This window comes from Mus musculus, chromosome 7, assembly GCF_000001635.26.
Source record: "Mus musculus strain C57BL/6J chromosome 7, GRCm38.p6 C57BL/6J".
Taxonomy (NCBI): Eukaryota; Metazoa; Chordata; class Mammalia; order Rodentia; family Muridae; genus Mus; species Mus musculus.
The window spans coordinates 113643679-113715767 of record NC_000073.6 but is presented as its reverse complement, the minus strand read 5'-3'; the positions used below and the strand labels follow the sequence as shown (position 1 = coordinate 113715767).

General features: G+C 44.6%; 2 long non-coding RNA genes across 2 annotated transcripts; both read left to right on the top strand.

The window, feature by feature from the left end:
• Positions 1-4766: 4766 nt before the first annotated feature.
• Gm5600 lies at positions 4767-9674 on the top strand. The gene is made up of 3 exons (XR_001778350.1): positions 4767-5065; positions 7171-7263; positions 9639-9674. It is a non-coding gene; the product is annotated as a predicted gene 5600 (long non-coding RNA).
• Positions 9675-31102: 21428 nt separating this feature from the next.
• Gm39072 lies at positions 31103-46142 on the top strand. The gene is made up of 2 exons (XR_869884.1): positions 31103-31238; positions 45970-46142. It is a non-coding gene; the product is annotated as a predicted gene, 39072 (long non-coding RNA).
• Positions 46143-72089: the final 25947 nt, after the last annotated feature.

Genomic DNA, 72089 nt, shown 5'->3' with positions numbered 1-72089 from the left:
TCTGTGCCATATAGACACACAAAAACGAGAGTGCTCACTGGCACTAGCATCTAGCAAAGGCGGGCCCAGCCTTTCTCTAAGAGCCAAGGGACACAGCCAAACCCGTCCTAGCATCATGCTCTTTTTGTCAAGAACCTATAATTTCATTCATAACTTCAGGGAGATAATTATACTATACTAGTGAGAGACAACTTGATGAATAGCTGTTTATTTTCAATGAAGACGTTTTTCATGCATTGGCTGCATAATGGGGTCAGGAACATAGCAGGCTGTCACTGTCTTTTCTGTATTGTTTAGCCTCCTGGCGGGTTCTACAGGGGAAACAGAGAATTTCCTTATTTTACATAACTCAGTATCATTGACTTTGCTTAAGAGTCACATTTGACAGCAATGGCTGTAAATATTTCGCTATCATTTGTCAGTGCCTGCCAATATGCCTCACCTTCAGAATCTTCCCACCCCAGGTCCCAGCTAGCATACAGGTCAGAGTCGTCAGAGCTAGCCTCCTCTGATGGTCTGCGATGGTTTGAATGAAAACGCCCCCCCCCCCCCCCCCGGCTCATAGGGCTACAAACTACAAACAGGTGTGACCTTGTTAAAGTAGGTGAGGCCTTATTGGAGGAAGAATGTCAGTGGATGTGGGGTTTGGGGTTTCAAATGTTCAAGCCAGGCCCAGTATCACTCTCTCTTCCTGTTGCCTTCCAATCCAGATGTAGACTGGCCCCTTCTCCAGTACCATGCCTGCATGCACACTGTCAAACTTTCCCATCATGAAGGTAACAGGCTAAACCTCTGAACCAGTAAGCCAGCCTAGCCAAATGTTTTTCATTATAAGAGTTGCTATGGTCATTGTGTCTCTTCACAGCAATAGATACCTTCACTAAGATAGACTCCAAACATGCAGACACCAACATGATTTCTGGAGAGTGTCTAATCTACTCTCTGTGCTGTGTTAATTGCAAATCAAATGCAAGACGTAGACTTCTCATCTTCATTGCTCAGAGGGTTAGAACAAACACAGAATATGACCTATAAACAGGAAAGACACAATAACAGATTTGTTTAAACTAGAAAATACGTAGGCTAGAATAGCGTTAGTAGCTAAAATTTTCTATACAAGGTGCATGCTACTTGTCCAGACAATTCACATAGGTTGACTCAATAAATTCTTGACAGAAATTATGAGGTAGATAACAGCGTTTTTCACTATTTTGTACATGAGTAAATTAGCCAACAGGTGATAAAATCAGAATTCATGCTCAGAGCATTAAAGGTTTCCTGGCTGCTATTCCCATTGCTGTGGTGGACACTGTACCATGCTGCCCGGGTCCTACCTGCCCAGGACTGGGAGGCCTAGGCTGCCACTCTTTCAAAGCATACTTCTCTGAAGTTAGGCTTCCCCTCGAGTGAGCAGCCAGTGAAAGGACGTAAAGGCCCAGCCACGTGTTGCCATTTGGACAGCTTTGAAAGATCATCCATGGTCCAGAACTCTCTGAGAACTGGCCCAGCCCTTTAGCTGTGACTATGTTAACCATTCAGAGCCTACATGTGTCCAGTCTTGTTCTTTCTCCTTCTCAACAATGGTGGCAAGCAGAGCCCCCTCCAGGCTTACCTACAGAACTTAATGAGCTCCTCTAGACAGACAGACAGACAGACAGACAGACAGACAGACAGACAGACGGGGACACACACACACACACACACCCTCTGTGTGCATCTGTGTGTACAGCACACATTCTAAACATACATGTCTGTGCATGAACAGGATCAAAGCACGAGAATACAATTCCCTGTTTTCCCAGGGCTTATGGCCATGCTCCACCCTCAGGTTTCTCACCTTTCTAGAAAATTTCTGGAAAGGGCTACCTACTTTTTCATGGAGCACATGGGGTTCACACTGTAGGAGACTCTGGGGCCATTACTGACCAGAGGGTGGGGAGTTTGCCACCTGTGTTAGTTGCTTTTCTCTTTGTCATGATAGCTCTCCTGACAGAGCATCCTCAGGGAGGAAGAATTTGCTCTGGTTCACAGCTTCACAGGGTCCATCACAGTCTGAAGACAGTGACAAGAGGTGGCTCAGTCCTTGTGGGCTGGAGCATAAGCCCACCGGTCACTAATAGTTTCCTGCACTGACAAAATGAACCAATGGAAGCCAAATCAGAAGTACAAATGCAGGCTTATTAAGAAGTACGTCTAGAGCAAGTTCAACTGGTGGGGGTCACAGAAGCCATGCTCCAGGGCTAAAGCAAGGGGTTTGGGCACAGGGTGATGACATGACGACATGATGACATGTGAGCTAGAAGCTGGAATTATGCCTATATGAGGGAAAAAAGCTGAGCCCCTGGGTAGGTAACTGGAAATGTGGGGGACAGGGAGAGATGTTGTCTTATCCTGGAATTTTCTTCCTGTAAGCAGGATTTGGGGGGAAGAAGAGCAAATGGGGTTTCTTAGCTTGTGCAGGAGGTAAGCAAGGATTCCAGCCAAACAGTCACAGCAGCAGCTGACCAGGGAGCAGAGAGAGGACCAGAAGCAACAGGGACCAGAGGACCTGGCTATAACACTCAAGTGACCGGTGACCCACTTCTGTCAGCCAGGACCCACAACATCCCTAAGGAGAGAGACCAGCTGGAGGCCAGTGTTCGAACTCAAGAGCCTGGGGGGTGGACATGTGGTACTAACAGTCATCAGGAGCCCCTTCAGGGTGAGAATATGAGTAAGTACCCCAGAAGAGAAAACAAATCAGCTCAAGCAACTATCAGAACTGAGGAACCTGACACCAGACGAGACGCCATTTTTCGTATAAGCCATTGTTAATCCTTTCTTCTCTCCTACCCCCATTACCACTTGGGGAGAATGGACCACGGAGAGGCCAGGTGGGAAAATGGGGTTACCAGATGTAATGGATTATTTTACATAATAAAATAAAGTCAACTGGACACAATCTAGAGTCATTAAGGGAGGCATACCAACGAAGGGTTGTCTAGATTAAGTTGCTCTGTGGGCAGCCTGTGAAGGATAATCTTAATTGGGGTGAGTGGAAATGTCCACTCTCTGTGGGTGGCTCCATTCTCTAAACAGATTCTGGAATGCAGAATAGTGGAGATAGTGGGTCAAACACTGGCAAGTATGCACTAATCCACTTCTTCTGCTCTCTGGTGTGGATTTAATGCATGTGATTAGCTGCTGACATTTCATACTGCCTTGATTGTCCTGCAGAGATGAACAGTACCTGGATTGTGCGCCAAGTAAACCCTGTGATGGGTCTGGAGTCATTCAGAGATTCACCAGCCTGGCCATTAATGCATTTTATCAAAGAAGCGGCTTTTATTCAGATAACCAGGACACCAGGTTTACACCAGGACTTGGGATTTCTGAACTCAGGACCCAGCCACCTTAGCCAAGGATTTACAAAGGAAAAGAATACAAAGCTACAGTTTGTTCTCATGCAAGCAGATGGTCTTGTGCAAAGCATGCTTGTTTACAGAAACAGAAACTACAGGAAAAAAATCTAACCCTTAATGGTCCTTAGCATTTGAAGGTCTAGTTTTGCTTTGTAGTTCTCTTAAGAACAGAGATTTTAAACTCTCAAACATAATGTTATCTATCAACATAACAATATTCATTCCAACCTTTTCTCCCGTAAGTTGCTTTCGTTGGGATATTTAATCACAGCAACGGGAAATGAATGGAAGGTACCAGCTACTCCATGCTCTTCTCCCATCTTAGTGTCAGCCTGTGCTGAGGGAGAAGGAGAAACACAAACTGAACCAGGCTAGAGTCTGAGGCTAGGCTTTTTAATTTCTAAGAGTGCTGCTTGCCATTTAACGTGATCAAAGAATTATCTAATCCCTGCGATTAAACAGAGGAATTGTGAGTTTGTGGGAGAATTATATAGAGCAGGTAGAGACTTAACCCTTCCAAATAAATTGCCAAGGTGTTATGACTGACACAAACAAAATGGCATTTGTTGAAAGAGGGGTGGCCTGCTCAGCATCCCAGTTACATTTTTACTTGTGATTCTCATCTGAGCTGGCTTACTGTACAGCAGGAAGCTAGTGTAGTTTTTGTAGGTCTTGGGAGGTAGGGGAACAAAACTGAAATGCAGTCCTCCTGGAGGGAAGATGTTGCTGCCTGTGCCGCCACCACTCTGCACTAGAGATGCCTAGGGCACCACACAGCTGATGATCCCCTGCCAGCCAGGTCCTAACACAGGCAGGAGTTAGGCTGTGAGAAAAAGATCACTAAAGAGCCAAGTTGGAGCCGGGCAGTGGTGGTGCATGCCTTTAATCCCAGCACTTGGGAGGCAGAGGCAGGTGGATTTCTGAGTTCCAGGCCAGCCTGGTCTGCAGAGTGAGTTCCAGGACAGCTAGGGTTATACAGAGAAACTCTGTCTCGAAAAACAAAACCAAACAAACGTTTGTTTAAAAGAGTCAAGCTGGCACCTCCTTCCTCAGACACACAGCACTCGCGCATGCACGCACGCACACACACACACACACACACACACACACACACACACACAGGCATGATGACTTTGGCTTAGCCACCACAGTGACTCTGAGCCATTCTGCTTCCCTGAGCATCTCTGCATCTTGCTCTCTGTAACTAGAGTGACTAAAAGAGATGAATGTGTGTGTGTTGAGGTTCTGGGGTGGGGGAGGTTATAGCTCATCTCTGTCTGAAACACCTGCTGAATCAGCAGGGGGCTCCCACAGCAAGCAGATGGTCCACTCAAAATAGAACAATGTGAGACCAATCTATTTACAAAAGGCACTTGCAAAGGGGCTAGTGAATGGTGGGGTATCCTGGGCCTCACATACCTAGGACTAAGGGGAAGCTGGAAGGCAAATACTTCCCAAACATGTCTGGGAGCCCCAGGATGTAGGAAGAGTTGGAGACCTTCTAAACCATTTGTCTAAATATTTGAAATTTATTACTTGAGTCATCAAACCACTAAAGGAAGTGTGTTCTAACTGTTGCCTCCGCAAATCCCCATGTGGCAACCTGAAAGACTTAGTTGGAAGCCATAATTCTTGGACTGTTCACAACTCCGTGCTGGAACAAGGTAGGTAAGAAGGGACTCCAGCCCTCTCCACCCTGACTCCCACCCCATTCCATTCTGTCATCTCTATAACCTCTGTTGTGTCTCAGAGAAAGCTTGCTCATATGGACACTCAGGCCTCATGCTGACCCCAGCACTCCCCACAAAGAATTCACATTCCCTGCAGAGAAAGAGTACAGTCTGCGAGGGTGACAGAATGGAGGGGCAGGCACATACGTGTCTCTGTTCTTCCTACCCTGAATCCTGGGAAACCTTTTATAGTTCTCCCTCACAATGATGGCTCTCTCTCTCTCTCTCTCTCTCTCTCTCTCTCTCTCTCTCTCTCTCTCTCTCCCTCTCTCTCTCTCTCTCTCTCTCCCTCCCTCCTCTCTTTCTTTCTCTCTTTCTTTCTCTCTCTCTCTCTTTCTTTCTTTCTTTCTTTCTTTCTTTCTTTCTTTCTTTCTTTGCCATGTCCTTTTCTACTTTCAAGTCCTCCAGTATAGATATGACTTCTGCCACTGCAATTTCAGTTTCTTTGAAATCATTCTTACCGTGGTGTTATCTGTTTCTTCAGAGATTGAACCATTCCACCCTGCTCCTTAAACAAGAAGGTAAACAACTCAGATAGCTTCAGGAAGTCCCTGAAACTGACCAGATTTACTAAATGGTCCACTCAAAATAGAACAATGTGAGACCAATCTATTTACATACATTTGCAAAGGGGCTAGTGAATGGTGGGGTAATCCTCCCTGCCAGCGTTAGCAATAACAGCTAAGAGTCTCTCTTAAACAAGCTAAAGTTCAGAGAAGACTCCGAGAGACCAGGAAGTGCCATCTATGTAACATGAGAGTCATAAATAAAAGATCCATGCCCTTATTAGTTGATAATGTAACATAGGAACAAGTCTATCTGCAGGGGATCTTTAGTCAGAAAAAACTTAAATATGATTATAGCTTACTTGAAATTGAATCAGGAAAACATAGACTTTGCTATGTTCATGATTCCTGTATTTAAAAGTTATGGTTGCAGTGCATGTAGTAAAGTCAGTATTTTTTGGCATTTGAGACGTTATTCCAATTTGAAGTCCAAATGGACAAGTCTACTGGGGAGAGTAGGAAGTAGGGGTTCTTATCTGAAAAGCAGCTGTGTATGTGTGTGTGTCTGCTGGGTGTATTCTGTATGTGTGTCTCTGTGTGTTTGTGTACTTGTGTGTATATGCTGTGTGTATGTATATGCATGTGTGTTTCTCTGTGTGTGTATGTGTGTGCACACACACATTCATATGCATGCACTTGTATTAGTCTATATGTGTCTATGGGTATGTGCATGTTCATTCTGTGTGTATGTGTATGTGCTTGTATGTGTCTGTGGGTATGTGTACGTTGGTGTGCATGTCAGTTCTCTCTCTCTCTCTCTCTCTCTCTCTGTGTGTGTGTGTGTGTGTGCTTGTATGTATCTGTATGTGTCTGTGGGTATGTGTATGTTGGTGTGTGTGTGTGTGTGTGTGTGTGTGTGTGTGCATTTGCATGTCTATGACCAAGATCTGGAACTAGCAGGGAGAAACAAGGCCCTGCCCTTCCAATCATAGTATAGACTAATGGGGGTTATATGGGAAGTTGCCTATTTTCCTGAAAAGCCAAGGAAGTCTGGGAGATGGGTTTGGGGCTGGTAGAGATAACCCAACAAGTGTGAAGGACAGAAAGACCCCCAATGGGAAATGCACTGGGGACAGAACCATTGATAACAAGTCTTTACAGCTTTGCTTCAAACATCTTTGTTTAGGGCTTAGACTTGCTAGAATTTCCCTGCATTAACCTCACTATCTAGTAAAGTTTAACTGGGGTGTCAGACAAAGCCATTTCTGCTTCTGTGATGTCAGTCTTTAGCATGTAGCATTCCAGAAGATTTGACAGTGGTGACAGCTAGAACCAATGAAGATCCTCTAAGAGAGAAGACAGGATTGGTAGAGAAGTCCCCACACTCAAGTGGCCTGTTTCCTCCATCCTGGGAACACCTGAGCTTTGCTGTAACAAAAAGCCAGGATGAGATGGTTCTAATGTCGTCTTGTGTCTTGGTCCATGGTTCCCACAAGCTCTCACCTGTTCCTTCTGTTCTCTGTGGCACTACAGGAGAAGCACACATGTCTACCAGGAAGACACCACCAGGAGGGGAGGTCACAGAGACAGTGGAGGTGCACAGCCTCCCTCCTGGTCCTCTGATGGGTAAAAGCTTCACTTACAAGTTCTAGAACTCTGAAACATTTAACCCACTGCAGGCCTTCTGCTTACACAAACTTGAACCTTAATCATTCCCTTTATTCCCATGGATGTGATAAGACTCTGCACCCATGTACAATGGAGTTGAACCACGGGTTAAGGGGAAGTTCCCTTCATCCAGACATGACTTGTAGTCCCTGTTTTACTCCACCAAAGCTTATTTCAGGTCAGCCTCAGGAGATCATTCTCCCAGGTCAGTCTCAGACAGTATCACTGATTAAATGCTCTCTGTAGAATGAGGAGCTAAAGAATGGAAATTATAATGAAGAGAAAGACAGGTGATGCTTTTGGGATGAGGTCAGTCTTTCTCCAACCTCCACTTGCTATTCATAACCCCCTTGTCACTTCAATCAAATTTCCTGGCCATTCCACATCCTGGTGTCTTTATTGTGAATGGAGGAGCATGGCCGTGTTCCTTAAACTGTGGGCTGCTTTGCCAACATTAAGAGATGTAGCATGCAGAAAGAATGCTAGACCTCACCTGAGTCTGTCTCCTTCCCTCTGCCCTAGTGGAAGCCTATTATGGGTGGGTCAGAACATGGACAGCTTGACCCACAACACCACAATATGCACTGCTTGGTTCTCTCCTTTCCAAATAAATTGTTTCATTAATTTTCTGGCAAAGAAAGAGAAGAAGAGCTGGCCGCTTGCCAGGGTTAATGGGATCCTTTTGTCAGACTTTGTGGCCTGCAATGAACCAAGCTTTTACCCAGTGTTAATCTGCAGGGCACCATAATCCGAATTAGACAGTGTTGCAAGTCTGATGCTCAAGGATGCAGAATGTGTTGATTCTAAAGCACTGGTCCTGGAGGCAGCTATAGGTTAGATTCAAAAGGGGAAACTCCAGAGCAGGGCCCAGGCTGCTCCCATAAGCATCCAGGCTGAGTTGATCTGCAGTTTCCGGGCATCAACGTTGCTTTTAATGGCAATAGCAATGAAGAATGAGCCCTTTGAGGGGAATTGGGTTCTTCGAACACTGCATCCACAGGCAGACGTCAGCTGCAGAAAAAGTACCCGTTGGCTCTGTTTCTGCTCTTCCATAACCTTGTCCTCCATCTTGCCACTTCAGTGATGGCCCCTGTCTACCACCAAAATGCCTCTGGACCTCCTATAGTCTCCTGGGTCCATGGTGCCAAGATGGTAGAGTGTACGCTGAGGGGATAGAGAATGCGAATGAAATGCCTCTTCTGCATTGGTCCAAAGACCTGCCTGATGAGCATTTCCAAAGATGACTGACTGTTGCTAAGGACCTACATCCTCCATAGAATTTTCCCCTAGGGGCTGGTCATTAGCAACATGGAAGTGAGGGGTTATCTGGTCAAAAGAGATGTCATCTTTCACAACATCTGTGTCCTTGTGCTGAATTCCTCTGCAGAGCCTGGATGTTTCGATCTCCCGTTAAACCCCAGTGTCTGTTTCTAGACTTGCAGAAACCCAAGTCTCCAGCACCGCTTTACTCAGGGCTGAGCTTCCCCTGGGGCTCTGCCATCATCATAGCATTTCATGCATCGTTCAGTCTATTATAAAAATGATCCTCAAATGTTTTTTTATCATGAGATGCCATAGGTTCCGTGAGATATTCAAGCAAGACAAAAGAGAAGACAGTGTGTTTCCTTCCCCTCTCTCAGTGGTTGCCACTCTCCAGAGTTAACTGCCTTCGGGTTGGTGTATATTATTGTAGGTCTTTTACAAGGGTTATATTTTAACATTCATCATTAGAGCACAGGTACATGTTACATAGAACACTTGGTAGTAAATTTCCAGTCTCCTTGACCGTGGGTTCAAACATTTGCATGATGCTTCAATGAGTTTGGAGGTGCTGTAAACAGGCATTTGCCAAGTGTCAATTAAATGGTCATTTTAAATTTTTCATGATTATAACTAATTATACAATAAACGTCATTATGTACCTTTTTCATTTGGGTCATTTACATTGGTTTGATTCCCATAAATGGAATTACTTAGCAAGAGAAAACAATCTAAAGAAGCAATTTACAATTTAATAGGGTGATAGGAAAATAAGAAAGATACATTGCCAAACAACTTATTGCTTAAATATGTTATAGTTCATTTGTATTATTAAATACTACAAAGCCATTAAAATAAAGCTACAGGAGAAAATTTAATATTATGAGATTTACTCTGTGTAATAATTTATAAAACAATGTACCCAAAATTATACATAATTTGCATAAAAGCCTTTACAATTTTATGTGCATAAGTAGTATAAAGGCATTTAAATTTTTCTATTTATTCTTGTTCATGTGTATGTGTGTGTGCCCACTGTCTGGATGGGCACCATGTACATGCTGTGCCTGCAGAGGCCAGAAGAGGGCAGAAGATCCCCTGGAACTGGAGTTATAGGCAGTTGTGAAATGATGTGGACACTAGGAACCAAACTCCAGGTTCTCTGTAAGTACTCTTCATAGCTGAACCTTCTCTCCAAACCCATACACAAAAGAATTCTCATAACCAATGTATACCAATGCAGTTTATACATGAGTACTGTTGGGGTCCAGGAGTCGCCCCACAAACCACATGAACACTGATCTCAGTCAGACAGGATGGTTGACTAAGCACACACTAAAAACTGATCAACAGGGCAACAGCTAAGGCTGGAGGGCTAAAAGCTGCATGCTGGACATTTTTAAGGACCAGCTTACAAAGGCTAAAACCCCAAAGCAAGCAAACAAACAAACAAACAAACAAACACCAAAACAAAACCACAGAGCTCATACACAGGTTCTGGAAGTGCTACCCAGTGATTGGCCCTGACTCAAGCCATTTTAGACATAACAGTTCATATTGACCTTTAATTTGATGGGTTCTACGTGAAGATTATAGTTGTGTGGAATTTCTTAAGATTAACAAACCTTATAACATACAGAACATAACAGGCAGGGTAAGGGGTCACAATGACCCTGCTCTGAGTCAAGTTATTTTTCTTAGTCAATTTATTTTTCTGTGTCAATGACTGGCAGACATTTTACAGCAACTATATGAAATAGCTGGCAGGAATGGAACAAAATGGCTACAGCTGTGTTGGGGGCAGGGGGCAGTAGATCTCAACAAGTACAGGGCTGAAGAGCAGCTAATCCAGTCTCGAAGGCTCCATCCCAGACCCCTGGACCCCAACAGTACTCATGTATAAATTGCCTTACCAAGAATGAAGATTTATTAGAAAGCTGCAACAAGTTAAAAGATGTAGCATCTGTGCAAGAATGATTTTAAGAAGAAAAGAACCCAGGAATGATCAACTGCTTGCTGAAAAGAGCCAGAGTCTAAATGTTAGCCTTTGCAGGAAACCAGGTCTTTGTCACAACCATCCAGCAGAGTGGAAAGAGCCAAACGTGACACGTGCACATAGGTAGGTTCAAACATAAGGCTTTTACAAAACAGACCTTAGCTGCCCTGTGCTTAGAATAGAAAAATCCAGAAACAAGTGTAGATGTGGGTTCAGTAGCAATGTAAGCATCCAGAGAGGACCAACCAGCAAATGAAGGTATAGTATACTTGTATGATAATGAAATTATAGTATACTTGTATGACATAAATTAGTAAGCATATTTCAAAGAAGGAGTCCTTGTTCACCTCCTACTAAGGATGAAAGAAGGCTAATAACAGACAGAGGCAGCCCAGGGTAGTAGAAGGCATGAGACAGAACAGGCAGTTAGTGACTAGGTGAAATCAGGCAGCATTTAGGTTCCTGGTAATATTCCATTGATAGCTTGGACTTGGTCTATTCATTTGTTGTAAGTTGTCACTGTCTGCATTTATAATAAAGAAGCTTTCTGTGTGTATATTGTATTTTTTTAGCTCCTAAAAGTGATGAAGATATATCTGAAAAGACACAGGCTTTGAGATCAGTTGATGCGATCGAAAGTTGACAAACCAGGAAACACAAATAACTTCTTTTCATATTTTCATCTAGAACAGCATTGTGCAGTAGAACTTTCTAGAACAGTGAAGTGTTCCACAACTGGCCCATCCAACATGGCGGCTTCTAGCTGAAGGGGTATAGAGCAACTGAGTTGTAGTGAGTGACTGAGAGACTGGAGTTTACTTCTTTTTAATCTTACTCAGTTTTCCATAGAGAGTTATGTGCCATGCACAGCTAAGCTTCTTAAACTGGGGTCTTGACCCCAACATCTCTGAATACAGGCACCACGAAAAGCTTGACAGGGTGTCTGGACAGATAATGGCCAAGGGATCATTCAAAATCAAACATGAAGTGAATGCCAGGTGCTGCTGACAGCATTTGACTGTGTTACCTCATATGACGTCATGGCAGCCCTGGTTGTAAGCACATGCATACTGTGCATGCCATCACAGTGTGCAAAACTGGTCAATGTTATCTGAAATGACCTGACTCAGATTCTGAGTTATGGTATGTTTCTCTGTACATGTAGTTTTCTGCCCTTACAGAAATACAGCAATTTAGTATCAGGAAACAAAGGTATTATTTTCCTACCAGCACAACCCAGCATGCAAGCTTCAAAGTTTATTTCTGGACTATATTGTGTTAGTGTTTGATATTAAAAACCATTGGACTGTTGTTGTTTGAATGCCAGGTATGGTGGTGCATGCCTTTAATCGAAGCGCTTGGGAGGCAGAGGCAGAGGCAGAGGCAGAGGCAGAGGCAGAGGCAGAGGCAGAGGCAGAGGCAGAGGCAGAGGCAGAGGCAGAGGCACAGGCAGAGGCAGAGGCACAGGCAGAGGCAGAGGCAGAGGCAGAGGCAGAGGCAGAGGCAGAGGCAGAGGCAGAGGCAGAGGCAGAGGCAGAGGCAGAGGCAGAGGCAGAGGCAGAGGCAGAGGCAGAGGCAGAGGCAGAGGCAGAGGCAGAGGCAGAGGCAGAGGCAGAGGCAGAGAGGAGGCAGAGGCAGAGGCAGAGGCAGAGGCAGAGAGGCAGAGGCAGAGGCAGGTGGATCTCTGTGAGTTCGAGATCAGCATGACCTTCAGAACAAGTACTAGGACAACCAGGGCTACATGACTACACAGAAAAACCCTGTCTCATAAGAAAATTTAAAATTAAATAAATAAATAAATAAAATTGTGTCTTATTTGCTGACTTCAGGTTCATGAAAATAATACATAAAGTTTGACTTGGGATAAGGACAGAATTCCCAATGAGTTCATAAATAGCCTTAAACAAAGTCCTAGCATTTTATATTAAATGCTTATGCAAAGAGGCATTTTGGCATTGATAATTATAAAATCAAAATATCAATCAACTCTCAAAGGCATGGGAGATGCTCCGTGTTCTGCAGTATAAAATATGCAGCCAAGGTTTAACTCTTCATGGAAAAAATAGGCACATTCCTCGTATTAGTATACAGATTTGCTTCCCTTTCTAATACGTGGCAAAATACATGTATGCCAATGAATTCCTTTAAAATAAATTTCTTTAAAATTTTTTAGCTGCAAAGTTTGGATTTGTATGGCCACTTTATATACCTATATACCCTGGGTCACATAAAAGAAATTCTCAGGCTAGAGGGGCAATGAATAGAAAAAGTAAGAAGCTTGGTCCCAAAGCCCAACAATAGGATTCAGGAGTGATGGAGCAATCACCATGGAAACAGACTCCAGCAACACTTCCGTCCAGCCCAGCTAAAACTAGGGTGCTTTTATAGAAAACCTCTGCTGGGGCTGAAGAGGTGGCTCAGTAGTTAAGAGCACTGTGGTCACAAAGAAACCAGTTTGATTCCCAGCACCTACATGGAGGCTCACCACCTCCTGAAGCCCTAGCAGGTGCACAGACACGTGAAGGCCAAACACTCATGCACATAAAAAAATATCTAAACAAACAAACAAACAAAAACAAACAATAACAACAAAAACCCAACCAACACTCACCCACCAAAACAAAACAAAACAAAACAAAACAAAACAAAACAAAACCCTCCCACTCTTCTGTGTTAAGTGGTATCTGAGTTTCTAATTCTATTACTTAGAAATTGAAATTAACCATTAGGGCCGGTAAGATAGCTCAGCAGCCTGGAAGCCTGAGGGATAGAATTCAGTTCCCAGGACCCACACAGTAGAAGAAGAGGGACCTACTCAACAAGTTACCCTCTGACCTCCACATAAACAAACACATTTTTACATGTTTTTACGTAAAAAATTTTTCATTTTACATGCTTTCAGGTAATATACATGGTGACACATGCTTTTGATCCCAAAACTAAGTAGGCAGACACAGGAGGATGTCTGTGAGTTCAAGGTCAGCTTGGTCTACATGCTGTGCTGAGTTCTAGGACAGCCATGGCAATGTAAAGAGATCCTGTCCAAAACAGAGCTCCCCCCCCCCAAAAAAAAACCCAACCAACCAAAAATAGTTCTTAAAAAGAAAATAAACTAGGAGGATGTATTTAAACATATTAGTAGGGTCAGCCTTGCAGTGACAATTAAAGGTGATTTTTCTTAAAATTGTTTTCTTTAAAAAATATTATCTAGAGTGTTTGCTTTAATCAACCATGAGGTTCAAACAAATTAGTAAACCAAAATCCACTGACTGCAAATCAGACGATTCTTTTCCATCTCTCCCTGCTTCTATCTACTATAAGGGAAATAATGTTTGTAATGGTAGCTGGTCACCTTTCCAGTACTTAGTATCTAAACTTGCTAAGCCGAGGTTTCTCATAGAATGTTTCTTCCTCTACCTTCTCCCCAAGACACAGAGGCTGAGTTTAAGCTGAGTCAACACTCAGGATTTGGTGGTGACAAACTTTGCCTTTGGGATGGTTTGAGCAAGTCCCTCTGCAGCAGTGGCCTTGCCTCCCTGATGAACTGTCTTGGAGTTCAGCTGCAAAGTACAGGGACTGGTTTTAGTGAACTTCACAGAGAATCTGTGATGAAGATGACTGTAAGTTCTTAATTGTATCCATCTTCTCTCTAGACTCTCTCCATCTGGGTTTTTGTATCCTCAAAGCTCAATGTGCCCACACCAGCCTCCTGTCTTCTCTCCCTCCTTCCCTAATGCTGTGACCTGTTAGTACGGTTCCTCATGTTGCAATGACTCCCAATCTTAAGGTTATTCATAGCTACTTCACAGCTGTAATGCTGCTACTGTTATGAGTCATGATATAAATATCTGATATGCAACCCCTCTGAGAACCACTGCTCTAGAAGTACAGCCTTATCGAATGTTATCTCCGTCTATCCAGAGAGCCAAGGACTCTGTGCTCACCATTCCCTGGTCTGGAGAGAAGCCTGGAATCGAGCTAGCAAGCGAGCACCTGACAAGAATGCCTGTCTTCCTGTTTGTTCTTCGCGGTTAATGCTAATGCCTCCTTCAAGACCTGCAGCAACTGTCAGCTCTTCAGAATCTTCTGATTAGAGAGGTTAATCACAGTGACACAATGTCCCCAATTCAGAGCAAAGCTGCCCAGCCTTCAACACAGGCTCAAGGACAATCAGGGGCAAAGCTGTCACACCACCGTAAGGATCCCTGGCCAATGCCCAGTCATTCAGGATCTAATATATTTTGCAAAGATCAGAGTAATAAGTGGGTGAATTTTGTAGTACATACATTTTAATACTTAATAAAGCTGTTAAAAAATTAAACCAGGAGACTGAAGATGTAGCTCATTTGGTAGAGCACTTACCTGGCATTCACCCCCAGAACTGCATAAATTGGGTGTGGTGGCACCTGTCTATAGTGCTAGCACTCAGGAAGTACAGGCATGAAGATCAGAAGTTCAAAGTCATCTTCAACTACATAGTAAGTTTAGGACTAGCCCAAGCTATGGCAGACCCTGTCTCCAAACAAAACGAAATAAAACAAAGGTCAACTAGTAACTTTGGAATACGTAGCTTTTTGGTAAAAGCTATTTGAAGCTGAGCGCCTAAGATAGATTCTGCTATTATAAAACTATGTTAGCTGCCCACAGGTTAAAAGTTCTGACAACATAAAATGTATGGTTAAGCAGAGAGAGGGGTGGGGAAAAGATGGGATTTGTCAAGGGGAAGATCACCAGGCTGTGAGAGAGGGACTGGGTTGGTCCACAGAAATGCTGCATCTTCCCACCAGTGGTCCACCCACAGCCCTACTCCATCGTCTTCCTTACGGTAACCACAATCTCTGCCTTTTAGGATGAAGTCATTGGATTTGGACCTAAAAGCTGATAATGACATCTCTTTTGATAGATGAAGTAATCATTTGTATGTAAGCCTACAGAAAATCCCTTTACATGAGAACCAGTGTGGTTTCTGAGTTAAACGTACAGTTAATTTAGGAAGAATCCCCTACTAGGCTCAGATGTTGAAAGCATACCTCCTCCCAAGCTGGTAGACTCCATTATTGAGAGGTGACTGGATCAGTAGGCTCCTGACTTAGTCCATGTGTTAATCCACTGATCAGAGAATACCGGATGGGTTATTAAGAGATGGTCCTGCTTGGTGAAAGTGGGTAGGTCTCATTGGGGTTGGGAGAGGGGAGGGGAAAGTATCTTTGAGGGGATCCCTTGCCCTGGCCCCTTTCTCTTTCTGCATCCTGGACACTACAACATGAACTATTTGTTCCCTGACACAGTCCTGCCAGCATGGTGTGCCGTGCTGCCTCTCCATGGGCCTACAGCAATGGCATGAGCTGACTCTGCATTAAAACCTCTGACACCCTGACACCGCTAGCCCAGGGAAACGGTTTATGTTGCTCATCTCATGTATTTTGTCACAGAAATAAAAATTAACACCCAGGTAGGCCCAAATATTAACCTGCGTTTACTTCTTGGGCGCTCTAAGGCCTGGGCACAGATCTTTAACTCTCATCTGACACTAGAACACCCCTAGTGGCCTGGAGGATTTATTGGGATAACAGGGAAAGAAATCAGATATTATGCCTGTTCTTAATAGAGTCAGAAAATGTCACCCAAATTTCTTTCTACTTCCTCCTCCACTGGCCTAGGAATTGGTGGCAGAAGCCATGTCCTGCTCATTTGGGATTCTACTTTGGCACACAACACTTGGCGGGGGACATAGAAGGAATTCACTAGCTAGTTTTCTATTTAATCCAACAATTAAATCTATAGAATCCTATGTTCTATCTTGGTGGAACAGTCATCTTTAACCATTAAAAATACAGACACTTAGGTAAGTTTGTATTTCAGACAAACAGCAAATAATTTATATAGTATGCCCATTGCATATTTAAATTAAAAATTATAATAGACCAAAGAGATGGCTCAGTGGGTAAACATATTTGCCACCAAGCCTGAGACCAGAATTTATTTCCAGGACCCACTAGGTAGAAGGAGTGTGTCATAGTTAGGGTCTTATTGCTGTGAAGAGACACCATGACCATGACAACTCTAATAAAATAAAGTATTTAATTGGAACTGGCTTACAGTTTGGAGGTTTAGTCTATTGTCCTCATGGCAAGAAGCATGGTGGCACACAGGCAGAGATGGTGCTGGAGAAGTAGCTTAGAGTTCTACATCTAGATCAGCAGGCAGCAGGAAGAGTCAGGAAGCCACAGGGCCTGGCTTGAGCTTTTTGAACCTCAAAGTCCACCCCCTAGTGACACCCTTCTTCCATCAAGGCCTCACCTACTCCAAGAGGCTACATCTCCAAACAGTGACACTTCTATGGGCCATAGGGGGCCATTTTAATTCAAATACACAGACTTCTTATTGTCCTGTGACTTCTGCCCACATGCCATGGAGCATATGCATACGCGTAACAAAATAATTAATTAAAAATATTCACAGTGGGACTGAACTTGTGAGCCCATCTGGCAGCTCTTTATGCTGGCCACATACGTCTCATCAACACATTCTGTTTAGAAGTGCCAGGCATTTGTACTATAGAACATGCCTTCTTCCCAGCTATCTGAGGAGCAGAGGCAGGAGAGCCACAAATGCAAGGCCTATGTAGGCTATAGAGTAAATTCAAAGACAGCTTAAGCAACTTAATGAGACAATGTTTTAAAATAAATGTCAAAAGGGGAGTGGGGGGTAGAGTTTCAGTGAGGCAGGGAGGCAGGGAGGCAGGGAGGCAGGGAGGCAGGGAGGCAGGGAGGCAGGGAGGCAGGGAGGCAGGGAGGCAGGGAGGCAGGGAGGCAGGGAGGCAGGGAGGCAGGGAGGCAGGGAGGCAGGGAGGCAGGGAGGCAGGGAGGCAGGGAGGCAGGGAGGCAGGGAGGCAGGGAGGCAGGCAGGCAGGCAGGCAGGCAGGCAGGCAGGCAGGCAGGCAGGCAGGCAGGCAGGCAGGCAGGCAGGCAGGCAAGTACCTCCTCTTACTTGCAGTTTACATTAATGGCTTAGAGATGACAGCTCTCTGTTCTGAAAGAGCTTACTAGGGGCCACATGAAGCAGTCCCCTCCAGAGACCCCTCACTGGCTCCAGTCTGGTCTGTTGTCCTAGTGTAATTATAAAGTGTCCCTCCTTTCATTTTCAGAGATGACCCAGTCTGGAAGATAAATGATATGGCCTCCCGTGTGGCAGGCACAGGGCCAGGACATTAGCCCCTGCCATCTGTAACCACAGGGTAGCTGAGGCTATTTCATAGGTCGTGACCTGCAGCAGTGGCCCCCTGTCCCCTTCTCCACTCCCCTGTGGGTTGCCTGCTCAATATTTTCTTTTAGTTTCCACTTCTCTTCCACCGTCTGTGCATATCTATGCGTGCCTCCATCTTTTCCCTTTTCTCTCTGACTCCCCTAATTCTCTCCATGTTTTGAGTCTTGTAATTTTGTTGTAAGCCCAACCCCCCCCCCCACATCTCCATCAGCTTCTGGTGGCTACCTCCCCCTTCTCTGTATCACCTACGACCACATGTGATGTGTTTTCCTGGGACTGAAAAAAGTGCTGTATATGCCCATGTTGGAGGAGACACTATCTCCCTCTAGCTACAGCCTGGTATCTAAGTTCACATCCAGGCAGCTCAACATCTAAGTTCAACATCCAGGCATTCTCCAACAGTGTCTGCGCTGGGTGCTGGGCATTTTTAGTGGAACATTATGCCATGAGACCTAGTGTGTGCCGTACAAGGAGAAGGAGCATCAGTCCCACAACGGTGTGCTCCAAGTGAACAGTGAGGATGATTCTTGTCTACCCTGTGCTTTGAGGACCACTGTAAGGGCCTTCACACAGACACCTTATCATTTCAGACATGGGTCAGAATCCTGAAGGCACTCACTGAGATCTGTATATGCTTGTGTTGTGAGACAAAGAATTGGACCAGGGACTCATGAATAGTGGTAGAAATAGAAGTAGCTTATTAAGGAAAAGAGGACACTCCAGAGAATGGATGTGGACTGGTGAGCTGGGAACAATCATGACCCTGCACGGGTCAGTTATGTAGCTCTCGAGTTTGTGTTCTGCCTGGGATTTGTCCTGACATGTAGCCTTGGTGGATGGGAAGCAGTGGCCCTCCAGCCATGCTGCCAACAGGCTTCTCTCATATTTTAATCTTGGTGGCTCCCTCTCTCTCCACTCTACCCTACTGCCACTCTGAGAGAAGCATGGTATGATATGAAGGTATTCTTTATGAGTGGAGGAAAGGGGTGGAAAGTAGGTACCAGCTGGGTCCTCTGTTACCTAAGTTTGTGTGCTTCCTTGCCTGTGCCCTGGACTACTTGATGCCCGACCCTACCTGCCTTTGGGGGTTGGAGTTAAGGTAGTGCAGAATTAATGTATAGCCTTGGGAAGCAGGTGAGAAACACTGCAGCAAGCTCATCTGAACGCTGCTGCAAGCTCCTTTAATACTCCCCACCAGCATTCCATTGGTCCCAAGAAAGAGTCTCTTCTTGTCTGGCATTGTCTGTATCAGCAATCCTTGGTCTCTCAGGCAGGAGATAACTTTTCTTGTGGCTCTCCCAAACCTCCCCCTCCCCCCCCCCACATTTATGCTGTTCCTCCTACACTTCTTAAAATACTTTGTGGGACTCTCCAAATGGCACTGTCTTGGGAACCCATCTCCTGGGCAAAAGGCAAAGGTCAGTAGCAGGTAGACATGGACAAGCTCCTAATAAAGAACTCTTTGAAACACTCCTCCAAGGTCTCCACTCGACACCCCCACTTGACAGACCCACTTGTGAGGGTCCACACACGAGTGGACGGTTACGTCTCTAAGGAAGGTCTCCCACCCACCTAAGACTACACAGTGTCTCTTGTTTAGTTGCTGGCGTTCTCCAGGTTTGTAAATATTCAGAGCAGGTAAAACTAACAAGGAACAAACGCCATCTAATTTGAACTTGAACTCTGCCTCACAGACCAATGCTCTAGCCAGTCCAGGAGGAAAAACAATTATTACACTTGAGCTGGCACAGTCCCCAGCTGATGAACCACTGTCAAATCACAATGCCTCTCTGGCAAAGAGGTTTAGGGGGAGAAAATCAATTTTGTTAAAAATAAACAAACTATAATTCTACCTTCCTGGCGAGAGAATAGTCCCCAGACAAGTGAGTTATGGCCCAGCATTCTAGATCCCAGAAATGATTCCAGAATCATCTTTACAACACACTTGCAGATACCAAGCACCTTCCTGAGGCATTCAAGGCCTTCTGGTATCTGATGCAGCTGATCTATTCTCTCCTCATTTCCTGGCCCTTGCCCCAGTGAAGCCTTGGAGTCAGCCATCATGAGCCCCAATAAGCACCCTGTTAGGCTGGAACCCCTGCTCATCCCTTGTACAAGTAAGAGAATCCCATCTGCCCTCCTTCCCTCTACCCCTCCCATACAGAAAAATCCCCCCACCCCACTCCCAAGAGAAAACCTGGGCTAGCATCACTCTTTGTCTCCATGTTTCTGGCAACCCACCCAAGAGTGCCGGCCCAGGAGCTCAGATTTTGACCACATATGGGCACAACTTTAGCTCCTAGCTAGTACGTCATCACTCCTAGCCTAGGCTCTGTAAAACCCAGTAGCTTTAGCCTAGATGTGCAGATGTGTGCCTTCCTAGACCTCCACCTGTGAGATGGGTGAGAACTGCTTCCTAATAAACCTGCCTTTATCTACTTTTAATCTGGTCTGGTCTGCCCTATATCTGTGTCACCAAGGGAGAGAAAAAGCCCATCAGACACTATGCATTTTCGGGTCACTCTTCAAGGCTGGGTGCAGCCGCATTGCCTCAAGGATGTTCCTTTTGTGGGGTCCCCCTAGAACCTGGGGCATCACTGCTTCAACCATGCAAATGCCACATGAGTTACACATGTTTCTTTCCTAAACCAGCCCTTACGGAACACTTAGAGTGGACAAGGCGTGATTCTGTGAGCTTCTATGAGTGTCAGGGTCTTTAGAACAGTCTCATGGAGTGGTTGCAACTTTTGTAAAGTATTTGCATGTATGTGTTCATGTGTGTGAACAAGGGCAGGTGCCATGGTGCACGTCTGGAGGTTAGAGGAAAATCTTAGGTGTTGATTCTTGTTTTCCACCTTGATTGAGACAGGACACTTATTTGCTAGCTGGTCCACTAGCTTCCAGTCTGCTGTGCCTGCCTCCTAGATCAGTGTGTGAATGTTAAGATTAAGACGTGCTACGTACAGCTCTGGCTGTCTGGAGGTCAAGATTCGGGCTTTCAGACCTATGAGCTAGCACTTCAGTTGTTATAACTTTTATGTTTACATTTTTACAAATATGGAAATTAAGATGCAAATAAAAGGCAAGTTGTTCAATGTCTCTAGTTGTAGAGGGTGGTGCCAGGATTTAAATACAAGCATTCAGACTCCAGATTCTGTGAGTCCAACAGTCAACTGCATTTCCCCATCTCTTATGAAACAATGGGTCCCGGCACCTCATGCACAGACATGCTTAATAAATGCAAGCTGAGAAAACTAACCCATGAAACTTCCTTCTTGGCTCCCAGTGGCCCTGAGCCGCAGAAATGCAACATCTGCTTCCCTGACACAGCTGCTGGTGCCCTAAGTCCCTAGATGCAGGCAGGGAAGACATCGATCCTGACTTCTGTGCTCTGCACCTCCGTTGATACCCAGATACCTGGGTCTGGTCAGATACAGGGGCCCCTGCTCTTTGAAAGAACGTCCATTCCTGCTGAAACAGGTAAATTGCTTCAGGGAATGACAGGTTGTCTCTGAAGATAGAAACTATTCTTTCAGACCAGAGTGAGTTCGTTGGAAAAAACTGATTTCACGCTTAGCTGAGTCTGATTGTCCTTGAACACCAGAGCGCATTATCTGTCTGCCTGTGCCAGTTAAGTGCCAGGGCTGCTAGGACCAAGGTGCAGGGTGCAGCTGGCCCCATGGGGAAGATAGGGAGAGCAGAGCCCCCAGCAGGAAGCTTTTCAGGCTCTAGGGCAGCTTTCATTGCCTCTTGTCTGTCTCCAGCCTCTCCTTTTCTGCAGACTTCAGCCCTGTCTTCCCAGTTGCTTTCCTTGGGGGCTTTTGTCCTTGGTGATCTCCTAGGTGCCTCAGTTTTCACTTATGGGTCAGTAGCCAATCCTCAAGACTGGTTCATCCTATGTTACAGATTTCCTGGTCCTCTATGGGTTCCTTTAATGTTGACATCCCAACGTTAGAGGTGACTTCTGACCCCCTTGCACAGAATGACAGAGCATTCACCAAACAAATAGGATGAGCCAATACCAGGGCCTTCTAAAGAACTCTCAGAGATCCTCTCCCTGCAGAGGACAAGCCTCTGACCCAGGGCACAGCTGAAGTGGGCACGCCTGACCCAGGCAAAAGCCTGTGTGACCAAGAGCAGCAAGAGAAGATGAAATCAAATCCAGGTGCCCTCCCGGTCAACCCAGGGGTTAAGTAGAGCAGAGAATTCAGCTAAGGTGGTGGTGAGCAGGAAGCCAGGGAACCAGATGGGGGAAGAAAAACAATCAAACAAAAACCATCCCACTGCAAGGAGGCCCTCTGACAAAGGGGGGAGGGAGCCGTGACATCCTGAGGGAAAGCATAGATCTCCAGGCTTCTTGGAGAAACTTTTGGATTGTTTGCTAGAGCCCCTTAAGGGGTTTTGGATAGGCAGATGGCCCTCAGGTGTGGCAAGAGTGGGGGAGGGGAAGTTCTGTCCCTGTGAAGTTAATAAGAATGTGATGCTTAGGGTAGAATTGGTTACACGGGGAGCAGAGAAGATTCTCAAGGAAGAAAACCCTGACAGTGAACTAACCAGTATGCCGGAGCTCTTGACTCTAGCTGCATATGTATCAAAAGATGGCCTAGTCGGCCATCACTGGAAAGAGAGGCCCATTGGACACACAAACTTTATATGCCCCAGTACAGGGGAACGCCAGGGCCAAAAAAATGGGAATGAGTGGGTAGGGAAGTGGGGGGGGAGGATATGGGGGACTTTTGGGATAGCATTGGAAATGTAATTGAGGAAAATATGTAATAAAAATAAATTAAAAAAAAGAAGAATAGAATAGGATATTCAATATAATAAAACGAAAGAAAGAAAGAAAGAAAGAAAGAAAGAAAGAAAGAAAGAAAGAAAGAAAGAAAGAAAGAAAACCCTGACAGCCAGCCCAGCCAGCCAGGCCTCCTGAGGAGCCCACCAAGCAGGAGCTCCCACAGCAGGGAATGTCCATCAGCAATTTAGGATCGTGGGCTGGGATTGCTAATGTGATACCTTAAATTCTACCTGGTACCCAAACTTTCAGGAAAACCAACTCTGTAGGAGGCCTTGATAACCTCCAGAGAGAAATCAAGACCAGTGCGATGGCTATGGCGCAGGAAATGAGACATGCGCTACCAGGTATTAGGTGGGGATGGGGGTAGGTAAGTTACAGAGCACAGAACAAGGCCCAGGAAAAAAGGTGAGATGGAACTGTAGGAGGATGCTCTCTTCCTCCCCATACTCGACACAGCCTTGTGTTATTCTTCTATTTCTTTAAAAGAGGTGAGTTGGATGGCTCTAGGCTGTAGGTGGCTGACATCTGCATGTACTGCCCAGTAAAAGGAGCTGAGATAGTTTGGGAAGGTTAAGCCTAGAGGAGATATTAAAATTGGGCATCTGAAGCCAAAGAAAGGCTGGGGGGAGATCTATGGATGACCCTGGCCTGAACAGACCTGAGGCAAAATAGAGTAGAAAAGAGGTCCCAGAAACCTGGCTGAGAACGGAGTCCATACTGCAAGGCTACAGATGGGAGATAACTCAAGGGACACCGCGCTGTGGTCCACCTGGCATGACTTTTCCTGGGGTACCAAAGAAGGGACAGTAGGAGAGAGATGGCCAGGGTGTGCAACTAGCTTCTGCACATTGGTCCCAGGGACTGATGGAACCAATACATGGCGAACTCTGACTGGCCATGTTATGTTTTTCTAAGATCCCCAGAGCTTCCAGTGAAGTCCAGTTCCTGGACGAACTGCTGCTGCTGCTGCTGCTGCTGCTGCTGCTGCTGCTGCTGCTGCTGCTGCTGCTGCTGCTAGAGGACCTAGGTACCAACCTCCTCATTACCATCTCAGTTAAACACCATAGTTGCTTTCAAATAGCTTGCTTCCTTTTTGTCTTCCCAATGCTGCTTTCTTTGCGGGTCCCTCATGGCCTGTTGTCTCAGAGCCTGGTATGTTCTCCTCTTCGAGGGCAGATGGCAGGCTTTCCTTCAAAGGTTGAATACATGCCAGCAAGCACTTTGTAAAGCTTTCTAAAGGAATTGTTTCCAGTTAAGAGTCAAATCCATGCACTCTAAGGGGCCTTCTGCATATACTTTCTAGTTTCTTAAAGTAGTTCCTATTCTGTTCTGAATGGTGTGTGCAGGTGTGTGCATGTGTATGCATGTGTGTGCATGTATATGCAGGTGTGTGCATGTGTGTGCATGTTTATGCAGGTGTGTGCATGTGTGTGCAGGTGTATGCAAGTGTGTGCATGTGTGTGCAGGTGTATGCAGGTGTGTGCATATGTATGCAGGCGTGTGCATGTGAACACAGGTGTGTGCAGGTGTATGCAGGCGTGTAAATGCTCAGGTGCATAAACCCACATGTGAAGACCCGAGGTAGACAAGAGGTGTGATCCCCATTGCTCTCTACCTCATTTTTTGCAACAAGGTTTTCTCACTGGACCAGGGTCTCCCACTAATTGGCTGCCCAACAAGCCCCAGGGATCTTCCTGTTCTCACACCAAAGCACCAAGATGCCACCAGTCCAGATTTTTACAGAGATCCTGGGCATCTACAATCAGGTCCTCATATTTGAACTGAACAATCTCCCCAGCCCTGGTTCCTTTTCTTACACACACACACACACACACACATGCATGCACAGGCACACACACACACACAAACACATGCATGCACAGGCACACACATACACACACAAAGAGGATGCTCACCAAAGCTTTGCACTCATATTTAAATGTAAAGTTTGTTAACATCTTTCCATAAGTCCTGCTGCCTTCCTCTATAGTTGTGGTGGATCTGGGCGCCAGGAAGTCCTGAGACCTGGCGTTGGACAGATAAGTGTTTAAAACTCAGACTTTCGCTTCTGGGTGCTCCTTAGAAGTAGTTCTCTCAATCTCCTTTTCTTTGTCTTCACTCTCTCCTCTTCCCTCTCCTCCCCTTTCATCACAGTCTTGTACAATGGCAGGTACTGTAATTAACCATGTCAATAACTTGATTCAAGCAATCCTCACACCACCCTCTGGATGGGGCCAGTATCTCCTTATCATTTCAGTTGAGAGGACTTCTGGCATCAGACTCCAAGACTAGGAAGCAGCTGTTTACTTTGATCCCTAAGTCTCCAAGCTTGTTGCCCCAGAGGCCGTATGTGGGTGGGGCTCATTGGGCCCATCTTCCCAGGCATGTCTAGTGTCTATAGAGAGTCCTGCTGTCAGCAGGTTCAACTGCTCTCCCTTTAATTGTAACCTGCTGCCTTGAATTCTTTTCATATGCCCAACTGTGCTTACTGGAAACCTTGACAGATTCCTTTCAGAGTATTGATCCTATATCTGCCTCCACAGCTAACTGTCTTCTGAGAAGACAAGGACTGTGCCTGGCCGACCTGTGTTACCTGCTGTCTTACTTACATTTCTATTGCTGTAACAAAGCCTCATAACCAAGCAGCTTTTAGAAGAAAGAGTTTATTTGGGCTTATGGTTCCAGCAAGTTAGAGTCAAAGGCAATGGAGAGAGGTGACAGGCAGCAGGCTTGGTGGCTGGAGCAACATCTTAAACTGCTCACATCTTAAACCCCAACGCAAAGCACAGAGAGCAAACTCAAAATGGCATGAATCTTTAAGCTCTCAAAATCTGCTTCTTGTGACATTCTTCCTCCAATAAGACCATAACTTCTAAGCCTCTCCAACAGTGCCACCAAATGGAGAGCAACTACTCAAATGCCTGATACCGAGGAAGACGTTTCATGCAAACCACCACACTGACAGAATTTGTAATCCAGAGACCAGGGCACCAATGATATTGGGTAAGTGGTTTTAAGGACAACGGTGGAGTATAGAACACAACCCATGGTCAGACAACTGGTTTTCTTCTCTCCCATCTGGCTTTGCCACCTTGATCTGCTTCACTTTCATGAATGCTAGCTTCAATGCAGTGAGAGGATAGTCTGAAGCTTGTACATAGTAGACTCTCATGCTGCCATCACAGAGCAAGTGCTGACTGGATGCTGGCCTCTACTGTTACTGTTGGTGGTTTGTTGATGTGCTGTCACGGTGAGTAGTGGTACCTGTCCTGACTTTGACACAGTTCCCAAAGCCTCCCACAAGAAGGAGTGACTACCTTCCACCTGTGCCTGAACATGTATTATTAATTATATCGTTTTGTTAAAATCCAGCCCCTCATCCATGTGCTGCAATCCACTGAAATAATAATGATAACTAGCATGAATTAGTCATGGATTATTTGACAGACGCAATCCAAAGCATTCCATGTACATTAATTCACTGGATCCTTACTGCCAATAAGTCTAGTAAATTAAGACAACACAGTAGACACACCCTTGCTCATGTACTGAGTCACCTGCCCATAGTCTTAAGCTATAAAATAACCATGCTTCACATCAGATTTTGGAGGAAGCCTAGTTGCTGTCTCTGGGTTACCATGAGTACCCATTCCATTTCAGTGGAGTGTAGGCAACTTTGGGAGCCATCTATTTAGAATCTGGGTTTGTTTGCTTTGGATAAAATTAATACCTGTGCCATGGTACCACCTTAATCCTGTGAACAACCACCAAGGGCTATAAAGTGTGAGAGTTCCTTGACTAGGGCGTCCTTGTGCACACACAGCAGGAAGTTCCCAGAGGCCAAGATTCTCATTTGTCTCTGTGACTCCTTTACTTAGCAGCTTGCCCAATACAACGAACACATCCTTGGCATTATTGGGACAGATCTCTATGGGCTATACTGAGAATTTAGTGGAAAATGGTGTTTGTAGTCAATGTCTCCTAAGACATTAGATGATTTTCATGTAAACCCCATCATGATTGTTATTGCTATTGCCTGCTGTCTCAAAAAAAAGAAAAAAAAAATCCAAATACCAGAAGTGTTACTGAATAATTTCCAACCAGGTATGCTAGCATATCACTGCGATTTCAGCACTTAGAAGGTTGAGGTTGGAAAACAGAAGATTGGAAGCCAGCCTGGGCTGCATAGCAAGACTCTTGTCTAAAACCAAACATTGACTTTCCACACCACTGAAGACAGGAAGTAGAATGAAAGTAATTGTTCTTCCTCTTTCTAACTCACCCTGGCAGTCTCATTGGGTTTCTTAGGAAGGAACCAAACTGTATTTGAAGACATTCCTATGGTTAGAATTCTGCTTTTCTTGCTAAAACTAGAGGTGGGACAGCCTGGTATCCCACCCCTGCCTCTCACCTGCCTGTTTGCTCCAGAGCCCTGCTTGCAGCCTATACATTCATTCCTTGATTTTGGTCTATAAACAAACCTGAAAGCTTGGCCAGCCGGGGTGGGTATTTGCACAGAACAGCTGAAGAGACATTCTCAGCCCAAGTGACAACAGCTGGGGGGTTGTCAGAATGATCAGTCCTCTGGGAAAAGGCTCAGCTTAGCCCAGCAAACATGGCCCTGGCCTAGGCTTGACCTCTGGGTAACACGTGTCCTTTTCGGTGGGAAAACAAATAGTCTCCTTGTCTGGAATGTATACCCCTTCTCTTGTGGAACATGGGAAAAAGCCAGCGATTGTATATGAGGACAAGCCTGTCTGCAAGCTGTCCCTGGAGCATGTGGACAGGCCCGCTTCCTGTCAGCAGGTCAATACTGCCATTGTCTCCTCTGATGGGTAGTGCTTGTCACTCAGCACATCGGAATTCAGGCTCTTGGTTTCGGAATGAGCCAAGGCCACTCACTAGTCAGGTTCGAAGGGAAAAGGGGTAGAGAGAACACATTTGTCTAGAGAATGTTGGTACTGCTTGGCCCTTGGGAAGACTGTGGACAGGTATAGAATCTGGGTCAGAACGATACAATAGTCACCTCAGACAGTGACCACCCTAGGTCCTCTAAAGAGGCAGATGAAAGGCAGGGTCTTGAGTGGGAAGTAGGAAGCTGTCCTGGGTGGCAGTCAGCCTGGTGAGCAGGAGCTGAAGCCACACTTTCTTTCCCTGTACTCTGCTTCTAAACCTCTGTGACTGGAGGAGGAGATGTCCATGCCGATTCTCAGCATTAACTGTAAATATCTGATGAAGGGGGCGGGGCCTACTCCATCACTCCTTTGCAGCATTCTGCGGAGCTTAAAAGCTCAGTGCATTGGGGAAGAAAGCCTTCTGCCAGGATCTGACTACTGTGTGGTTGGGATTGTCCAAACGCCTCCTCTTCCTCTTTTGATTCCCCCCACAAACATCTTCATGGCTGTAAATGTCTCCCTCCCCTATGACCTCTTCCCAGGACTAACTACTGCCTCACTCCCTCCACACCATGCACACCACTGGACACCCATCCCACCGCTCACACCAGAAACGTAGGTCTTTTCACAAACTTTGCTTGGCCATTTCTCTCATGATCTAGGTAGTTGACAGATCCTTCCACATCCCACTAACCAGCCTCCTACATTCCTTATCTATAGTCTTTTTTAGCTCCTCCCTCTCTTTAATGATTAAGAATCCTTAAGACAAGTCTATCTGACTCTGAGCTCTTTCCATCCAGTACAGCATCCATCCAGGATACCAGCCACAAGGTGATGACAGAAAGGCTCATATCCAGAATTATGGCTCCAAGAGCCTCAACACAGTGTAAAAACTCTTCAGTTTCCTTGGACAGCTACAGGCTAAACACAACTTGATAGCCCAAGTGAGAGTAAAATACAAGATAGGTCTTTAGCTAGCTCTCCCTCTCCTCTCCCCCTTCCCCTCCCTCCTTCCTCTACCTTCCAGCCCCTTCCCTTCTCCCTCTTCCTCTCCTCCCCTCTCTCTCTCTCTACACACACACACACACACACACACACACACACACACACACACACACACACATTAAGTGATCATCTGAAAATAAGCACTTTCCCTAGCATCCTTATTCAAGCATGAGAGAACCAGTTCAGATACCTTCTTTATTCTTCAGGCTCTGAAATTCAGGGACAGTTCATTGTGTTTTATTCCCTGATGGCTTTGTTTTCTATTTGGGTCCTTTTTTTTCCCTCACCCTGTTTCCAGAGAAGTCAGGTGTTCAAAAGAAAGCTCAAGATAGAATTCAGATGATTCCTGGCCAAAGAGAGAACAGCCAACAGCTCAGACATAGGCATTTCTTAGAGGTGGCCCTCAGCAGGAGCCTGCTCTGGCCAGCAGACAGCAGTTAGTTAGCATTTCGGTCCAAGAGTTCCAAGCAGACAGTTGGTTCTCTGGAGCAGTGGGAGGAATTCATGAGATGGAAGAGGAACAACATTTTGTAACAAACCTAGCAGATGCCCTTGCCCCAGGGGAAGGACTTGGGCATTAAGCTGTCAGAATGACTTGGTGAACTGAACACAGCAGCTTTCTCATTTCTGGGGGAAGGCTTGTGCTGCTTGCTAGTGGAAGGCAAGTAAGACAACTTCCAGAGACACGCACGTAGGGAGACAAGGGAGACATGCACCACTTTTAATCACAAACCCGGGGTGCCAATTTCATTCTAGTTTGCAAATACAGCACATGATACCTGTGTACTGCACATGCTAGGTTTTCAGTAGACCTGTCCGCTTTGATCATTTCACTTCAGAAACATCCTAAAGTCGGGGTAGGGGCTGGGGGAGACAAACAGAAAATATAGGTGACAGGCAATGGCTAAGATGAGTAACCACTGAAGGATGTAGTTAAAGACCAGAAATACTGAGATCAACGGACAGCTACTCTCAGTGATATTTCTAGGTGAGAGTTGAGTAGATTTTTTAAATGATTAAAAATTAATATTCAAACTGCTGAAATGCTCTTTCTTTTTTTCCCCAAGGAAATGCTCTTAATGTTCTTCAGGGGAGATGTCTCCACCCCTGAGATGGGTAAGATGAGAGTATTGTGCAAACTTAACATGTCCGTGCTTTGCTCATAATTTTTAAATCACTCATCTGGAAAGTTCCTCATGTATCTAATTTTGAGTCTCCCACTAGACTATACATTCAGGGAATGAAAAAACAGATGGTCTTTTTCCTGCTTTATCTCCTGAACCATTAACTGGGGGCGCAGTCTAAATTCAGACAGACTGATGATAGTGGTGGACGTTCTAGTGATCAGGGAAAAAGACTTGGATGTGAGTGGGGAACAGAGCGGTCCAAAGACTAAAAGTCCAAATGAGAATGGAGAGTAAGGATACAATGGTTCTGCAGTGTCTGATAATGACACACTATTATCAGAACATAATGAGAAGCATGGAATAGAGACTTTAAGGGATGCAGCTGCTGGTGGTGATGCCTCCTGGGAGCTGGACATGAAAGCAGGAGAAATTCCTCAGGGGAAGAGAGCAGCTAAGTATCTAAAACTAGTTCTTGGCAGCATCTCCTTCATTAATGTGGATAGTAATTAAATTATTGTTAGTGTTAGGACTGTGTGGAGAGCTGCAGCCTTCAGTAAATGATGAAGACGCAAGGAGCTCCACGGATGGTAACGACAAGGAGAGGTCGGAAGCAGAGAGCACAGTCTGATGAGATCTACTTCCTCCATCTATTTTTCCCAACAAATATTGACTAACTGCATTCTATAAATGAAGTCCAGTGCATGTTATAAATAATACAAATAAGAGTGAAATATTGTCCCTCTTCAAGGAGTTATGAGTGTAAGCAACACAGAAGACATTTATAGATTCAAGCATTATTGATGATCTTAGTCTGTGCCAAGCATAATGCTAAGCCTTTAAGGACACAGAGACTCGTGGACCTTGACTTAAGGAGTGCATGATATGAGGAGAGAAACAGACCACAGAAGAGACACTTACAGTCCACCTAGATGAATGAGAGTAGGAAGGAATATTAGGAAAAAAGCTCAAAATACCCACGACACAACTTACAGATCGTATAAAGTTCACGAAGAAAGTAGACCAAAGTATGGATGCTTCCATCCTACTTAGAAGGGGGAACAAGATAATCTTGGGAGGTAGATGGTGGAAGAGTCCTGGGAGGAAGAAAGGAGGGGGGCAGGATCAGGTGTGGGAGGAGACAGGTGGGATGTACAGAGGGTTAGGAAATTGAACAGAGGTATGTAGCAATGGGGGGTGGGAACTGTGGGTAGCCAACAGAAAGTTCTAGATGCCAGGAAAGCGACAGGCTCCCAGGTCACAATGGGGATGACATTAGCTGAAACCCCCAACAAAGGGGAGAGAGAACCTGTAAAGACCATATGGAGAGGTTAGGCACGGCCCGTGGTTGAGGGATGGGGTCACCCACCCTTTTCAAATATGTTAACCCAGAATTGCTCCTGTCTCAAGGAAATACAGGGACAAAGAGTGGAGCAGAGACTGAAGGAAAGGCCATCCAGAGACTGCCCCACTTGGGGATCCATCCCATATGCAGCCACTAGCTTTGCAGACTGAATAGCTGCCAGGTCCTATCTTCAGCCTTCAGCTTTTCATCATTGGACCTACTCAGCCCTACTATTTAAGCCATTCAGGTAAATAGCTTTTTATAGTATATATAGTATACCTGTTGGCTCTGTTCCCCTAGACCACTCTGTCTGTCACAGCTGACAAATTCTGAGACTCAGAAGTCCTGTGTTGTTAGACCCAAGGGGAGCTGTGAGCAGTTACAAAAGATAAATCTGGAAAGAAGCAGGTACTAAGTCCTGATTATTTCTGACAGATGAAGAGTCTGGCTTCATCCAGTGGAAGACATGGAAATTGAAATAGGAATGAGATGAGGCTAGAGCCTTAGTAGCAAATGATGAGCTTGAACAAGACTCAACCCAGCTGAATTTATCAGTCACATAACTAAAAAGTTCGAGAGCAAAGTTGACTGTCACCTGATCTTGTTAGAGGGCTTAAATCACGATGTCAGGATGGCCTTTCTCCATCTGTTGGTCCCTCTCTGCTGAATATGGCTTTCACCCTCCAGCTTCTGCGGTTCACGGTCCTGTATTTGTATCTATATAGTATTGTGTAGAAGCCCAGGAGAAAGATAAATCTTTCTTCCAACAGTTCTCATACAATTTCCAAGACTCTCTGATCAGATCAATTTGAGCCCATCACTCCTCTGAGCTACACCAGGCTGGCCTAGGGTGCCATTCCTCACCCAGGAGGGAAAGGGGAAGGTGACTTTCTATATCATCTGAAAATGCTAGTGGATATTGGACAAGTGTGTCCTCCAGTTTTAAGAAAGATGTTTGTATAACCATGAAGGAAACCAACAAGCCTGAAATACCTGCCCTTTAAGATCTGGCATGGTTGCTGACTAGCTACCCCCATACCCAGCCTCATCCACTGCCTTTCTGACCTGGAGACTCTCAAGTTTGCCCCTAGCTGGGGCCTTTGCACCTACTGCTGCTTTGTCTGTGGTTTTTGGACCTCTCGGCTGAGCCCTATAGGTCCTTCAGGTTTCAGTTCATATATCACTTTTTTAACTTTTTTTTGTTTGTTTTTTGTTTTTGTTTTGTTTTTTGAGACAGGGGTTTTTCCTGTGTAGCCCTGGCTGTCCCAGAACTCACTCTGTATACCACGCTGGTCTCAAACTCAGAAATCCCCCTGCCTCTGCCTCCCAAGCACTGGGATTAAAGGCATGTACCACCACTGCCGGGCTCATATATCACTTCTTAAAGAGGTGTCTCTACAAGCCAGGCTCTCCCCTCCTCCACTGCCCCATGTCCTTAATAGCCCTTACTACTTCTCTGGAATATTCTCTTTGTACTTATTTCCATCAGGGTATAGATGTAGGAGACCATGGCACTTTTTCCATCTTTCTCACCATGTTATCCTCAGCATCTCAAATCTAGCACAAAATAGGTGCCCCATAAATATTTAGTAACTAATAGACTAGTAAATGAATCAAGTGACAGCCCGAATAGGCTCAGGGATGGAGACATGGCCAGATTCCCTTAGCCTTTAACAATAGATAGGCTGGCATAGTTTGACATGAGAAGTCACTCAAGGTTCTTCAGAGAAGATATTTTTCTCTTTATTCTGAACATTATACAACAGTACCAAAAGACAAAACTTTTGCTTATGAAAGCATATTTTAAAAGGTAACTTCCCAAACAACAAACCTACTGAAATAAAATATGTCAAACAATGGCCCACTTATAAATAGGTTTCCATAGAAGCTATTACGCATGGCACCAAACAAAAAGCCACCTGCTCTTACCTAAAATATTTTCAGAGTTTTAATTATAAATGGGGATTTTTAAGTGCTACATTTCTAGGGTACCACTAAAGAAGAGATAACTCTGCACTTGGCAAAGACTGTGAAAGCCCATACCCTTGACTCTCACCATCGTAAAGTGTATTTCAAACTTCTTCAGGGGGAGCAGCAGGGTAAGGGCTTCCCAGGCAAACTTCCCACAACGCAGAGAGTATGGGAAGGACTGGCTGCGCGAACAGGAAGGCAAGGTTAGTTACCCTTTCCCAAGCTGTATCCCAAAGGAGGCAAAAGCTTCCCTGCTAGAACAACAAGCAACCAAAGCTGGGTGGGTGGGGGAGAGGGCGGCATTCTGTCAAAATAAATCTGCTCACAGAGATATTAAATTAGCTGAATAGGCTTCCTGACTGCAGGATCACGTGCACTTGGAGATACATCTGCCTGCACCAGAGGTACACTTAGGGAAGCCAACCCTTCCCTAAGAAAGGGTCTTGGTGCCAGTGGCAGTTGTAAGAGTCTCTGATGATAAACATGTCTTTGATATACTGGAGCCTGTGGCTGGGCAGTGTGTTGAACATGTAATAAAAGATGAGTCAATTCACATAGAGGAGGGGAGGTAGGTGACAGAGGCAGGCACAGCTTTGTGCTCTGTGACCTTGAAGGATAAAGACTGCAGTTCTTGAAGGTAGGAAGATGGGAACTGTTGGGTTTTAGGCAGACTTCATTTTAGCTAAGCTAGCCCATCTGTCAAGCCTTCTTCTATTCTTTCATTTGTTTGACTAGAAGCTCAACCCTGACTTGTTTTCTTATCTGAAGTCTGCAGTCTTCTTTGTTTGTTTGTTTGTTTGGGTACTGTTTGTTTTGGAGCCTGTTATCACATCTCTTGATTTGCATAAATTTGGGACGAGAAGATCCCTTCCAATTTCTTTCACACAGTTTTAGGACAAAGATTTTCACTGGGTCATTCGCCAGGTTGATGTTATAAAATATATTGTCAGTTACAATATATGGTCAAGATATCTTGTAATTCCTTTGTTATACTGAGTGATTTCCTCAAAGTATTTTGAATAACTCATCTTCAGAATATTAACCGGAATAGGGATGAACTGCAATGGCATGTCCGCTCCAGAGGGAGCTACAGTCAGTGACTTAAGCAACAAGAAGAAATAACGAAGGATGATGAGGGGTGGAATTAGAAAAGACTTCAAGCGCTCTACAGAATAGAATCTGTACCCGAGGCAAAGAGAAGTGCTGGGAGGAGGCATTGGGTCAGTCAGTTCCGATGTCTGGGAACCATGTGTGAGCTGATGAAGACAGATCAGCACTGATGGGCAAAGGAGTTCAGAATCACTGTACATGCCGAAGCTCTAATTGGGAGAGTTCTCAGGCTCCCATTCTTTGCTTGATTGTAGAAAATGACAACCCCGACTGGAGACTTCTTTGACCTTATGGATTTCACAATCAGTCAAGCCCACATTCAAACTCTTAACTGTGTGACTTCCAATAAATATGATAACTTCCCGAACTTCCATTTCTCCAACTACAGAGTAGGTGTGATAATGGCTTTCCAAATCAGTGTTAAAGGCAGATAAAATTGGTGGCTACAAGTCACCTGAGTCCATTTGTGGTGTTCAGTAATTGACGAAGAACAGAAATGTATTTCTCACCATTCTGGAAGCCGTAAAGCCCGAGGTCAAGACACATGCGTCTGGTCTAGCGATGGCTTTTTGTCACAACCTCACATGACAGACAGCTGGGGGATAAGGCAGCCTGCTTTTTAAATGGGTTTAATCCCAATAACAAGGAGTGAGCCCCAATACCTAATTACCTGCCCCATTTCTAAAGGCCACCACAGTGTCCACAATGTGTTTTGGAAAACACACAATGAAACTGTCATAGAATCTGTCAGCCCAGTGCCTAGTGCACAGGATATAAACTGTCTCCTACTGGTTTAGAGCAACAGACCAAAGAAAATGGCTTATGGAAGTTAGATTTTAGGATTTTTTTTTCTTTAGATTTTTCCAAAATTAGATTTTATGATCTTGCTTTGTCTTGCATAAAGAAAACCACATATATGAAGCACCTTTAGTAGAATATCCACCCCCCCTTACACACACACACACAACTACCTAGAAAGGGGTTTATTGGCACTGGTTCAGTGGGTTGCTTTGTTTAATCTGTGAAGCAAAACTGCCTTTTGGTGGACCTGGCTTAAGTCTCCCTATTGGTCACAGAACTCAAGTTATTCAGACTACAACAGCCAAATAAGAAATGCAAACAAGAATGTCTTATGCAACTCAAAAAATTATATTACTGGGAATCTCTAACAGTATGGAAGACATCATAAACATCAAAAGTACTACCTCAGAAAGTAGTCAGTGTGATGTTGCATAGTTACTACCGGCCAGAAATAATTCAGACAAAAGTTATTTAGAAAAACATTTACCCTAAAGATTCAATTATGTTACTGAAACTGAGAGGAAAAGAGAGTTACTGACTATAAGATAAGGATGAATAATGATCAAAGCAGGTCCATGTTTCACTGTGGTGTTTGCTCTTCTCGAAGCTATTCTACATTAATGGTGATTTGTAATGGATGGTGCCATAGACTCTAGGAATTTGCAGCTGTAGTTCAGTGCAAGACTTCTTGTCAATAGCCAGTCTAGAGCCTGGGGGTTTGTCCTACACAAGTGTCTGTTGGACTCTGGAGAGGTGGCAAGGTCAAGCAAGGTCCAAGGAAGCAGGACAGTCCCTGGCTGCTTGGACTGAAAGGGTAGAAAAACAGAGCAACAGGCTGTCTGTAAGTTACAGACGGATTTGTTCCTATGTTCCCTGATTTGGACATTGCAATTGCCTCCAGGGTAAAAAAATGAACTGGGAGGAAGGTTTCATGTTAGGAAATCCCAGTGAATGCGATGCCTGGGTGTCGGTGACCTATTCAGCAGCTAAAAGACTGCCTGGGGGACTCTATCTTGGATACTCTTTTTTAAAATTGCTTTAATCACAAGCTGTTATAATGCCCATAATACTCACTGGATATCCCTGACTGGATAAAACTGGTTGCCTCTAAAGATGTGAGGACAAAGAAAAAGAAACCTTTTCTCTTTTGATTTGTACATCTTGGGTTGCTCGAATGCTTCTCTTCAAAGATTATTTTTCCCATTTCACACCTTTCACTTTATTTTCTGATAACTGCTTAGAAATAACCTTCTCTTTCTGGTACTTAGTTATATCACATAAATCCTTTTCGCTTTTTAAAAGAAATAACAGAACTCTGACAACCTTCCTGGAGACCCTATGATTCACCCAGATAGCTCACACACTGCCACCCAGACAGGCTTAGTGTGTAATGATAATAACAATAACAACAATAATAAACAACAATGAGCTTTCTCTCCTGTGGAGGAGTCAGATGAAATTTGTAAAACTAGATTTAATTGGGGCTGAATAAACTCCATTCTAAAATTTCTCATGCATCGGCCTCTGCTTATGGATGGCAACTGTCTGTATTTGCCCTGATTTGTAAACAATCACACTCAAGCAGTCCACTGCCCCCCAAGAGGCAGCTGTGAGCAGCCCATGTGATGGCATCTCTCTGCATAGCTCTGTAGATGTTCTGAGACAAGAGCTGTCTCCTAGCAAAGACAACGTGAATTGTGGAAACCCAGATGGAACTTCTGGACACTGTTAGAAGCTTTGTTTTTTTGTGATAAGCTGCTTCAAGAGTGTACCTGCATGACGTCCATCACCTTTTATAACATAATGGACAGTGACTGCTACTATTTGAGGTGGCTGGAGGAAGTGGAGTCGAACCTCTGGACAGAGATTAACAGGGATGTCCACATCTTCCCTGGTGGTTCACCTACACAGGGGTGTAGCTTTTGGATGGAGTGGAGACATTTTCTCTTTGGGGTATGACTGAGGACTGAAGAATGAGGATCACTTGTAAATGATCCGTGAAGTGGAAGAGGAAAGGAGAATATGCTGATAAGGTTACTTGAATGTCAGGACCTTTTGCCATTTGTGGAAATGAAGGACGTGCATGGAGTCAGGACAGCAGGTAGTGTGTGCAGACAGGCTTGCTCCCTAGTCCAGCCCATTGGCTGCTGGGAAGAGTGCAGAGAGGAGAGTCTTGGTTTCCGATGTAGGTTCTGGGATGGAAAGGGTACAGCTGTTGATTGGTCATGACATAGCACAATCTGATTGGATAAGATGTTTACCTGTCTCAGGTCAGGAGTCAGGAAATGTTGCAGGGATAGCCAATGACCTAGTTGCTTGTTATTTTGATGGTTCAAATATCCACTGGAGTCTTTATGAGTTCACCCTCCCGTACTGTGTTCCACCCATTCCTTTACTTTACAGTGAGTCATGGATACCAGAAAGGGAGGGGGAAGGAAGAGAAGAGGGAAAGGGAAGAAGGGAAGAGGAAAGGGAAGGAAAGAAGAGAAGAGGAGAGGAGAGGACAGGAAGGGTAGGAGGAGGGGGGAAGAGAGGGGGAGGGGAGAAGAAGAGAGGGGAGGGGGAAGGGAGAAGAGGAGAGGGGAGGGGGAGGGGAACAGGAAGGGAGGAGGAAAACCTGTAGATCCCACAGGGAGAAACAGCAGAATGACAGGTAGCAGAAGCCTGGGTAGCAATACACAAAAAGCCATATTCAATATGTCAAGGGCCCCATTATCCTTCACCTACATTCAGACCAGAAAGAATGTTCAGAGAGAATGGCAACTTGTAATAAATAGTGAAAATGAGCTTTAATTGTTATTTAAGGAAAGCCACAAGCCCAGGAGTGGGGCTGGCAATAGCCAAATAGAAGTTTCCTTGGTGAGGAAGGCATTCGGGCATCTCCTTCGGCAGCACCCAGATAGAACAGAATGAGATGTCCAGACTACGGCAGAGAGGATGCATGATGACTTAGTCTCCAACCCACCCACCCACCACTGTGCTCAGCCAAGAAGAGGCTGTGGGGCAAAGCTCCACAGTCCACACAGGAGCTGTGGATGCTACCAGCCTGCCATTTAAGTTCCAGTCACCAAGTCTGTAAGACAGGAACAATGAAGCCAATGTCACACGTAACTGAATGTTGACTCTGTCATTGAACCTTCAACCTGTGTCTGCCAAATGCCAACTGTGGAGATAGTTGGCAGATGAACAACACAAAGTATCCACCTTTCAGTGTCTCCATATTTAGAGATGTTACATGCAAATGTGATTACAAATGTGAGTACCTGTTTGGCTCTGTCTTCTTCTCTGACAGTATTATCAAAGTATATTCCTGCATGTGTATGCTCAGATATACAACCTGCTATGACATGGTGACTGAGATGAACCAACAAATAGCAAGTTCTTCTCTGTAGCTGGTCTTTGCTAATTTGTAGGTTCTCCTTTTTCCCACCCTTAATCCTCTGGTTTCACCACCTTGCACTAGATAGGAGAGAAAGAAAGATGGGGCGGAGAGAGATACACATCCTTGAATCTAATTTCTTTCTTTTTTGTTACTTTTTTTTTTGAGCATGGCTACTAACAAAACAAAAACAACCCAATGAATGACCAACAACCTCACCTCTTAGGGCTCTGGCATTTATATACCCTCTGAGAATTTCCAGAATTCTAAAAGCCACACCATCGCAGAAACTATCTACAGCTGGCAAAACCTCGCCTCTGCTAGAGCATGAGGCAAATCATAGTCAGCTGCTGCAAAGCAGCCCCACATCCCCACACCAGGAATTAAAACAAAATCATATTCTTATAATATTTCCGTGTGTGTGTTTTTTTAAGTAACCAAAATTCCAGCATTCTCACTACACTCCTCCTACCCACTGTGCTATTGCTGTGGTTATTGATCCAAGACCCATGATATCCAAATGACAAGGCAGTCGCAGGGAGAGGCTAAAAGAAGCAAGGCAGAAATTCTGAAGGACTGCTAATTCTGTTTTCTTGCTAGAAACAAGAACAATATTTAATATCTCTAAATGCCCACTAAATGCATATGAAACAATGGTGCCAGTAGGTGAATAATCACATTGTTCTGAATAATCCAGTCCGGGGTTTGCCTGCTTCTTCTTCTTCTTCATGCTAATTTATTCTGACATGGCTTTTCAATAATGAAAATCTGTTCTTGCAGAATCCACTTCATTGAGATTTTCCATATTAGAATAGATATGGAAGTGTCATGGAGAATTAGATTATATGTTCTCATTAGGCACTTTGCATTCCTAGAGAGGGGTCTTTGTGTCATTGCGGGTGACCAGATGGCATCAATTTCAGAATTATGGGTGTACCTTCTTTAACATAGCAGGTGATTGTTTTTATGTCATTTCCACTTATTTGTAGCCTCCTGCCAGTGCTAGCTAAATATGCTCCTGTCCCCAAGATATTTACTCATTTTCAATGCACACTCAACCCTAATTGTTGTGGCCTGAATGAAAAGCTAGCATAAAGAATGCTCCTAGCAACTTAAACATGGACTGATATCCTTCTCACATTCTGGAGAAGTATTCTCTGGGCACATCAAGTATGTCATATCAGAGACAGGGTGAAGTAACACACACACACACACACACACCCCTAAGAATTTGTAAAGAGCACAAGTTCTCTGGTAGGGATCAGGGAAGGTGTTACAGTGAACAGGCACACTTTCCAACCTCCAGAAGCCAAAATTTAGTATTGAGGTGCTCTGAGCAAGAATCAGCAAACTCTTCCCTATGAAAGGGTCTTGGTGTCAGTGGCAGTTGTAAGAGTCTCGGATGTGGCTTCCTCTGTCCCTGGAATGGCTCAGTGGGTAAAGGTGATTGCTGCCAAGCCTGACTACCCTAGCTCAATTCTCAGGACCAACACGATGGAAGGAGAAAACCAATTCCCTCAAGTTGTCCTCTGTTCCCCCCCACATGCACAGACACCCCTTTAGACAAATAAATAAACAAATGTAATTTAAAAATCTTTTAATGTGGATTCCTGAGGACTACTCAGACATTCTGAATCACACAACAGATATGGCTGTAAAATTAGTATCTATGGTGCATGTTAAAGAGATTTTAATTATTTTTATCTTATTTGTATGAATGTTTGCTTGAGTGTGTTTATACACATCACATGCATGCATGACTGTGGAGGCCAGAGAAGGATATCAGATGCCCCGGAAGGAGAGTTTGAAATGGTTATGAAATGGTTAAGAATACTGGGAACTAAACCCAAGTCCTCTATAAGAGCGGCAACCACTCTCAGCTGCTCAGCTATCTCTGCTCCTCGGTGCGTTTTATAAAAAAAAAAATGAATTTCTTGTAAAAAATCTAAGTTGGCATCCTTCACCTTCCCTAGGAGTGTGTTGTTCCCAACCACCCTGGGAAGATTGTAAATAAGGAGCGATCACTCTGGCCTCCCATGTGCATGCACGCACACGTACATACAAACAGGCACATACAGTCACATGTGCATATATGCATACACTCAGATATACACACACATTTAAACAAAGAAAGATGAGAAAAGAATGGGAAGAGGTAAGTACAGAAAAGCAAGCCTGTGGGCCAGTAAGAAACGCAAGGGGGAGTTGATGAGTGTGGGCTAGGGGAATAGATCGGGACTACCTATTTTTCTGTGCATATAAACGAACTCCATAGGAAGAACAACAGAGTCAACTAACCTGTACCCTTGGGGCTCTCAGAGGTCCGAACCACCAACCAAACAGTATACTCAGGCTGGACCTAGGCTTCCCCGCACATATGTAGCAGATGTGCAGCTTGGTCTTTATGTGGGTCCCCAACAACTGGAGTAGCACCCACATGAAAAAGCTGTTGCCTGTACGTGGGATATGTTCTTCTAGCTGGGCTGCCTTGTCTGGCCTCAGTGGGAGAGGAAGTACCTAGCTTGGAAGAGACTTGAAGTTCCAGGGTAGGAGGATACCAAGGGGGTAGACCTACCCCCTCAGAGGAGAAGGGTAGTGGGGAATGGAGAAAGGATTGTGGGAGGGAGTGATCGGGAGGGAGACAGTGATCTAGAAATGAATAAGTGAAAAAAAAAAAAAGATTGAAAGGAGATGGGGGGGGGGAGGCTCAAGTTTAAAGGCTTTCCTGTGCTTTCTCAACTCAGACACTAATTCAACACACTAGTGTCACAAATGGGAAGGAAGCCTGGCCCTAAACCTTCCAGAGCTGGAGGTTGCTAGCTCAGAGACCTCCTGTAAGAATGGAGCTTGGGAGAGTAGGAGTGACTGGTAATTTCCTGGCCACAGTGAAATTGCTGCAGGCCAGGTTCTGATGGAAGTGAAGGAACCTTTGGGAGATGACTCAGCAGCAGCAGCAGCAGCAGCAGCAGCAGCAGCAGCAGCAGCAGCAGCAGCAGCAGGCCAGATCATGCCCCTGCTAAAGCTGGATGTGTGGCCTTTCTCCAACAATGCTTAAATGCTGATGGGCACAGCAGAGAAGCTGATGGAAAAGGTGGGCCCAGTAAACACAATGGCTGAGGACATTAGGCTATTCAGGGAGGGCCGTCAGTGGCTCCCATCGCTGGCTCTAGGTAGAGACAGTTGGTAGCCTAGGATTCTGCTCTCTATGTGGCTTCCCAGGTTCAGGATCCTCGGCACCACTGTGGGTGTCCAAGCATGCCGGTCTCTCTGTGAGGTGGCTATAGTGTTGGTTTTTCACAAAGATGACATCGTGACTGCTGAAAGGCTTAACATCTTTCTTGGTCATAAAAGGTGTGACACGGCACCGATGGAGGCTGCTTAAACAGCCTAGAACTCAGGCCACTGTGGGAAGACCTGCTCCCTGGTGAGCTCCCGTAAGCATCAACCAGTGCCCAGGATATTTACTAAGAGCAGTAAGAAGTAGGGGGTACAATGCCTGCTTATCGGTGGCCTGCTGAGGAAGCTGCAGGCTGATTCTGCAAGAGTCAGAGAGTGGGCTTCAGCTGCGAGGGCATTGATTGTGACTTTGATATTTAGGTTAAAGAGAGGGACTCCCCGCTAGATATCTCAGAGGGCATCCATACCACGCAGATGCAGGCAGTAATGAATTCTTTAAGAGGCAGCTGAGGTAGGAGAATTCCGAAACGTCAGGAGGGCTTCGAGGGGGTGCCTGGCATGAGTCACTGCTGGCAGCTTCCCACTCACGACTCAAACTATTGCACCTAGAGGGAACGGTGGCAGGCTGTGAGCCGAGGGAAGGAGTCTTTAGGGGTACGGGGACAAGAGGAACTCTCCGTTCTCAGTTCTGATCGCAAGGGATGCTTCTTGGCCATTCTTTCCCTGCTTCCATTGATCTGTTAGTGCGGGGTATCGTGAGGGAAGCCACAAAGATTTGGGACAGGGCTCAGACCTGGTCCATTTTCACATGTGTCAGTGTGTGAGCAGTCCCAAGGTTCTCCGAGCCTTCTTTATCTCTGCTGTAAAAAGCCTGCTTGGAATCTTGGGAAGATGGAGGCTGGCCTTTAGCAAACTCATCTTCCACGCAGACTCCCTTCCTCTGTTTTGGTTTCCCACGTACTTAGCCTTTTAAGGGAAAAGCAACAATACCTCTGTGTCCCCGGCACGGACAAAAGCAGCTTTAATCAACATGGTAACCGGGAGGAAGGGATTGATTTGTTCTTCTCACGCCAAGCTGAGCACACGACAGGCTATGGTTTGGAATATCAATGTCCCGCAAGTGAGGGCCACTCGGAACAGAAACTGTCTTGTTTGAGAAGATTTATTCCCGGTGTCGTTTTTCACGGCTCATAAAAGGTGATGGATGGACTTAATTTTTAGTCTAATTTCTTGCCATGCAGTTCAGTAATTTTCCAGATAAACTCAAATTATAAAGAATCCAGGATTACTCAATGCAATGAGGAGTTGGGGACATCTGGTTGTATATAGATGCATGACATGTTTAATTTTTCAAGGCAGCCGAAGAGGAGGTGATTAGAAATCCCAGCTCACGTGTAAACTGTGTCATCTGCAGTGCTGGGTTCTGCCATCTCCAGCTATATCCCTGGATATAAGAGAAAAGAAGTTTGATGTTATTTGTTATTTGTTGGTCAGTTGTTTAATAGGATGGAGCCATGCCACCAGTACACAGGAAGAACAATCCGTTCATTTCCCTAGGTATTTCATATCTTTTAATTAAACAGATATTCAGTTATTTTTTTAGAGGATATGAAAAAGTAGTCCTTGATGGGATGTATGGAAATCTGTTTGGTTTTTTTTTTTTAATGTATTTAGCTTTGATTTATTTTTTTCCTGTAAGTTTTAAATATCCAGAAGGTACTTGAGAACCTGGGTCTCAGTTGTTATGAAATTAGCAATGTGGTATAGTGGGAGAACCCTCGGAGCTCTAGAACCAATCTGAACCAAGAATTATGAGGCCTGTGAGCCTCAGGCAAAAGGGAGTGGACAGTGAGAAGCAGATACTGCCCAGAGAGCTGGAAACAGCAGTGTTCACCTGGCGCTCCTTACTCGAGAATCAGAGACACCAGGGCTGAGGGTTGGAAGCCAGCTCATACTCCACAGGGAGACCCTAGCTCACACAACAATAATCACAAGTCTGAGGATGGACAGTGCTGGGCTTTCTCTGCAAGTAGAACATAAAATAATAGATTAAATTATTAGAGTATGGTCGAGTACAGGCCAGGTCGTTAGTCCTGAGACAAAGGCTAATAATTTGTACTGAGAACTTTTTAAATTTAATTCTTCTACATATCTAATTCAGTCTTTCATGAGTCTAAGAGTGCCCTAAAAAACAAAATTCTTTAAAAATAAAAAAAGTCACACTCTAGGTTGTATCTTGGCTTGAATGTGTTCCTGTTTATTAAACAGTGTTAGGTTAAATAAAATATGCTGTTTCCCAAGGAGGCCTTCCTTCCAATAATCTCTTTTAAAACGGAGAAAGACAAATGTTCAAACAACCACAAGCTTTGCTCTCTCTTATTGACAATAACCTGAACAGAATTCTTCTCTCTCAGCAACTGAACCTCAGTGACATTGTATACACCCAGAATGGTAATTCCATTCTGAATGACAACAGTGTGCCCACACAGTCTGAGGGTGAAAGAGATGAAGTCTGGACCCATACCATTAGAGTTCTGCTTCTCAGGCTGCGGCAGTCTTCAGAGCTCAGCTAATTATGTATTCATTTATTTAGACCTCTTAATTTTTATGTTTATATGGTTGTTTTGTATTCATGTATGTATGTATGTCTGTGTATCAGGTACATTCAGTGCCCTCAGAGGCCAGAAGAAGGTATTAGATCCTCTGGAATAGGAGTTATAGACAACTGTCAACTGGTTGTGACCCACCATGTGGCTGCTGGGAGTTGAACCCTACTCCTCTGGAAGAGCAGCCAGAGCTCTCAACCACGGATCCATCTGTACGCAAATGTGTATGCTTGGATGGGGGCAGGCTTGTCCACAGTGTTTGTGTGGAGGTTAAGGAATGACTCGCAGGAGTTCATTCTCATCTTCCAATCATGTGGCTCTGGGGATCAAACTAAGGTTTCAGGCGCAGGGTCAAGCGCCTCTGCCTGATGAGCCATCTCACTGGTCCATTTTGTTTTTCGTTTTAAGATGGTTTTAAGAAACTGAGTGGCCATATGTAGTAGCCCCTGATCCCAACTCCAGCCTTCACTCTGGTCATGCAGAATGCTCTGTAAGCTTATTTTAGGAGAAATAAGCATAGCCTAGAAACTAGCCAATGGATAATCTAAATGAGGATAAAGGGCTGGAAAGATGCTTCAGGTGTTAAGAGCACTTGCTGCTTTTTCAGAAGACACTAGGTTCCATTCCCAGCACCCACACGGTAGCTCACAACCATCTCTAACTCCACTTCCAGGGGACCTGATGCCCTCCTCTGACTGACCTCCACAGCACCCAACGTTCGTGTGCTGCACGTACGCACTCAGGCACACACGTAAAATAAACAAGAAGTATTTTAAGAGAACAACATCACTAAATCAAATGAGCCCCACTCTTACCCAGCCCTATTGTCTTACCATTTGCAATGGTACGAGGTGAAGAAAGGGATTTAAAAATAACTTTTCTTGAAAGAGCCAAGTCAATATCACCCAAAAAATAAAGTAATAGAGACACCTAAAAACAACCATGGGAGAAGGAGGAAATGGCATGTTCCTTCACAGGGGCTTTCTCCTGGGTTTGCACACACTGAGCAGGATAGCTACCTAAAGTTGCTCTCAGCACTCTTCCCACAAGGCTGTGCCTTGCAGTCCCAACACCTGGCTTGGTTCTGGCTCCCTGGCTATGGCACGCATGCGTCTCTTTCAGTTTATGTTCATCCCACCCCAGACCCTTCTGCTCAGCATCGTTCCTTGTGCTGACCTTCAACCAGACCCCAGTATTATCCTTCTAGCTTATTATTCAGCAGTAAATTGATCCAGGATCAAAGAGAGAGAGAGAGAAATTTAATACAAAATGTTACATAGTATTGCAATTTAAACTTGTATTGACTCTAGCAGTTTAAACATGTATCAACTCTAACAAATGATGTTCAGCCATGCCAGTGTTGCTCACTCGTTAAAACTGTTCCTTCTATGTTGTCACTGCGGTTGGGTTGTTAGGGTCGGAGCCTGGACCTGGCAGCCCTCACAAACCAGGCTTAGACACCTGTCCTCAGGAGTCCAATGAGAGAGACACAGGATAGAGAAAAGCAGAGAAAGATTGATTCAATGTGGCCACACTGGCTTGAGGAACAAAGAAGTCCACTAACTCTCTCCACCTTCACCCATCACCAGGTTTACTTTTTTTAAAGACATAAAGTCATGGTCAGGGTATGCTCCAGTGTGTGAAATTCCTTTACAAGCCCTGCCCTACTCTGGCTGCCCCAGGCTTCAGCCTTTTCCTTCTCCAACATGGGGAAACTCCACATTCTTGAGGGCCCATTGTTTCAATAGTTTGATGACCAGGGGAATGGACAGAAGCATCTTCAAGTTACACTGTCTGCACACTTCAGCAATCCATCTCCTTTGAAATCAGGCGTTCTTTCTCTTTTCCCAGAAATACGTAGTTTTGTACCTGTCTTGCAAGTTAGCTTCTTGATTTGGTCATTTTTTAAATTTGTATTTTCTTTTTTCCTCTAGAGCTGGAGTTACAGAAGACAAGCTGCCAGCATGGTGCTGGGAATCAAGCCCTCTGCCGTCAGTGTGGGCTCCGATCCACTGAGCCATCTCCCCACCCCACTTTGGCCTCTTAATGATGCTGAGCTGCCCTTGTCTTCCCAGAGCAAATGCAAGCTCCCTGTGGGCTCTACAGTCGTGGTTTTCAGTTTGTTTTACTGGAACCCACAGTAAAACATTCATTCTCAACACACACACAGAGGCAGGGAGAGACAGAGACAGAGACAGAGAGAGACAGAGACAGATATTTTATTGTAAAAACAAGCTAAAAGTTACTGCTTATAAACAAGCTGACAATTACTGCTTGAAAACATGCTGATGGTTCCTAGTCCTTCAAAAAAGAGAACTTTGGTCTAGATGTTGGGAACCATTGTCCTTACACACTGAGGTGTGTGATCCACACTTTCCTAAACTATGGCTTTGTGTGGTTCCTACTTCCAGTCTTTATCTCTCTGGGAGCTGACCTTTGCTTTGTTTCTTTTTTTTATGATTTTTTTAAAGGTTTTTTGTTTGTTTGTTTTTCTTTTTTTCTTTTTATAGATTCTTTGTGAATTTCGTACCATGCACCCCAGTTCTACTTATCTCCTCATCCTCTCATATCTGCTCATCACCCTGGCAACACCCCTCGCAAATGCACACATACACAAATGACAACAAAACAAAGCATAGAAAACATCTCCTCATAGAAGCTGTAGTGTGGCACAGTGTGTCCCACAACATATCCCTCTGCCCACACATCTTTACTTGCAAATATTCATTGCAATAAGGCATTGGAGTGGTTCGAGGTCAATTTTGGATCTTCACTGGGACTCTTCCTGATTATCCTGCTGTCGCCCTATGTCATGGAGATCCTACAGCTTTGGAACTGTAGGACGGGCCCATTCACAAGTCCCAAACATTCACAGATGATATAGATTTGGGGGTGGACCAATTCAGAGCCCTAGGTCTGGACCTGGGTGGTAGCTGAGCTGATCAGCCTACCAGCTCTCTTTTATCCACACCACCAGGGCAAACCCTCTATCATTGTTCCAGCTAAGCCACCTAATGCTGCCTTTGGGAGGAGGCAAGGGCAACTTTCCTGCTCTTGTACCTTCTGGGCTGGCTCACCTGCATCTACACCTCCAGAGCCAGCTCCACTGTGCTGCCAGTCAAGGGAGGCCCACGTTCCCAAGTGCTGCAGTCTATAAGGGCTGGGCCAGATCTCCCACTCTCACACCCTTGGGGCTGGCTTACCTGTGCCCAAACCCCTCCAGCCGCCAGGGCCAGCTCTACTGTCTTGTTCAGGTGAGGTACATAGCCTGCTCTCTAGAATGCTGTAGCCAGTGAAGGGCAAGGTCAGCTCTTCCAGAGTCTTGCGTTTGGGCTGGCTTGCCTATAACCCACCTCTGACCAGGGCCATCTCTGCTCTGCTCTCCAGGCAAGGTGCAGGACCCACTCTCCTGAATGCTGCAGCTGGTGAGGGGCAGGGCTAGCTCTCCCAAACTCATACCAAAGGTGGCAGGTAGTGCGGGACAGGGTACAGGGGGCAGGTATCACTCTACACCCATGTCACCCAACTTCAGATGAGTGATGGAGTCAACTCTCCTACAGTCACACTCTCAGGCCTGTTCACCCACAAACCCACCACTAGGATCAGCTCCACTGTGATGCCTGGGTGAGGTTCCAGGCCCATCTTCCCAAGTGCTGCTGCTGGTGAGAGATGGAGCCAGCTCCCAGAACACAGCATCCAGTGAGGAGTGGGGCCAGTTATGCACAGCCCCTGGATATCCAAATAGTCCCCAGGGGCTGCCCTGACCAGGGACATTCCCATGTTCTCTAGTAGTAATATGAGCCATGGACACCAACCCCTGTCACTGTGTAGCCACAGACTCAGACATGACCCTCAGCAGCAGCTTGGGCTGGGGCCTCACCATAGCCCCAGGTGGAGAGGCTGGCCTCGAACTATAGGCTACTCCTCTCCACCCTTGAGTCTCCAGTTCCATTTGTCTTCATAATGCTCAAGCTGTTTTACTCCCTTTCTCTCCCATTTGACCACCACTCACTTGCACATTGTGGTAGCTCCTGCTGCAGGCTGACCATGTCATACTCCTGGGTGAAATCCTCCATCTGCTCTGTGTGACATGGTGACAAGTGGGCATCTGGCCCACCTGTGCTGTGTGCTGGAGGGCAGGTCTATGGGTGGCAAGGTGGTCCGCAGGTCTCTCTGTCTTCCTCCTCCTGTGCTGCACTGCCTGAATTTGATTTGATTTGATCTTTATGACTCCTATGCATAAGACAGATTTGGCCAGGATAAACAGAGGGCTGTCATCTGCTCTGTCTCTGACTGATATAAGCACAACACCACCAACATTGTTCATTGTCAGGGGGGTGTCTTTGTTTCTTAATTTGAGATTGTGCAATTATTGTTGAGTCATTCTTAAAGTGTCTGTAGATTTTTATGGTATGTGGTTATTGATTTTAGGATCAACCCCAATGAAATGAGCACACACACTCACACACACACACACACACACACACACACACACACACACACACACCCTCACACACACTCACACACACACACTCACACACACACACACTCACACATGCATACTCTCACACAAGCACTCTTTCCCCTGTTCTATGGCTTTCATAGTTTTTCTGATCAATATTTCTACATAAGTATGGTGGTTTGGATAAGAATGGTTCCCATAGACTCATATTTAAATGCTTAGGGAGTAGCATTGGGAGGTGCAGCCTTGTAGGTATGGCTTTGCTGGAGGAAGTGTGTCACTGGGGATGTGCTTTGAAGTTTCAGATGCTCCAGCCAGGCCCAGTGCCACTCTCTCTTCCTGCTGCCTGCTGACCTAGATGTAGAGGCTCATATAACTCTCCAACACCATGTCTACTTTCATGGTGTCATGCTTCCTGACATAATGGCAATGGACTAAACTTCTGAACTATAAGAGAGCCTCATTAAATGTTTCCTATAAGAGTTGCTGTGGTCATGATGTCTTTTCACAATACAAACCTTTTCAGCAATAGAAACCCTAAGGCAACAAACAAACTTAAATTGTCTTGGCCACAATCAGTCACAGTATCTTTGCTGAGTTTAGCCATTCTACATTGTATAAGTTCTCCAGATCTTTCAATATACATGCGTGAATTGCTTCCTTGATCTGCAAGCTAGGTGGCTTAAGAGGGTGATGCACTCCAGAGAGGAGAGGCTTCTCACTTGAGCACACTCAACTCCCACCAAGATAGTCAGGATGAAAAGGAAAGTAGTGAATAAGAGTGTGTATAGATGCTGACAGAATTACCATAAACTAATAAAAAGAAAATGGATTTTTATCATAAAACACAAGTTTCCTTATAAGCAAACACAGAATTTATTGTGTGATTTTCTTATATCTTTATTGCACAATGAGATACATAAAGCTGATGAGTCTTAATCTATATAAAAATAATTCTACAGTGTATATCTTGGTTTTGTCATTATTTATGCAGTTAATTTTTCTACATTTATTTTTAAAGTGTTCCAAAATTATTCTTAGATTCCCCTAAAGAGCATTTATTTATTTAATTGGCAGAACTGGGTTCTGATAGCCCCTTAGTAACCTTGAAAGAAATCCTCACTACACATTCTCACAACTTCCTGAATTCCAATCTATCTTGATCCACCAAGATCTAACACCACTCTCCATCTTAGCTTTGCTAAAAAAAAAATCTGTCAGTGAGAGCAGGCTGAGTTATGCTGCAGGAACAAATGACGTCTTACTGAATGATAATGTACCCATTCCATGTTTGATGGGAATTGATTGGGGCTCTAATTTATGATACCCTCACTAGGGGGTTCAGCTTTATAAAGCCTTCATGTATGGAATGGTACCAATCACTGCAATGGAGGAAAGGGATGGAAAACTGGACAGCAACATTTGAAGTCTTCATCCTCGGAGACACATGTCATCACTGTACAGTTCCACTCATTGACGTCAAGTCACAAGCCCACAATACACACAACAGAAGGAATGGAAGAGGCATGTTAGCCTGCACCTGGGTAAAGATACAAAGAAACACTGTGGGTACCCTCTCCACTCCATCAGTGACAGGGATGCTTGTCTCTTGCTTGCCGTGGTGAATGACACCTTTTTGTACATAGGATGTTTGCCCCAGGATATTGATTGTTCATAAAATAGAAGAGAAAAAAAAAAAAAAACTCAGCAGGAAACTTAGTGTCAAGTGAGAAGGTACATCATTAACTCAATTGTGACATACCCACTCGGTGAACTATTTTCCACCTTTAAAATATTGGAACAAATCTATCTCTATTATCTATGTATTTCTAAATGAGAAAAGCAACTTTCACAGGTATGTATTATTCAGATCTAGGAAAACCAAAAATACAAGTGAAAAAAGTCTTGAATATGTGTATCTTGTTTGTTTATTCACAAAAGAAATTGTGGAAAGGCATGAACAAGTTGTTACCATTAATAGTTTCAGAAAGAAAGATTAGGACAGAAAAATCTTTTAAATGTGTAGCTTATGGTTCACTGACCATAATCACTGATGTTTTTTATTTTATAAAAATTACAAAAAAGAATTAAGAGAAATACTGTAAAAAATCCTATAATCTCAGCACTTCTCTCCTGCCATAGAACCTCTACCTGTCCAGATTTATTTTTTAGCAAATTTCCACAGTGATTGATTGATTGATTGATGTGAGTGTATACATTTCTATGTGCAGGGGTGCTAATGTTCTATGGCATGCAAGTGGAGGTCACAGGACGGCTTTGGGGAGTCAGTTCTCTCCTTCCACACTGCGGGTTCTGGAAAAGGAACTCAGGTCATCCGGCTTGGCAGCAAGAGTCCTTACCCAGTGAGCCTCTCTCTAGCCCCTGAGTTATCCTATAGTTCTAACCCCAGGACACACAACAGTTTCTAACTTAAATTTATATCTGAAATGCTTCTTCCCATCACCCAGCAGATATACAAGTCATTTCCTATACCTTTACTACCTTCTAAAGGGATAAGGAATTATGATTTACAAAACGTCCCTCTCCTTTCAGTGTGGGTATCATGAGGGTCGCGGCAACACTGGATCTGTCATCTCCAGGGACACTTTAAAAAAGTATCTTCCTGTGAGGTCCCTTTGATATGTTAGCTTTTCTTTTTTCTTTCTTTTTTTTTTTTAGGTATTTTCTTCATTTACATTTCAAATGCTATCCCAAAAGTCTCCCATACCCTTCCGCTCCACTCCCCTACCTACCCACTCCCACTTCTTGGCCCTGGTGTTCCCCTGTACTGAGGCATATAAAGTTTGCAAGACCAAGGGGCCTCTCTTCCCAATGATGGCCGACTAGGCCATCTTCTGCTACATATGCAGCTAGAGACACGAGCTCCGGGGGTACTAGTTAGTTCATATTGTTGTTCCACCTATAGGGTTGCAGACCCCTTTAGCTCCTTGGGTGCTTTCTCTAGCTCCTCCATTGGGGGCCCTGTGTTCCATCCAATAGCTGACTGTGAGCATCCACTTCTGTGTTTGCCAGGCACCAGCATAGCCTCACAAGAGACAGCTATATCAGGGTCCTTTCAGCAAAATCTTGCTAGTGTATGCAATGGTGTCAGTGTTTGGAGGCTGATTATGGGATGGATCCCCGGGTGTGGCAGTCTCTAGATGGTCCATCCTTTCATCTCAGCTCCAAACTTTGTCTCTTTAACTCCTTCCATAGGTGTTTTGTTCCCAATTCTAAGAAAGGGCAAAGTTCCACACTTTGGTCTTCGTTCTTCTTCAGTTTCATGTGTTTTGCAAATTATATCTTGTATCTTGGGTATTCTAAGTTTCTGGGCTAATATCCACTTATCAGTGAGTACGTATCATGTGTGTTCTTTTGTGATTGGGTTATCTCACTCAGGATGATATCCTCCAGGTCCATCCATTTGCCTAGGAATTTCATAAATTCATTCTTTTTAATAGCTGAGTAGTACTCCATTGTGTAAATGTACCACATTTTCTGTATCCATTCCTCTGTTGAGGGACATCTGGGTTCTTTCCAGCTTCTGGCTATTATAAATAAGGCTGCTATGAACATAGTGGAGCATGTGTCCTTCTTACCAGTTGGAACATCTTCTGGATATATGCCCAGGAGAGGTATTGCGGGATCCTCCGGTAGTACTATGTTCAATTTTCTGAGGAACCGCTAGACTGATTTCCAGAGTGGTTGTACAAGCTTGCAATCCCACCAACAATGGAGGAGTGTTCCTCTTTCTCCACATCCTCGCCTGCATCTGCTGTCACCTGAATTTTTGATCTTAGCCATTCTGACTGGTGTGAGGTGGAATCTCAGGGGCATTTTGATTTGTATTTCCCTGATGATTAAGGATGCTGAACATTTTTTCAGGTGCTTCTCAGCCATTGGGTATTCCTCAGGTGAGAATAGTGAAACTTATAGAGGAGAAAGTGGGGGAACGCCTCGAAGATATGGGCACAGGGGAAAAATTCCTGAATAGAACAGCAATGGCTTGTGCTGTAAGATCGCGAGAATCAACAAATGGGACCTCATAAAATTGCAAAGCTTCTGTAAGGCAAAAGACACCATCAATAAGACAAAAAGGCCACCAACAGATTGGGAAAGGATCTTTACCAATCCTAAATCAGATAGGGGACTAATATCCAATATATATAAAGAACTCAAGAAGGTGAACTCAAGAAAATCAAATAACCCCATTAAAAAATGGTGTACAGAGCTAAACGTTAGCTTTTCCATGTATGAACTTCACCACTTCTTTCAAAATTTGCTTGTACTAGAATGATTTGGTAGGCACTAGCATGTTTTCCCACTACCCATAACTACCTTCATATGTTCCATAAACAACACACGTGATACATTCATTGGTTCATTTCTCTCTAGTCCAGCATCCCTTCAGAGTGGCTTTCATGGCAAATAGGAGTCAGACATTCTTGGATTTTTTTTATGTGCACCATGCTTCTTCATTAGTCATTGGCTTAACCTAAGAGCTCACCCACTTTTGGGGGGAATCAGTCGTGCTCAGCTGTCACTATAACCAAGCTAAAAAATATGTGGGTTTTCCTCTTTTCTCCACTGTTCTTGCCTGTTTATACAGGAGAAGATAAGTCTTCCTATTTACATTACTTTCTGTAGGGTTTGAATAAGAATGCCCCGCCCCACAGGCTCATAATGTGGGTTCCAACAGCCCACATTACACCTGCCTACCACCATGCTCTCTGCCATGATGATAATGGACCAAGCATCTGATAAGAGTTGTCTTAGTCATGGTGTCTCTTCACAGCAATAGAACAGTGACTGAGATACTTGCATATGAAGCATTCCTCGGTTGTTATATACATTGGCTAGATATAAAAATAACCATTATCTGTGATAAACTGAGGAGGGCACAGCAGGGTGGGGAGCAGGATAGGGAGAGTGCATGTTTAGTTTTGCTCTTAAGATGTATTTACTTTTACTTTATGTGCAAGAGTATTTATTCTGCATATGTAAGCATACCATGTTTATGCCTGGTGCTCACAGAGGCAAGAGGGTACCTGGAACTGGAGTTACAGCTGGTTGTAAGCTTCTATGTGGGTGCTGGGAATCAAACCCTGATCCTTAGTAAGAATAATGCTCTTAACCAAGAAGCCATTTCTTTCTTTCTTTTTTCTTTCTCTCTTTCTTTCTTAAAGCAACCTTTTTTTCTTAATTGGGTATTTTCTTTATTTACATTTTAAATGTTCAGTAAGCCTTTTCTTAAGTCCCTGAGAGTACATGTTGTGGTGGTTTGAGTATGCTTGGCCCAGGGAGCGGCACCATTAGTACGTGGGCCTTGTTGAAAGAAGTGTGCCATTGTGGGGGTAGAATGTGAGATCCCCCCTCCTAGCTGCCTAGAAGCCAGTCTTCTGTTTGCCTTCAAAACAAGGTGTAGAACTCTCAACTCTTCCAGTGCCATGCTTGCCTGGACACTGCCATGCTTCCTGGCTTGATGATAATGGACTGAACCTCTCTGAACCTGCAAACCAGCCCCAATTAAATGTCCTTTATGAATTGCCTTGGTCATGGTGTCTCTTCACAGCAATGGAAACCCTTTCTAATACACATGGCTTGTAACATCTCTTTACATCTCTCTAGCCATGCATCATTGCTTCAGGATGGGTTACCTAGAAAGATTTCTAATGTGCCCACACACTGTCAGAAGATAAGGAGTTCTTTTCTCACAGTTTTTAAAGAACAAAAAAGGAGTGAGAGGAGAGGGCTGTGTCCACTCAAGCTGTCATTTACTTAAAAATGACACCTGAAATTCAGACTTTATACAGCTCAGATAGCTGTTAAAAACTCTGACGGGCTTTATCTTGCTGTACAGCAAGGTGCATCCTAAGTAGAGGGAAAATCATCTGCAAAGATCTAGTACCTGCAGTGGGGACCCTGATAGGGACTTGGCAAGAATAATGTGCAGGAGGAAAGAGATGATTAGCCAAAATGACAAAGTATTAAAGCCCAGAAATGTCAGCACAAAAAAAATGTATAAACAATGAGGGTTGGGGTAAGCCATTCCATGTAAGACACAGCTGGTGTCACAGCCACCCGTCTTGTGGGACAGTGACAGCAATATAAACAGAGAAAGGTGATTACTAAGAGGAGCTGGAGCAGACACCAGAGGGTGGACAGGAAGGAAGAGCTCAACACTGGGTGAATACTTCTTGTTCACTTGCGATCCTGTGGTTCACAGGATCCTGGGGGTCGCAAGTTCGCTGACATCTCTCTGTCCACCTTATTTTCAGGCACTCTGAAATAGTTGCATCTCACCATTTTCATTTTCTGTCATAACCATTTTACCTGTTTTTTTTTTTTAATAAAACAGTTTCCTACAATCCTATCATTGTGCAGAAACATTTTTGCTGATATTCACAACTGCCAATTACTTAAGACAAGCTCTCAGGTTTTATTTTAATTTTCATGCAGGTCATGGGATACAAAGGAAAGCAGGAAAATTGCCTCAGAACAGAAAATGATCTCTGTCTCTAACAGAGTGACCGTCTAGGAGAGCATACCAGAGAATGGGGGAGCGACAGAGCACACACAAAGCAACACTAGACGGGCTTAAAGGACGGAGGGTATCGGAGGAGGACACAGAGCTGTGGGTTGGGCAGGAGTGGTAGGCATGAAGGGAGCTGGAAGAGAAGTGAATATAATCAAATACCATACACAATTCTTAAAGTACTAATAAAAAGTTTAAAATACATAAAATGGAGGAAAGGGGTCTTACTTGGGATTGAGCAAGATGGCATTGTACAGTAGTTAAAGATGATTTCTGTGCCCCTTAAGAACTCTGGAAGGCATATCCCATGCAGAGGGAATGGTATCTGCAAAGATCTGGGGACTGCATGGGAATGTGGCAAGAACCAGTGTGAGAAGAAACTTGGGTACAAAGTAGCTTGAGATGATTGCTCATAGAATGCTCAGCCCATCCAGGATGCATCATCTTCTAAGTAAACTGATTTGGGATGAGTATGCATGCATTCTAGAGAGAATGAAACATTCCGTTCTCTGGGTGTAGTTTCAGAAAACACCAGGACTCAGCAATAGAGCACCAGCAGCCCTGTGTGGCAGGAGGCAAGAGGCGGGAGATAGGCTTTCAGCGGTCAGAACTGGGATGCTAGCTCACATTTATACCAAATCAGCCATACAAACATCATAGCTTGCTTTCTGATGTAGCATCCAACCTCAAGACCGTCATCCAAGTCAGGAAATAAAAACCAAAGACTCCCATGGAGGATCCCACAGCTACATTTTTACATGTGTGTGTGGTATGCATGGGTATGCAAGTTCACATGTATGAAGGCAAGTGTTTGTGTGGAATGTGAGCACATGTGTGTACATGTGAGGGGTCAGAGGTCGACAGTAGATATCTTCTTTACTTGTTCCCACCTTATATATTCAAGGCCCCTGACTTGAACCCAGAACTTGTTGATTTGAGTAGTCCGAGGAACCAGCTTGCTCAAGGGACCCTGTCTCCATCTCCTGAGTCCTGAGATTACACAAAGGTAGGCTGTATAAGATTACAGTGATCTTGGTCTGTATAAGAAAGCTAGCTGAGCATGAGCCTGCGAGTAATCCAGAAATGTGCAAGCAGCATTTCTGCCTGGTTCCTGGTGTACTTCCTTGCCTGTGTGTGAGTTCCCTGGTTAGAGGTAGTGTGGTCTGGAGTAGCAAGCAGGCCTGCCTTCAGGTTCCTGCCTTGATTGCTTACCCCAACTTTCTTCAATGATAAATCATAATATGGAAGTGTAAGACTAAATAAACCCTTTCCTCCCCTAAACGGCCTCTGATTAGGGTTTATTGTTGTTATCACAGAATGAAACTAGGCACCATCTCAATATGTGAAACACATCTGCCTTGTAAGGCATCAGATTCATGGCTTATATATAGGGCATAAGACTTGATCTCTCTCTCTCTCTCTCTCTCTCTCTCTCTCTCTCTCTGTGTGTGTGTGTGTGTGTGTGTGAGAGAGAGAGAGAGAGAGAGAGAGAGAGAGAGAAAGAGAGAGAGAGAGGTGTTTTACTTCCTACTGATAACTTTAATAAATTGGTTGTTCTAAGAATATGTATACATGCCTTGTAATAGGATTGAGACACTTCAGTTGTTGGAATCATCATGCGAAGAACTCATAATTAAAAGGAATGGATTATTAAGGAATATGAAGGCATTGGGGTGTGTAATAGAATCAGGACAGTTTAAAGGAGCTGAAGATGGTCACTACAGTGTGACCATAGGGATGGTGGTCCTGTGGGCAGGAGCATACTATTTTCAGAAAAGTTAACTGTCAGTATGTACACTTGAGAGAAGGAGTGGGCATAGAGCTGCTTAGTAGAGGAGAGAGAAAACAGATTCTCAAAAGGAGGTTTGAGAGGAAAGGATCTAGGGATAGTACCGGTGGTAGACAAAGAGAAAGCAACAACCCAACCCAGTTCAACAAGAGAAAACTGGTAGCCAGGTGGCCAACGGTATGCAGGGACTCCCTTGTTAGTATTTTATATTTAACTAAAAACCCACACTACTTCTTAATTCCATGGAGGAGAATGAGGTAGGAGGAGAGAAGGAACAAAGGAAAAAAGGATGCTGAATTCTTTATCAGGGATGGGACAGTACACGGAGCTGACTATAAAATAGGCACGAGGAACCCAGACAGATTCGTGCCCACCAAAGCTTGATACCATTCAACTATGGACTAATCAATTAGCACCCTTCCTTACCACTTAAACCAGACCACTCTGATTCTGTGGTATGCATTGCTTCTTCTGCCTTGTGTTTGGGTGTTCCTTTACTTTTGCTGACCTCCATTTTTCTCTCCCTCCTGGAACAGTCAAGGATGCTGATGCTAGGAGAACACTAACTGAGCTTCACCCTTGGATCTCTCAGTCATGGTTTGGGATTTGCTGTGGAACCTACCGAGTTCCACTTCATCCAGCCTTTACGTTTGATGGCGATGCTTGCTTGGTAGAGACGTTAGGGAAAGAAGTCTAGCATTGCCTGACAGCCCGCCTTGGCACATAACCGGTGTTCAGAAGCTTTGGCACCCTACTCTATCCATCCACATCCTTCAGGGGCCTCTCAGTAACCTGAGGTCATTGTTGCCCTGGATCCACACAGACTACACGCTTCCTTTCCACTCTCGCCATTTATATTGTCTGCATTTTCTTGACTGTGTCTTCCTATCTGTCCCAGCTCTCACTTTAGGTTTGAACATCTGTCTCTTTCCCTACTTCCTTCCCCCTTCCTTCAATATGAACAAGCAGTTCATCTTCTTTGATAAAAAAGGTTTTGTTAAACCTTATGTTCCCTTTCAAAACTGAGATTTTTATTCTTTGAAAGTTTCATGCATTTATAGCATGTATACATTGATCATATCCATCCATTATGACCTCCCTCCAGTTTTCCCAGTTTCCCAGCCCACCTCACTCACAACTTCATGTCCTCTTTTGTTCTTGTTTTTGCTGTTATTAATAACCTCCTGAATCTAATAAGTGTTGCTTATATGTACATGGAGATGCAGGGACATGGGCAACCTATCAACTGCCACATCTCCAAGGGAGAGTGATTCCTTTTCCTTCAGTAGCCAACAACTGCCAGCAACTCTTCTGCTAGGGGTGGGTTGGCAGCTTAGTTGGTTAAAGTACCTGTATCATAGGTTTGAAGCTCTTGACAACAAAGCCTGACTTGTCTCCAGTATCCCCTACAGAAGATGCCATGAAGCTGGCATAGTGACTTCAGCTGTAAAGTTCTTTAAGAAGTTATTTATTGAATTTAATGCAAATGTCTCAAATAGTCAGATTCCATTTGTCTTTCTGAGAAATACCCATCTTGAGGTATATCCATCCCAGTCTGTAATGTATTCTTCCTGAAAAGTAACCTTAGATGCACTGATTTCCTGGCCTGCAACTGGGAAGGAAGGGGCCAGTGCATGTGCCGGGCACATTTGTCTTTCCAAGCTATAGGCTTCTTCTATTGGTGCATCCCAGCCTAGATAAGGTTAGCACAGCACTTTCCAATGTTAAACCATAGTTCATGTAACTCTCACAGAAGCACTGGCTGGAATGCTGGCCCTTTTAGTGAAACTCTGGCCTAGGGATGGTGCCACCAACAGTAGGCCGGGCCCTCCTACATCAGCTAGTAATCAGGACAGTTACCCACAGACATGGGCCAATCTGATGAAAACAATTCCCCAACTGAGACTCCTTTCTCAGGTGACTCTAGGCTGTGTCAAGTTGACAGTTAAAGCTAATGAGGGCAAGAATGTCATATTGAAGTTTCTGAGTCGACTCATTATTATCCCAAGACTATGCATAAGGGAAAAGAAAGTCGGTCACAGGCTTTCTTAGAAAGACTAAAAGACTTAAAAAAAAAAAAAAAAAAAAAAAACACTGCTGATTTTAAATGTGGAAAGGTGGACCCAGGTCAAGAGATGAAGGAGGCTTCTTGAAGAAGGCAAGAAGGCAAAGTGTGCATTTAAGCCTCCAGAATAATACAGATCTCCCAACACCTTAGTTTTAATCCAATGAGACCATTTAAGACTTCTGACTTTTAGAGCTACGAGGTAGTAAATTCATAATGTTTGCTGTGACTAAGCTTGTGGCTATTTGTCATAAGCTACAATGGGAAACTAATAGATCATCTTTGAAGCAAGACTAAATTTTTGTTTGTTTTAGACAGGAAACCATTTCAAAGGCACAGTTTAGTTTATAGGTATAAAGTCTCCTCTACTGGCTTTGAATGTTAACACATGGACAAGATAAATAACTGTTTGCTTAGCTATGGGTTGCCCCAATGGTGAAAGAGCACATGCTCTGTGAGAACGAGCACAGAGAGAATGGAGAGGAGGCAGGTACAGGATTTCTTCCACACCCTCCTGATGGGCCCAAGAGATGGTCAAAGTCTGAGTGTGGACAGAGGGTGTGGACAAGTCTGCAGGGCTACTGTGACTGGGTATTTAAAGAAAGGTTGACTTCAGGATGGATAGCTTGGAGAAACAGGTTATACGTATCTTTTAAGTTCTCGCTTTTAAAAATAAACGTAAGCTAGTGGAATTTGTATTTGAATAATTTTGTATCTCAGACATGTCTACTCATCTGTTCAGTTCATTTGCTTAATGTTGTAAGCAATCACCATAGACACGATCAATGCCCTTCAGGCTCCCTGCTTTAATCTCTTCTCCTTTCTCTGCTTTCTCTCCTTTCATTTTTTTCCTTCCTAAGCCTCCCTGAAACTTAACTAGAAAAGAAACTTCAAAGAAAGAAAGAAAGAGAGAGAGAGAGAGAGAGAGAGAGAGAGAGAGACAGAGAGAGACAGAGAGAGACAGAGAGAGGGAGGGAGGGAGGGAGGGAGGAAGGAAGGAAGGAAGGAAGGAAGGAAGGAAGGAAGGAAGGAAGGAAGAAAACACTAACCAGCCTGATGTCCCTCTCAGGAATATGAGATAGAATGACCTTCCCTATGGAGCAGGCTATCTGCTTTTACTTCTCACTGAATCCTACAGGGCAGTGGAGCTCGGAGCTGGCACTGTGATCTCCACCTATTCCACTAGTGAAGAAGTGGAGGCTCCCCTCTAGAAGGCAGGTCACGTGTCTGAGTGGATACAAGTAAGCAGGGCTCCTGGCTCCTTCCGTGCCTGGGGGCTAAGTTACCACTTGCTTTTTTCCCTCTTTCTCAACATTCAGTGCTCTCAGCCACTGAGCCATCTCTCTAGCCATGATTGCACGGCAAGCATTTTACCACTGAGTCATCTGTCTCGCCAGCCTTTTTTCTTCAGTCAAGGCCTCCAAGTGTGACATGCATCCTGAAAAAGAAGTCTGCTTTACTTTGGCTACTGATTAAAATGTTTATGTCTAATAATTGCTTTCAAGGAATATCTAGAATAATATTCAATTAAATAACAGTACCACTGCCTGACCAAAATTAATAATCACTCACTCTAGAGACCAGAGAAACTAGGATTTGGTGATAGTCTAAAGTCAGTTGGTAACATGATATCGATACTCTATCCCTGTATTCCCCAGAAGGGGTAATGGAAGCTACTGTTGGACTGAGCCAAAGTATAGTTGGGCTGAGCTAGGGTAGGTCACTGATTAGAATGGAAGGTGGGTAGTTCCAACAAACTTACTTAGTTGAAGGAGAAAGAAACTTGAAGAAGGATACCACTATGAACAAGGCCAAGGGCAAGACAAACACAAGGAACAAAGCAAATTCCTCAAAGCAACACAGGTTCATCAGAACAGTTTGCATCTCCTGATGCTGGAAGTTTTTTTTTGAAGACAACAATTATGTGCCCATTGTCATGGTTTGAATATGCTTGGCTCAGGGAGTGGCACTATTTGGAGGTGTGGCCTTGTTGGAATAGGTGTGTCACTGTGGACATAGGCTTTAAGACCCTGATCCTAGCTGCCTGGAAATAAGTATTCTGCTAGTATTCAGATGAAGATGTAGAACTCTCAGCTCCAGCTGTACCATACCTACATGGATGCCACCATGTTCCTACTTTGATGATACTGGACTGAATCTCTGAACTTGTAAGCCAGCCCCAATGAAGTGTTATCCTTATAAGAGTTGGCTTGGTCGTGGTGTCTGTTCACAGCAGTAAAACCCTAACTAAGACACCCACCAACACTGCTTTGAGGTGGACTCTCAGGGACACTTCACCCACCCACATTTTCCTTTCCTGGGTGGCATAATGCATGATGATAAGCCCATTGTTCTGCCCAGGCCTGGAAGCAACTACTATTGAAATTTCTTCCTTCCCCCACCCATTTTTAAAATGAGACATAACTTTTTTATTTATGTATAAGTGTATGTGACTAAAGAGTATCGAATCACCTGGAGCAGGAATCACAAGTGGTGAACTGCTTGAAGTGGGTGCTGGAGTTGAACTCAGGTCCTCTGCAAGAGCAGCAAGCATTTTTAACTGCTGAGCCATCCATCTCTCCAGTTACATGCTGACATTTCAATACTTCCAATCAGCCAGTTCCAGTCTGTTACCATGGATACTCAGAAGGTAAGCAAGGTACAGTGCCAAGTGAAACCGAACATTGAAAAGCACTTCATGCAACCACAGAAAAGTTTGCTTGTTTGTTGTGTAGTTATTAAAACATTGAAGCTTTCACAGCAGAGATTGTCCTGCTGTCAGTGGAATGAATAAATGGAGGTAAGTTGGGCTTGATCGGGGAATTCAGAGAACAATTCATGGTGGTTTAGCATTTTTCCCCCTTTTACAGACTTCAGTACCTGTCAACTTAACTCATATAAATTCAGAGTGAGACACTTTCTCTCCATTTTACAAATTTTATGGCAATGCTATCTATTTCCTGTCAAATTAGTTCAGTTCTCCATTTTATTACCCTTTTGTTATGTAGATATATGGATAATTTTAATTCTATTGTCCTTGTCTTTACTAAACCGATACCCTCTACTGGATTAAATTGGGTCATAAAAACTGTGTCACGTTATTTTATGTAGCGTAAATACAATGTCGGTGTTCAGTGTACTGTCAAGTCTTTGAGGTGGTGCATACGCAGCTCTCATTGCCTGTGGAGGATGCTGCTCCTCCAGTGTGGCCTGCCCCAGACCATTTCCAGAGCCCATCTCTGCTTTCCCTAAGAATCACACAGTGAGATGAACAGCTATTCTATTGCAAGTTAATTTTATCCTAACTCCATTAGAGAATGAAGAAAAGAGAGCAAGAGGGGGGAACTGATTCCACATAGGCCATCTCTGTATTTATGACTCCAAATCCCTTATGGAATTTTCTTGATCAATAAGAAACCGAATGGAGACAATATAGTAAATAGTGTGACAGCAGTCTGCGTCTTTAGTCTGTAGCATCCTATGATGCCAAAGACCTACAGACTAATCTACCAGGAGCACCTGCCCTTCCACCTAACAGGGTCGGGACAGCCTGGAAGGGTTGGAGCCGAAGCCTGATGAGATGATGCCCCCAGAGGCCACGGTGGGAATGGCAACAGCTGTGTAATGATCCTCACTGGGGGAAAAAAGCTAGTTCAGGCTAAGGCTGGAGGGATCTGGCTAAGGAAAAGAAAGATTCCTAATAGAAGCAGCCTGGACACAAAGGGAAGAGAGGGCAGCAGTGGTTATTAGGGTTCAGGATTAGCCACACAAACAACTCAGACACCAATCTCAGTGAGGTATTGGAGGTTTATTGAATACACATTCCAAGACTAGTCAGGGACTCAGCCAGGAGTCCAGAGCCAGGCTGCAACCCTGGGCAGTTCTCAGGGCCAGTTTTTCTATGGGAAACACCACAAACAAGTGCATTTGCAGCATTTAGGGTATCTAGACAAAGCAGTGCTGTCCGACCTGTGAGCTGCTTGGCTAGGTCTAGAGGCAGGGAGGCTAGGGAATTTCTAGAATCTAACAGGCTCTGCAGAAAGGTACAGCGTGACATTCTGGTCAGGGCCAGAAACATTAGGTCAGGTTTAAGTCATGAGCTACAAAATGGAGGTTGAGGCAATATGGTAGAACTATCTGTCAGTTTTCAACATTTAACATTTAACATGGTGACCTCTACTCTCTGCAATATGTAAGGGTGATGGTAACCTGGGCATTCCTTAGCTGTCTCACAAGGAGACCAAGGACTGTAGAGCCAGGATCACAGCCCACAGACTGCAGGGCTCTTCTCCGGTCAGACTTTCCAATCACCGTATGAACCTGCAGCCTTTAAAGCAAAGCATGTGATGTGAGCTCTTAGGTCCAAAGAACAGAAGTGGAGAACCTAGGAGACTAAGCAGAGTGCATCAGGTAAGCAAGCTTTGCATCAGCAGAGAGGTGAATGGGGGCATAGCCATGGCTAAGGAACTGGGGTGGACTGGTAGAAACAGCCCACACAGAGCTCTGGAAATCCTTAATTGGGAACTAGTCAGGGAGACCTGGATTCAAGTTTAGACCTCTGTTGGCTGGGCCAGTGATGTCATCTTCCTGTGCCTTTGTAAAATGGGAATAGTAGTAATTCCAAGTTCTTAATGTTGAGCTGATTCTTTTTCTCCTTGCCTTAATATCAAAATTTCTTAGTGATCTTTAGTTCTCAAATGCTGAGGAACAACACATACATACACATTTGGGGCCCTTAGTACAAAAAGGCAGTGTGGTCCTATCTCTTCCTGAGTAAGTTTTCCTAAGAGCAACAGCAGCATCCTGCCCAACATGATGCCCTAGCAGGAAGTAGCCTTTAAGAACCCCTGCTATCAGCTTCCAAGTCAACCCCTATTTCATTAAAGGCAACAAAGCTATGTGATTCCCTTGTCCTTAGACCAGATACCATAAGCATCTGTCTTCTGACAGCTTCCCAGACACTGCACTGTCTGATAAGCAGGAACTGTTTTAGAAGGTGACAATGATGGCAAGCAGCTCCCAGGCAGGGAGGTGACGCACAGGCAGAGCTGTCAGTGGCCCCAAAAAGTGCAGGAATCTAGCAAGATACAAGGTATGATCCTGCTCAAAAGAAGCCCAAACCATAAGGCCTTGGTCTGGCACAGACCACACACACACACACACACACACACACAGAGAGAGAGAGAGAGAGAGAGAGAGAGAGAGAGAGGGAGAGAGAGAGAGAGAGAGCTAGCTCATGTGTGTCTTTGTATCTATGTGTATGTTTCTGTTTCTGCCTGTGTGTGTGTGTGTGTGTGTGTGTGTGTGTACTGGTGCACATTTGTATGTCTATGTGCTTATGTGTGTCTCTGCATTAGTATGTGTTTCTGTGTATTTGTATATGTTTATGTGTGTGATGTCTGTGTGTAGTGTATCTGTGTGTGATTCTTTGTGCACATATTTTTATGTCTGTATATTTGGGTTTGCCTTTGTATGCAATTGTGTCTAGATGTATGAGTCTGTTTATGTGTATTCAGGTGTGTTTCCATATTTGCTTCTGAGCATGTGTTTGTGACTGTGTAGTGTATTTGTGTTTGTACATACACACATTGTATTTATGTGGGTATTTGTGTGACTGTGTGTGTGTTTTTGCATCTGTCTATGTCTTTGTGTGTCTCTGGGTGTTTAGATCTCTTTATTTTCTGTATGTGCTTCTGTATGTTTGTGTGTTTATATATAGTATGTGTCCGTGTGCGTGTCTGCATATCTATGTGTGCTATAGGCATGGGCAGAGATGTCCCTACATTGTGGGTCTGGCACACGTGACCCTGGGCTTAAATGCTTAGCTCCTTTAGCACAGCTATCAAAGATGAGAGGTCATCCACATTTCTAAGACTCAAAGGAAGCCCTGCCCCACTCCCCACCCCACCCCCACCCCACCCCCACCCCACCCCCACCCCACCCCCACCCCACCCCCACCCCACCCCCACCCCGCCTAGAGCAGGTAGTCCTCCCCAGCCACAGTATCCTGCTTTCCATCCAGATCCCAGTCTGGGTCTCTCAGCATGCATTGCTTTTCTTTCTCATGTAAAATGGGGTTCCTGCCATACTCTGGGTTCTCTTCAGTTTTCCCTTCAGCTGACACCAAAAGATCCCACCTGCTCTCCCCCAGCCCCATATCTGAAGAACTTTCTTCCCCAGGCCTAAGATTTGAATGTGAAGGGTGCCCCTCAGGCTGAGACTTAGACCCTGGGTTCACAGCTGGCGCTGCTTGGGGAAGTAATGGACTTGAGATAGGAGGTAGACTGGGGGTGGGGGTGGGGTGGGCCATGGATCACAGAGGGCAGGCCTTAAAGCAGTGGTTCTCATCTGTGGGTCACCACTCCTTTGTGGGTCACATATCAAATATCCTACATAACAGATATTTGCATTATAATTCATAACAGTAGAAAAATTATAGTTATGAAGTTGCAATGAAATGTTATGGTTGGGGGTCTCCACGACATGAGGAACTATGTTAAAGGGCAACAGCGTTAGGAAGGTTGAGAACCAGTGCCCTAAAGGTTGTTGTCTAGCCCAAGCTCTCTGCTTTCTGATCTGCTGCCATGATGAGAACCAGTTGCCACCTCATATTCTGGGGCTACCCAGCCACCATGCCTTCCCCACCATGATAAACTTTACCCCCTGAAAGCACAAGTCAAAGCAAAGCTATGCGCTCTTACCTTCCTTCTGTCAAGTCATTTTTTGGCACAGTGATGAGAAAATCCACAAATACTTCAGTTGTTGACAAGTTTGCCAGTAACTAGAGTATGTCACAGGGGTGAGGGGTGGGGAAGAAATTCCTAGAACTTACAGAGGCCTCTTGTGACATGGGATCTTCAAAAGAAGGCCTCCTGCAAGCAGCAGACACTCACTTCACACTCACAGTCGCCATTCTCCATGCACCTCTTTAGTCAGAGGGAGCTACCCTTGGCTCTCTGGGCAGTGGGGAGAGGCAGGCTGAATTAGGGGGGAAGGGAAGCCCTTATTCACGTGCATCCAAAGGTCAGGTGAGCATGCATCTAAGTTGGGCCCCTGTAACAGAGTCCTCAAGACTGTGTCTTACCAAAGATAGACATGGATTTCTCATGGTTCAGGAGAACAGAAGTCTGAGGTAAGAGCACTGCAGAGATGGTTTAAACACAAATAGAGACCTGGTGAGATGGCTCAGCAGGCAAAGGCACCTGCCAGCAAGCCTCCTGACCTGCACTCAAGAGACCACATGGTGGAAGGAGAGAACTAACTTGCAAAAACTGTCTTCTGACTGTCACATATTTAAACACACACACACACACACACACACACACACACACACATACACACACACACACACACACACAAACATATACACACACACAGTTTGACAACCATCAGGGCAGGGCAGCACACATGCTCAATGCGCAAGTGGCCACAAATGCTTTCCCACATCTCAGTGTTTGTGAGATCAAGGGCAGAGGTGGCAGGGGTTAGAGATTTTTAAAAACTAATCTTTGCAAAGCAAAAATGTTTTAAAACCTCAAAGCAACCTATGAGTGCCAAAAATGGCTTATTGAGATTATTCTTCAAGGAATAAACATTTTATAAAGCAGGTACTGTTTTTTATAATCATGTTGTCTCTTATTCCTTAAAATTATATTAAATATGACTTCTTCCACTAGTCAGTCCCCCTTCCCTCTTTACTTTGGGTATTGGATGATCCAGAACTTTCTGGAAAATACTAGTCACCTACCTGCCCTTTGTCTACATTCACATGGTCCCTTGAACCTGGGAAGTTTTATGAGTTGTGGTCTCAAAATAAAATTAAGTTTAGTAGAAATTGTGATATGTAAGGAAGTCACTCTATCAGAAAACGGGAGCCACTGAAAAAGAATTTGTTACTTACAGTTGCCAAGAGGAAAGCCACACTACCAATGTGGGGGCCACAGGGAAAAGAATCAAGGTCACTAGGAAAGAGAGGTGATAGTGGGAAAATGCCTTATGGTCCTAAGTGATCGCAGCAGATGATAAATAATGGCCTAGAACGGGAAAACTCAGTAAAGTAGGTGGACAAGAATGGACGCCAGAACTTCACATTTGAGAAGCTCATTCTTGGATAAGCTCTTTGCTACCCCAGGACATTGCTTATGCGTGAGAAGGGAAGACCCTCCAACATCAGAAAGAATAAAATATAGAAAATAAAAGGTCATGGTTAGTATATTGCCGGGGTTGGGAGTTCCAGTGTGGGTGGTCTACTCTCCCTAGGGGCCCGCTTCTCTTGTCTCTCCTTTGAGAGCCTATCACTTTCCAGGAATTCACCTTCTCTTCTTTAAGGACATTTGCCCTCCCTAGATGAGTTGTTTCATCAAACACCCTTCTGTACCAACTAGAATGTCGTCTTCAATCAGTAAAACACAAACTTCCACCTGATCCTCCCACCCTGTTCCCCTCCTCCTTCTCTCTCTCACCCAGTTCCCTCCTTCCATCCTCTTCCAATGTCTATTTAATTTTCCCCTTTTGAGAAAAATTCAACCATCCTCCTTTGGGCCCTCCTTGCTATTTGGCTTCTCAGGGTCTATGGACTGTAGCATGTGTATCCTGTACTTTATGGTTAGTATCCACTTACCAATGACTACATGCCATGTATGTTCTTTTGTGTCTGGATTACCTCACTCAGGATGATATTTTCTAGTTCCATACATTTGCCTGCAAATTTCATGATATTATTGCTTTTAATAGCTAAGTAGTATTCCCTTGTGTAAATGAGTTACATTTTCTTTATCTAATCTTCAGTTGAGGGACATCTGGGTTGTTTCCAGTTTCTGGCTATTATGAATAAAGCTGCTATGAACATAGTTGAGTAAGTATTCTTGTGGTATGTATGGTGGAACATCTTTTGGAGCATATGCCCAAGAATGGTATAGCTGGGTCTTGGCGTCCAGAACTATTCCCAATTTTCTAAGAAACTGCCACATTGATTCCCAGAGTATTTTACACATTCGCACTACCATCAGCAATGGTGGAATGTTCCCCTTGCTCCACATCCTCACCAGCGTGTGCTGTTGCTTTAGTTTTGACCTTAGCCATTCTGACTGGTGTAAGGTGGAATTTTAGAGTTGTTTTGATTTGGATTCCCATGATGACTAAGGACATTGAACATTTGAGATGTAGGGAGAGTGAGGTCAGGGGAGAGAGAATAGAAATCTGAGGTGGGGTGGGGGCATCTCTAGGATGTACCAGACTGGAGATGGAGGAGCCTCCAGGGAGTCTATGGGGGTGATGCTAGCTGAGACACCTAGCAGTGGGAGATGTGGAGTCTGAAGGGGACATCTCCTGTACCCAGGCAGGACTCCCAGTGGAGGGATAAAGGTACCAACCCACCCAGAAAACCTTCAACTCAAAATGAGTCCTTTCTACAAGATGTGCAGGGGCAAGGATGGAGCAGAGACTGAGGGAATGGCCAACCAATGATTGGCTCAACTATGGGCAAGAACAAATCCCTTACACTATTAATGATACTCTGCTATGCTTGCAGACAGGAACCTAGAATAACTGCTCTCAGATACCCAGTAGTTGACCAAAACAGATGCAAAGACCCACAATCAAACATTAGATGGAGCTTGGGAAGACTTATTGGGAAGAGTTGGAGAAAGAATTGAGGGCTCCAGAGGGATCAAGGACTCTACAAGAAGACCTACAGAGTCAACTAAGCTGAACTGTTGGGGGACTCTCAGAGATGAAACCACCAGCCAAAGAGCAAGAATGAACTACGCCTACTCTGTGTAGCATATGTGCAATTTGGTTTTCATGTGGGTCCTCCAACACCTGGAGCAAGAGCTGTCCCTGACTCTGTTGCCTACTTGTGGATCTCATTCACCTAAGTAGGCCATCATGTCTGGCCTCATATGAGAGGATGCACCTAGTCTTTCAGTGACTTGATGTGCCAGGGTAGGTTGATATCCAGGGGTGTCTCCCCATTCTCAAAGGAGAAGGGGATGGGAGATGGGGGGGGGAAGGGGGGAGGTTTATGTGAGGGGGGGAACCAGGAAGAGGGGCTGCAATCAGGATATAAAGTGAATAAAAAGAAAAAAGAATGAATAAAGGAAAATACTATTGTTCTTGGAAAAAACTTACAAACTGGCATATTGCTGTGAAGAGAGACCATGACCAAGGCAACTCAAATAAATGAAAACATTTAATTGAGCCTGGTTTACAGTTTCAGGGGTTCAGTCCATTATCATTATGGTGAGAAGCATGGCATCATGCAGGCAGACTTGGTATTGGAGGAGCCAAAAGTTCTATATTTTCATCAGCAAGCATCCAGGAGGAGGTTCTCTTCTATCCTGGGCAGAGTCTGAGCACTCAAAGCCCACCACACAGTGACATACTTCCTCCAACAAGACCACACTGCCTACTAGTGCCACTCTTCATGGGCCAAGAATTCAAACACTTGAGTTTATGGGGGCCAAACCTATTCAAACCACCATATAAACCCAAAACCCCTCAACTTACTAAAAAATCATTTTTATTGTGTGCATTTATGGGTGTATTCATGCTGTATGTGCAGTGCCCATAGAGGCCAAAAGGTGAAGTCAAAGCTCCTGGAACTGGAGCTACAGATGGTTATGAGCTGCCCAATATGGATGCTGGAAACTGTACCTGGGTCCTCTACAAGACCAGCAAGTGTTCTTATTCATTGAGCCGTCTCTCCACCCCTTCAAACTGGCCTTAAAGCTATTAACCTACTTACTGGTAACAGAGGCTTCAGGAATAGTCATGTAAGAATACTCATCCCCCAAATGAAGTGATGGCTTAAAAATATTTCTATTAGTTCTTTGATCTCTTCAAAAACTGAGATCCAAATGCAGACTTAAATATAGGCTCTCTCTTATGTCTGTCTATTGAAGAGGATATTGGCAACATAGAAACGATTGGAATGAATCCTCCTTCCTCTCCCTGGGATCACTTACTCTGAGAAAACCATCCCTGTGACATAGCACTCTCATAGTCCACGGTGGAGTCCGTCCATGGTGGAGTCCCCAGGCCTTCCTGTCACCTCAGACCTGCCATCTCTGTGACTTGTAACTTTAAAGCAAGGTCCTCTATGGCTGGGGAGATGGCACCATGGGTAAAGTATTTGCTGTGAAAGTGTGAAGACTTGGGTTTGGGTTATCCAAACTCCATTAATTGGGGTGAGGTAGAGTGTCTCTCTCTAGGAGTGTGTAATCCTACTTCCAGATGGAAGGTAGAGACAGGAGAAGCCCCAGGAGTTCTCAGACAGCTACCCTGGCACTTGCAACATGGAATAACTCAAGACTATGCCATAACAAGGTGGGAAATGAAGACTAACAACTAAAGTTGTCCTCTAACCCACAAATGCATCCTGAGGTACACACACACATCACACATACATACATACACCATATCAAACACACTTACACACACACCACACACAGACATACAGAAACACACCCACCCACCCACCATATCACACATACACACACCATATCAAACACATATACACACACATCACACACAGACATACAGAAACACACACACAGACACAGAAACACACACACACATACGCACAAAGGCACACATACACACTCCTCCAGCCCTTAACAAGCGTTTCAATGAGCAGAAGCCCACCTGATGTTCTAACCATCCTGGTAAACCACTCCCAAATCTCTTATGCAAACTGACTTTATGAACGATTAACTGCCAATTCTTTTAAACCACACAGTTTAGAAGTGATTCAGACACAGAACAATCCACCTGCCCTCTTTCTGACTTAGAGATGGCACAGAGGTGAGCAAAGAGGTTGGCACAGAGCATCCAAGACCTTAAGTATTCTTAAGTACAGCTACTAGGATCTAGTCACAAATCTGTCTGCTGCTGCCTGGCTGCCCTTCCCCCCTGATGTATGGAGTTTGGAATATAATTATGGAGATCTTCGTTTCAGAGCAGATTTCATTAGGTTAAAGAAAATGTAAAACTTATGACTACAGCTTGAGGCAATGAATGCCACAGAGAAGTGAGGCTCCTAACGTGTGATTTCACATCTGGAAGGAGATACAGTAATCACTTTCATCTTGAAATCTATGGCAGGCGCCTATGAAAGCATCTGCCTCCTGATTGCTACCCTCGTCACCCGGGCCTCCTGGGTCTGTGCACTACCCCCTGCCCCCGATAAACAATTGCTATAATTCAAAGATATAATAGTTTTTATATTATTGGCACTTAATATGTCTGACCTTGCTCTTTTATTGATGTCAGGGTTTTTTAATATTTTTTTCTGTGATAAAACACCACGGCCAAAAGCACCCTGAGAAGAGAGAGTTGATTTGGTTTATGCATCTCAATCATTGAGGAGAAGCAAGACAGGAATTCAAACAGGGCAGGGACCTGGAGGCAGGAGCTGAGGCAGAGGCGTGTAGGAGCTCTCATTACTAGCTTCCCTCCCCTCGCTTCGGGCCCTCCCCCACTTCTTTGGTTTTTGGAGACAGATTTTCTCAGTGTAGCCCCTGCAACTCATTCTATAGACCAATCTGGCCTCAAACTCACAGCAAGCTGCCTTGTCTCTGCCTCCTGAGTGCTGGAATTAAGAGTGTGCACCACCACAACCTGCTCTTTAGAAAAAGATTTATTTATGTGTGCATAAGTGCTCTATTTGCATGTATCCCAGCATCATAAATGAAGCCATCAGACTTCACTACAGATGGTTGTGAGTCGCTATGTAGTTGCTAGAAGTGAACTCAGGACCTCTGGAAGAGCAGCCAGTGCTCTTACCCACTGAGCCATCTCTCCAGCACCTCTCAGTGTGTGTCCTTATACAACCCTGGACCACCTGCCCAGGACGGCAATGCTCAGAAGGCTGGTCCCACTCACATCAATCACTAAGCAAGAAAATTCCCTATAGGCCTATCTAATAGAAACATTTCTCTTAACTGAATTAATCCCTCTGCCTAGATGATCCAAACCTGTGTCAAGTTAACAACAACAACAGCAACAACAACAACAAGAAGCCAATGAACACAACTGACCAATCAAAAAGATTTTTGTTTTAGTCACAGAGGCCAAGACCCATGTCACTCTGAGAAGTAAGAGAGTGACTTATCCCATTTGGAGAAATACAATAATAGATTTGGGATTCGATAGCAGCAAAAGGTATGTAGGGCCAAGGCCTTCTTCCCTCAACCTCTCCATCCT